Source organism: Loxodonta africana, chromosome Y (assembly GCF_030014295.1).
Source record: "Loxodonta africana isolate mLoxAfr1 chromosome Y, mLoxAfr1.hap2, whole genome shotgun sequence".
Taxonomy (NCBI): Eukaryota; Metazoa; Chordata; class Mammalia; order Proboscidea; family Elephantidae; genus Loxodonta; species Loxodonta africana.
Genome location: NC_087370.1, coordinates 1795781 through 1867869, shown reverse-complemented (window position 1 = coordinate 1867869; position 72089 = coordinate 1795781). Strand labels below are relative to the sequence as shown.

Sequence of the window (72089 nt, the reverse complement as noted above, 5' to 3'; positions counted from 1 at the left end):
ACACTTCGTACATTCCATGTTCCGATTATTAATGCATGTTTGCAACTATTTCTTCTCATTTGCAGTCGTACCACATCAGCAAATGAACGTCCCCAAAGCTTTACTCCATCCACATCATTAAGATCAACTCTACTTTGAGGAGGCAGCTGTTCCCCAGTCACCTTTTGAGTGCCTTCCAACCTGGGGGACTCATCCTCCAGCACTATATCAGACAATGTTCCACTGCTATTCATAAGGTTTTCACTGGGTAATGCTTTTCAGAAGTAGACTGCCAGGTCCTTCTTCCTAGTCTGTCTTAGGCTGGAAGCTCAGCTGAAACCTGTCCTCCATGGGTGACCCTGCTGGTATCTGAATACCGGTTGGATAGCTTCCAGCATCACAGCAACACACAAGCCCCCACAGTACTACAAACTGACAGACACATGGGGGAAAAAAAGACAAACAGCCCTGTTAAAAAATGGGCAAGTGTTATGAATAGACACTTCACTAAAGAAGACATTCAGGTAGCTAGCAAATACATGAGGAAATGTTTAGGATCATTAGCCATTAGATAAATGCAGATCAAAACTGCAATGAGATTTCATCTCACTCCAACAAGGATAGTATTAATCCAAAAACAAAAAATAATAAATGTTGGAGAGGCTGTAGAGAGATTGGAACACTTATACACTGCTGGTGGGAATGTCAAATGGTACAACCACTTTGAAAATTGATTTGGCGCTTCCTTAAAAAGCTAGAAATAGAACTACCATACAACCCAGCAATCCATGCCTCAGAATATATCCTAGAGAAATAAGAGCCTTTACACGAAGAGATACATGCATACCTATGTTTATTGCAGCACTGTTTACAATAGCAAAAGGATGGAAGCAACCAAGGTGCGCGTCAACAGATGACTGGATAAATAAGGTATGGTATGGTCACACAATGGAATAGTACAGATTCATAAAGAACAGTGAGGAATCTGTGAAACATTTCATACCATGGAGAAACCAGGAGGCATTCTGCTGAGTGAAATTAGTGAGTTGCAAAAGGACATATATTGTACAAGACCAATATTATAAGAACATGAGAAATAGTATAAACAGAGAAGAAAACATTCTTTTGTGGTATGACGGAAGGGAGGGAGGGATGGCGGGAGAGGGGTATTCACTAATTAGGTGGTAGATAAGAACTACATTCGGCGAAGGGAAAGACAACACACAATACAGGGGAGGACAACACACAATACAGGGGAGGTCAGCACAATTGGACTAAGCTAGAAGCAAAGAAGTTTCCTGAATAAACTGAATGCTTCGAAGGCCAGTGTAGCAGCTGTAGGGTTTTGGGGACCATGGTTTCAGGGGACATCTAAGTCAATTGGCAGAATAAAATCTATTTAAAAAATTCTGCATCCTACTTTGTAGAGTGGCATCTCAGGTCTTAAACGCTAGCAAGCAGCCATCTAAGATGCATCAATTGGTCTCAACCCACCTGGATCAAAGGAGAATGAAGAATACCAAGGACACAAGGTAATTATGAGCCCAAGAGACAGAAAGGGCCACATGAACCAGATACTCCATCATCCTGAGACCAGAAGAACTAGATGGTGCCTGGCTATAACCAATGACTGCCCTGACAGGGAACACAACAGAGAACCCCTGAGTGAACAAGAGAGAACGGGGATGCAGACCCCAAATTCTCATAAAAAGACCAGACTTAATGGTCTGACTGAGACTGGAAGGAGCCCAGTGGTCATGGACCCCATACCTTCTGTTGGCCCAGGACAGGAACCATTCCTGAAGCCAACATTTGAGACATGGAATGGACAATGGGTTGGAGAGGGATGCTGGTGAGGAGTGAGCCTCCTGGATCAGGTGGACACTTGACACTATGTTGGCATCTCCTGCCTGGAGAGCAGATTACAGGGTAGAGGGGTTTAGACACTGTGACCAAATGGATATGAAAATAGAGAGCGGAGGGAGAGTGTGGGCTGTCTCATTAGGCAGAGTGTATTTGCAAGTATGTAGCAAGGTGTATATAAGTTTTTATGTGAGAGGCTGACTTGATTTGTAAGCTTTCACTTAAAGCACAATAAAAATCATAAAAAAATTATTAGTCTCGGAGGTGCCAAGATGATGGAATAGTGAGATGCTGCCTGTGGTCCCACTTATAACAAGACCTGAAAAAATAAGTGAATGGAATGTATGTCACAATCTAGGAGCCCTGATCACCATAGACAAAGTTAGGGAGTCTGACTGAGCAACAGGGGAAAGAAGTGTCAGTTGTGAGGTACTCAGTAACCTGTGGGCTAAGTTGCCAGGCACATTCAGGCTGAAGCAACCAGAAGCTCTAAGGACTTGTTTCTCCGTGTCAGGCAGCGGAGAGTCTGCAGAAGCCTCCAGAGCTGAGGAGAAGCAGCACTGCACCCTTGAAAGTTAAGTGCTAGTGTATAACCTACTACGTGGGGCCAAAATAACGCCACCCCCTTCAGGATTTTGACAGCAGAGAAGTGCTAATTTCCCTTCACCCAACCTGCTCCCAGCTCTGCTCCTACACCAGATCTGGCAGTATTCAACAAATGCCACAGCCCCTAAACCAGAACTGAGGGCTACCCTCATCAAAACCAGTCTTGCAGCTTCAGAAAAAAAAGTGGGCAAGCTCCCTAAACCTGGAACTCAGGACAGTCCTTGCCAAAACCAGTCTCATGCTTCAAAAATAGACATGCCTTGCCAAGCCAGGAACCCAGGGCAGGCACTGCCCCTTTGCCTAGGCACTGGCATAAGGTGAGTCCATGAAGTTACAATACCCCTCAACCCTGCCTAGACCTGTGTAGGATGATTCAACTCTGCAGATCCTCATTAATGCCATACCCCTAAGCTGGGAACTCTGCATCACCCACCTCTAAACCAGCATAATGCTTTAAAAAATTGCCACACTCCGTAAGCCAGACACGCAGGCCGGGCACTGTCCCTTTGCCTAGGCATTGGAATAAGGGGTCCATGGACTTGTAACACTGCTTAGTGTAGACCTTCATTAACATAGAACAAGTGGGCATGTACCTGAAGCCTATTTTTACTGCAGAAGCCAAGCAGGAGTTGCAGATTCACGACAATGGACATCACCCTGACAATTAAGCAGGGTGCTCACCCACCCACATAAGAGGCCTAAAGGCTGGTGATATCACCCAATCCATGCAGCTATAAATTAAAGGTGTCCAGGAGTAAGTGGTGCCTCCCAGTGCTTATTGCCAACAACACTGGGTACCCAAAGACCAGTTGCAAAACCCAGCCACCTACGCACTTTAGGGGACATGGATATGTCTTCCACCCAGGCACTCAGAGACAGCTGTCAGCCCCGAGCCTTGCTGAGCACATAGCCTCCTACTGTAACCAGATGCCTGTACCCACTCCAAACACCCCTAGATATCCCTGCCCATCTAGGACGTTAGAGTAGAGTCTGCAACACATACTCAGTGGCTGATGACCTGGACACCAGAGCTGAATCTGCACAAGAAATGTGAATGGACACCTGAACTCACATACCTGGTGACAGAACCTGAAAGACACCAGTAACAAAATTAGCTCTCATGCCCAGCCACCTACTTGGACATATCAGAACAAATCAAAAAGCTAGGACAGAGTAAGCAAACATAAAATAAATAAATATAGTAACTTATTGATGGCTCAAAGACTGGTGTCAATATCAAATCACACAAAGAACCAGGTCAAGATGGCTCCAGAAAGCAAAGAACCAGCAAATCTTCCAGATCAAGAAAAGGTCTTGGAATTACCAGAGTTAGAATTCAAAAGTTTAATATTCAGAGCTCTTAAAGAGATCAGGCAGGAAATTAGGCAAAACTCGTAACAACCCAAGGAACACCCAGAAAATGCAATAGAGGAATTCAAGAAAGGAGTACAAGAACAGAACAACAAATTTAACAGGCTGCTGGAAACCATACAGAGACAGCAACTAGAAATCCAAGAAAATAACAATAAAATTTCTGAGTCACACAACCCAATAGGAAGTCTCAGGAACAGATTGGAGGCAATGAAAGTCAGAATTAGTGAGATTGAAAATAAATGCCTTGAAACTAATTCATTTGAAGAAAAATTAAAGACTTTTTTAAAAATGAAGAAACTCTAAGAACTATGTGGGACACTATCAAGAGAAAAAAATGTATGAGTGATTGGAGTACCAGAACAGAGGGTGAGGGGAAATAACAGGAAACGCAGAGAGAATTCTTAAAGACTTGCTGGCAGAAAACTTCCCTGATATTGTGAAAGATGAGACGACATCTACCCAAGAAATGTATTGGGTCACATACACAGTAGATCCCAAAAGAAAGTCACCAAATCAATATTATAATCAAACTCACCAAAAACAAAGATAACATAGATTCTTAATAGTAGCTGGGATAAACAAAAAATCACCTACAAAGGAATGTCAATAAGACAAAGTGCTGACTACTCAGCAGAAACAATGGAAGCAAGAAGGCAATGGGATGACGTATATAAACCCTTGAAGGAAACAAAAAACATATCTATATATATACACACACAAGATTTTATATATCCAGCAAAACTGTCTTTTAAATATGGTGGCGAAATTAGGGCATTTTTAGATGAACAAAAGTTAAAGGAATTTGTAAAAACAAAACAAGTATTACAAGAAATATTAAAAGGAGTTCTTCAGCTGGAGAACCAACATCAGACAATGACCCAAGATTAGAATACAGAACAGAACAATCAGGCATCAACCCAGATAGGTTAGTTGCAAAAATAAGTCAAACTCTAAAGACTGAAAATAGGAAATGGTGACATCAATATGTAAATGATTACAACATTAAAACAAAAGAAGAGGACTAAATAGTGTAGTCATAGAACTTCCATATGGAGAGAAAGGTAAAGTGATATCATAAAGTAAAAACTGGTTTAAAATTAGAAAAATAAAGGTAACGTTTGAGGTAATCACAAAGGAAACTAACAAATACACCCATAAAAATTTTAAAAAAGAAAAACTTAGACTCAACAAACACAAAATCAACAATAGTGAAAAAGATGAGAAGAAAATACATAAAGAAAAATGACTCAGCACAGAAAATTAATTAGAACAAAAAAACTGTCAACACCACACACACACACACACAAATCAAAATAATATCACTAAACTCATATCTATTAATAATTACAGTGAATGAAAATTGATTAAATCCACCAATAAAGAGACAGAGAGTGGCAGAATAGATTTAAAAAATGACTGTTCTATACGCTGTCTACAAGAGTCACGCCTTAGACTCACAGACAAAAATAAAAATAATATCAAAGATGGAAAAAAATATATATACCAAAGAAAAAACAAAAAAGCAGGAGTGGCAATATTAATCTCTGACAAAACAAACTTTAAAGTAAAATCTACCACAAAAGACAAGGAAGGACACTATATATTGCTGAAAGACTCACTACACCAGGAGGACTTAATCGTAATAAATATAGATGCACCAATGATAGGGTTCCTAAATACATAAAACAAAATCTAACAGCATTGAAAAGAGAAACAGAAGCTCCACAATAATAGTAGGAGACTTCAACACACCACTTTTGGTGCAGGACAGGACATCTAGAAAGAAACTCAATAAAGACACATAAGATATAAATGCCACAAGCAATCAATATGACCTGATAGACATATACAGAATACTCCACACAACAGCAGCCAATTATACATTTTTTCCAACGCACATGGAAAATTGTCCAGAATAGAACACATTTCAGGCACAAAGCAAACGCTTAACAGAATCAAAATATCAAAATATTACAAAGCATCCTTTCTGACCAAAAAGCCACAAAAGTAGAAATCAGTAGCAGAAAGAGCAAGGGGGAAAAAAATCAAATACGTGGAAACTGAGCAACACCTTGCTTGAAAACTACTGAATTACAGAAGAAATCAAGGATGGAAAAAAGAAATTCATAAAACCAATGAGATTGAAAACAAATCTTCCTAGAACACTTGGGACACAGCAAAAGTAGTGCATAGAGGTCAATTTTTACAGCAGTAAACGCATACATCCAAAAAAAAAGAAAGGACCAAAATGAAAACATTAACACTTCAGCTTGAACAAATAGAAGCAAATGAAGCAGTGAGACACCAGAAAAAAGGAAATAATAAAGATTAGAGCAAGACCAAAAGATGGTTCTTTGAAAAGTTCAACAAAATTGATAAACTACAGGCCAAACTGACAAAAGAAAAACAAGAAGCAAATAACGTGAATAAGAAATGAGATGGGTGATATCACAGCAGACTCAACTGAAATAAAAATGCTCAGAAAAATTGTACTCCAACAAATTTGAAAACCAAAAGGAAGGAGACAAATTTCTAGAAATACACATGTAACTAAACTAACACAAACCCAGGTAAAAAAAACTAAATAAACCCGATATTACAACAGATCCAACTGAAATTAAAAGAATCATATCAGATTACTATGAAAAAACTGTACTCTAACAAACACACTACTTACCAAAACTACACAAACAGAGGTGGGACAACTAAATAGACCCATAATGAAAGAACAGATTGAAAAGGTAATCGAAGAACTCCCCCCCAAAAAAGCCCTGGTCCAGATGGCTTCACTGCAGATTTCTACAAAACTTTCAGAGAGGAGTTAACACCACTAGAAAAGGACAGAATACTCCCAAACTCATTCCATAAAGCCAGCATATCCCTGATACCAAAACTGGGTAAAGATACCACAAAAAAGAAAATGACAAATCAATATCCTTCATGAATACACACACCAAAATCCTCAATAAAATTCTAGCCAATAGAATTTAATGACATATCAAAAAATAATTCGGAGGCGAGGCCAAGATGGCTGACTAGGTAGAAGCTACCTCGGATCCCTCTTGCAGCAAAGACTTGGAAAAACAAGTGGATGGATCACATACATGACAATCTACGAACCCTGACCACCAAACACAGATATAAAGAGTTGACCTGAGTGACAGAGACTGAGAACGAACAACCACGGGGAAGCAGCGGCTGTTTTCGGAGCCTGGAACCAGCGTCCCAGTCAGGAAACCTTCACGTTGGGCTTTGGACTGGGTGTAGGAGAGCTGAGCATGGCATCCTGAGAGGGCGCAAACACGGGGCACAGCCCTAGCCCCCTGAGCTGACCTCGGGGGAAGCCTAGCAGGTGCATGCAGGAAGCTCAGTGATGCAGCTGACAGGTGGAGAAGTCACCGGGAGGCAGCAACAGGTTTTAGAGCCGGGAGTGCAGCGTCCCAGCCGGAGAACCTTGGCGCTGGGCTTTGGACTGGGAGCAGAGGAACTAACCACAGCTTCAGAGACAGCACAAGCACGGGACGTGGGCCTGACCATCGGGGACAATCTCTACCCAGCCAGTGCACACAGTCGACGTGCCCCTCGGGAATCTCAGATAAAACAGTCATCCCAAGCAAGATAAGTAACTTTGTCTATATTCCGGGGTGCTACTCTCTCCTATTTATCTGAACCCACTCCTCCCCTTCCCAGGCGGCTTCATTAATATTGGAATTTCCTGAGCCAGAGAGTGAACTGCACTGTGGTTTTTCTTTCTTTCTTTTTTTTTTTTTGGTCTTTTCCTAACCCATTCTCCTGGCCTGAGAGAAGCAGCTACAAAAAAACCAGGGACCAAAAATCCTTCCCTAATTAGACTAAAAACACAGAACCAGCTCCAGCCAAGCATATGTGATCCACAGTCTTGGGCTTTCATCCCGACAGGGAACAAGGTGGCTATTATAATGCAAAGGCATTTCTGATAGGGATCTGCCTGTAATTGTTTTAGCAGATTACTGGAAAGACAAGTTTCCCAAGTCTGATATCTCTGCATATTCAACAGAGCCCTCACTGACCCGCAACAGGGAATGAGGGCTGAAGCTCCCCCCAGACTACGTAGCCTCCTGCCTTACGGGTCTAAGGAGGGTGAAACCTAACAATCTGTAGAGGTACTTGCATTGGGGGCCTAAGGTCCAGCTGCAGAGCCCACCCACCAAAGTGCTTTAGGAATAGAGACACACCTACCTCACTGGCACTTGGGGGAAGCCTGTCAGCATCCTGTCCCCCCCCGGAGTGTGACCCCCTGCTGGTACTAGAATCTGGTGCACACAACTATCACCACTACTTTTCTAGCTGGAGAGGTGACAGTCTGCAGCACACACTTGATGACCCAAAATCAGATTCTACTCAAGAATAGTGAATGGACTCTTAGGCTTATATATCTGGTAACAGCCCAAACCAGCTGGTAATAGGACATAAGTGACTCAAGGGCTACAACGATCAAGACAGCGCAATCTAGTAGCCCATCTATGTATATTAAAAGAAAATAAAACAAGATAAGACTCGGTGAGCAAATATAGAATAAATCACTACAATATTTTACTGATGGCTTGGAGACAGCAGTCGATATCAAACCACATAAAGAAGCAGACCATGACTGCTTCTAAACTCTCCAAACTAAAGAATCAAAATCTTTCCCAAATGAAGATATAATCCTGGAATTACCAGATACAGAATATAAAAAAAACTAATTTACAGAATGCTTCAAGACATCAGGGATGACCTCAGAAATGAAATAAGGCAATCTACAGGAAAAACCAAGGAACACACTGATAAAGCAGTTGAAGAACTCAAAAAGATTATTCAAGAACATAGTGGAAAAATTAATAAGTTGCAAGAATCCATAGAGAGACAGCATTCAGAAATCCAAAAGATTAACAATAAAATTACAGAATTAGACAACGCAATAGGAAGTCAGAGGAGCGGACTCGAGCAATTGGAATGCAGAGTGGGAAATCTGGAGGACCAGGGAATTGACACCAATATAGCTGAAAAAAAAATCAGATAAAAGAATTAAAGAAAACGAAGAAACTCTAAAAATCTTGTGGGACTCTATCAAGAAGGATAACTTGCATGTGATTGGAGTCCCAGAACAGGGAGGGATCACAGAAAACACAGAGAGAATAACTGGAGATCTGTTGGCAGAAAACTTCCCTGACATCATGAAAGACGAAAGGATATCTATCCAAGATGCTCATCGAACCCCATTTAAGATTGATCCAAAAAGAAAATCACCAAGACATGTTATCATCAAACTTGCCAAAACCAAAGATAAAGAGAGCATTTTAAAAGCAGCCGGGGATAAAAGAAAGGTCTCCTACAAAGGAGAATCCATAAGAATAAGTTCAGACTACTCAGCAGAAACCATGCACTCAAGAAGGCAATGGGATGACATATATAGAGCACTGAAGGAGAACAATTGCCAGCCAAGGATCATATATTCAGCAAAACTCTCTCTAATATATGAAGGTGAAATTCAAACATTTACAGATAAACACAAGCTTAGAGAATTTGCAAAAACCAAACCGAAGCTACAAGAAATACTAAAGGAAACCGTTTAGTCAGAAAAACAATAATATCAGATACCAGCACAACACAGGGTCACAGAACTGAACATCCTGATACCAACTCAAATAGGGAAATCACAAAAACAAATTAAGATTCATTTTAAAAAGAAAAAAAACGCTCAAAACAGGGAATCATTGAAGTCAATATGTAAAAGATCACAATAATCAAAAAGAGGGACTAAATACCGGTGGCATAGAACTGCCATATGGAGAGGGATATAAGTCGATATAGGACAATACAAGTTAGGTTTTTACTTAGAAAAATAGGGGTAAATATTTAGGTAACCACAAAGAGGTATAACAACTCCATAACTCAAAATAAAAACCAAGCAAAACGTAACGAATCGCAAACATAAAGTGAAATACTATGAAAATGAGGAACACACAATTTACAAAGAAAAACATCTCAGCACAAAAAAGTAAGTGGAAAAATGAAATTGTCAACAACACACACAAAAAGGCATCAAAATGACAGGACTAAACACATACTTATCTGTAATTACGCTGAATGTAGATGGACTAAATGCACCAATAAAGAGACAGACAGTCTCAGACTGGATAAAGAAACATGATCCGTCTATATGCTGCCTACAAGAGACACACCTTAGACTTAGAGACACAAACAAACTAAAACTCAAAGGATGGAAAAAATAGATCAAGCAAACAATAAGCAAAAAGGAGGAGGAGTAGCAATATTAATTTCTGACAAAACAGACTTTAAAGTTAAATCCACCACAAAGGCTAAAGAAGGACACTACATAATGATAAAACGGACAATTGACCAAGAAGATATAACCATATTAAATGTTTATGCACCCAATGACAGGGCTGCAAGAGACATAAAACAAATTTTAGCAGAACTGAAAAGTGAGATAGACACCTCCACATTGTAGTAGGAGACTTCAACGCACCACTTTCGGAGAGGGACAGGACTTCCAGTGAGAAGCTCAATAGAGACATTGAAGACCTAATTGCTACAATCAACCAGCTTGACCTCATTGACTTATACAGAACACTCCACCCAAGTGCTGTAAAGTATACTTTTTTTTCTAGAGCACATGGAACATTCTCCAGAATAGACCACATATTAGGTCATAAAACAAACCTTTGCAGAATCCAAACATCGAAATATCACAAAGCATCTTCTCAGACCATAAGGCCATAAAAGTGGAAATCAATAACAGAAAAATTAGAGACAAGAAATCAAATACTTGGAAACTGAACAATACTCTGCTGAAAAAAGACTGGGTTCTAGAAGACATTGAGGAGGGAATAAAGAAATTCATAGAATGCAATGATAATGAAAACACTTCCTATCAAAACCTCTGGGACACAGCAAAAACAGTGCTCAGAGGTCAATTTATATCGATAAATGCACACATACAAAAAGAAGAAAGAGCCAAAATCAGAGAACTGTCCCTACAACTTGAACAAATAGAAAGTGAGCAACAAAAGAATCCATCAGGCACCAGAAGAAAACAAATAATAAAAATTAGAGCTGAACTAAATGAATTAGAGAACAGAAAAACAATTGAAAGAACTGACAAAACCAAAAGCTGGTTCTTTGAAAAAATGAACAAAATTGATAAACCATTGGCCAGACTGACTAAAGATATACAGGAAAGGAAACAAATAACCCGAATAAGAAACGAGATGGGCCACATCACAAAAGACCCAAGTGAAATTAAAAGAATCATATCAGATTATTACGAAAAATTGTACTCTAACAAATTTGCAAATCTAGAAGAAATGGAGGAATTCCTGGAAAAACACTACCTACCTAAACTAACACAATCAGAAGTAGAACAACTAAATACACCCAGAACAAAAAAAGAGATTGAAAAGATAATCAAAAAAACTCTCAACAAAAAAAGCCCTGGCCCGGATGGCTTTACTGCAGAGCTCTACCAAACTTTCAGAGAAGAGTTAACACCACTGCTACTAAAGGTATTTCAAAGCATAGAAAATGACGGAATACTGACTAACTCATTCTATGAAGCCACCATATCCCTGATACCAAAACCAGGTAAAGACATCATAATAAAAGAAAATTACAGACCTATATCCCTCATGAACATAGATGCAAAAATCCTCAACAAAATTCTAGCCAATAGAACTCAACAACATATCAAAATTAATCCACCAACCCCAAGTGGGATTTATACCAGGTATGCAAGTCTGGTTTAATATTAGAAAAACCATTAATGTAATCCACCATATAAATAAAACAAAAGACAAAAAACACATGATCTTTTCAATTGATGCAGAAAAAGACATTTGACAACGTGCAACACCCATTCATGACAAAAACTCTCAGCAAAATAGGAATTGAAGGAAAATTCTTCAGTATGATAAAGGGCATCTATACAAAGCCAACAGCCAACATCACTCTAAATAGAGAGAGCCTGAAAGTATTTCCCTTGAGAATGGGAACCAGACAAGGATGCCCTTTCTCATCGCTCGTATTCAACATTGTGCTAGAGGTCCTAGCCAGAGCAATTAGGCTAGATAAAGAAATGAAGGGCATGTGGAATGGCAAGGAGGTAGTAAAATTATCTCTGTTTGCAGATGACACGATCTTACACACAAAAAAACCCTAAGGAATCCTCCAGAAAACTGCTGAAACTAAAGAAGAGTTTGGCAAAGTCTCAGGTTATAAGAAAAACATACAAAAATCACTTAGATTCCTCTACATCAACAAAAAGATCATCGAAGAGGGAATCAGCAAATCAATACCATTCACGGTAGCCCCCAAGAAGATAAAATACTTAGGAATAAATCTTACCAAAGATGTAAACGACTTATACAAAGAAAACTACAAAGTACTACTGCAAGAAACTAAAAAGGACCTACTTAAGTGGAAAAACATACCTTGCTCATGGATAGGAAGACTTAACATAGTAAAAATGTCTGTTCTACCAAAAGCCATCTTTACATACAATGCACTTCCGATCCAAATTCCAATGATATTTTTTAATGTGATGGAGAAACAAATCGCTAACTTCATATGGAAGGGAAAGAAGCCTCAGTTCAGTAAAGCATTACTGAAAAAGAAGATGAAAGTGGGAGGCCTCGCTCTATCTGATTTTAGAACCTATTATACAGCCACAGTAGTCAAAACAGCCTGGTACTGGTACAACAACAGGCACATAGACCAATGGAACAGAATTGAGAACCCAGATATAAATCCATCCACATATGAGCAGCGGATATTTGACAAAGGCCCAGTGTCAGTTAATAGGGGAAAAGATAGTCTTTTTAACAAATGGTGCTGCCTTAACTGGATATCCATCTGCAAAAAACTGAAAGAGGACCATGCCTCATGCTATGCACAAAAACTAACTCCAAGTGGATCAAAGACCTAAACATAAAGACTAAAATGATAAAGATCATGGAAGGAAAAATAGAGACAATGTTAGGAGCCCTAATTCAAGGCATAAACCGAATACAAAATATTACCAAAAATGACAAAGAGAAACCAGATAACTGGGAGCTCCTGAAAATCAAACACCTATGCTCATCTAAAGACTTCACCAAAAGAGTAAAAAGACCACCTACAGATTGGGAAAAAATTGTCAGTTTTGACATCTCCAACCAGTGCCTGATCTCTAAAATGTATATGATTCTGTTAAAACTCAACAACAAAAAGACAAACAACCCAATCAAGAAGTGGGCAAAGGATATGAACACACACTTCACTAAGAAGATATTCAGGCAGCAAACAGATACATGAGAAAATGCTCTCGATCATTAGCCATTAGAGAAAAGCAAATTAAAACTATGATGAGATTCCATCTCACTCCAAGTCTGGCATTAATCCAAAAAACACAAAATAATAATTATTGGAGAGGCTGCGGAGAGATTGGAACTCTCATACACTGCTGGTGGGAATGTAAAATGGTACAACCACTATGGAAATCTATCTGATGTTTTCTTAAAAAGTTAGAAGTAGAATGACCGTAGTATCCAGAAATCCCACGCCTTGGAATATACCCTAGAGAAATAAGAGCCTTCACATGAACAGATATTTGCACACCCATGTTTATTGCAGCTCTCTTCACAATAGCAAAAAGCTGGAAGCAACCAAGGTGTCCATTAACGGATGAATGGTTAAATAAATGTGGTATATTCATACAATGGAATACTACACATCGATAAAGAATAGTGATGAATCTGTGAAACATTTCATAACATGGAGGAACCTGGAAGGCATTATGCTGAGCGAAATTAGTCAGAGGAAAAAGCACAAATATTGTATAAGACTGCTATTATAAGATCTTGAGAAACAGCATTAACTGAGAAGAACGCATATTTTTGTGGTTTCGAGGGGGTAGGGAGAGAGGGTGGGAGAGGGTTATTTACTGATTAATTAGTAGATAAGATCTACTTTAGGTGAAGGGAAGGACAATACTCAATACACGGAAGGTCAGCTCAAATTGACTGGATCAAAAGCAAAGAAGTTTTTGGGATAAACTGAATGCTTGAAAGGTTAGAGGAGCAAGGGCGGGGGTTTGAGGACTATGGCTTAAGGGGACTTCTAAGTCAATTGGCAAAATAATACTAATATGAAAACATTCTGCATCCCACTTTGAAATGTGGAGTCTGGGGTCTTAAATGCTAACAAGCGGCCATCTAAGATGCATCAATTTGTCTCAACCCACCTGGATCAAAGGAGAATGAAGAATACCAAGGTCACACGACAACTATGAGCCCAAGAGACAGTAAGGGCCACATGAACCAGAGACTTACATTATCCAGAGACCAGAAGAACTAGATGGTGCCCGGCCACTACCGATGACTGCCCTGACAGGGAGCACAACAGAGAACCCCTGAGGGAGCAGGAGATCAGTGGGATGCAGACCCCAAATTCTCATAAAAAGACCAGACTTAATGGTCTGACTGAGACTAGAGGAATCTCGGCGGTCATGGTCTACAAACCTTCTGTTGGCCCAGGACAGGAACCATTCCTGAAGACAACTCATCAGACATGGAAGGGACTGGACATTGTGTTGGACAGAGATGGTGATGAAGAGTGAGCTACCTTTATCAGGTGAACAATTGAGACTGTGTTGGCATCTCCTGTTTGGAGGGGAGATAGGAGGGTAGAGATGGGTGGAAGCTGTCAAAATTGTCACGAAAGGAGAGACTGGAAGGGCTGACTCATTAGGGGGAGAGTAAGTGGGAGTATGCAGTAAGGTGTATATAAGCTTATATGTGACAGACTGACTTGATTTGTAAACGTTCATTTAAAGCTCAATAAAAATTATTAAATAAAAATAAATAAATAAATTAAACATGTAGAAACTGCAAAATAATAATAATAATTCATCATGACCAAGTGGGATTCACATTGGTATGCAGGGATGGTTCCACATTAGAAAAACAATGCAGACCATCACATAAATAAAATCAAATGATGCAGAAAAGGCATTTGACAGAGTCTAACAAATATTCCTGATTAAAAAAAAAAAACTCTCAGCAAAATAGGAATTGAAGGGAAATTCCTTGACATAATAAAGGGTATTTATACAGAGCCAAACACCAATATCGATCTAAGCAGAGAGAGTCTGAAAACATTCTTGTGAGAATTTTAACCAGACAAGGTTGCCCTTTATCACCACTGTTACCCAACGTTGTGCTGAAGGTCCTAGCCAGAGTGACAAGGCAAGAAAAAGAAATAAAGGGCATCTACCTTGGTAAGGATTAAGTAAAAGTATCCCTATTCAAAGATGATATGATTTTATACACAGAAAACCTCAAAGAATCCATGAGAAAACTACTGGAACTAATAGAAGATTTCAGCAAAGTATCAGGCTTTAAGACAAACATGAAAAATGATTTGGACTTCCGTATGCCAACTAAGAAAACTTTTAAAAGAAAATCACAAAATGGGTACCATTTACAATAGCCCCCTAAAAGATAAAATACTCAGGAATAAACCTAGCCAAAGACATAAAAGATGTGTACAAAGAAAACTACAAGACACTATTGCAAGAAACCAAAAGAGACCTACATCAGTGGAAAAACATACCATGCTCTTGCAGAGGAAGACTCAATATTGTGAAAATGTCCATTCCACCCAAAGCTATCTACAGATACGATGCAATCAGGATCCACATTCTAATGGCATTTTTTATCAAGATTGAGAAAAAAATCACTAACAGCATATGGAAAGAGAAGAGGACCCAGATAAGTAAAGCATTACTGAAGACGAGGAACAAAGTTGGAGGTCTCCCACTACCTGACTTTAGAACCTATTATACTTCCTTGGTAATCAAAACAGCCTAATACTGGTACAAGTACAGATACATAGACCAATGGAACAGAATTGAGAACGCAGACATAAATTCAATCACCTATTAGCAGCTGATATTTGACAAAGGCCCACAGTCTGTTAAATGGGAAAAAGTCTCTTTAACAAATGGTGCTGGCATAATCGGATACCCATCTGCAAAAAAAAAAAACAAAAATGAAACAAGACAGGTACCTCATACCATGTAAAAAGCTAACTCCAAATGGATCGAAGACCTAAATATAAAATCTAAAATGATAAAAGTCATTGAAGAAAAATTAGAATACTAGAAGCCCTAATACGTGGCATAAATAGTACACAAACCATAACTAACAATGCACAAACCCTATACGCACACACACATACTATACTAAAGAAAAATTAAGTCATTATTCCACACAAAAAATTGTACATAGATATTTATGGCAACAGCGTCCATAATGGACAAAGGTAGAAACAACCCAAATATCCATAAATGGTTAATAGAATAATCAAAATGTGGTAGTATGACATACTGCTATATGGCACAGGATGGATGAGCCTTGAAAACATCATGCTAAATTAAAGAAGCCAGTCACGAAGAGACCGTTTATTATAGCACTCCTTTTATATTAAATATATAACCAAAAAAAAAAAAAAAAACAAACCTTGTGCCATCGAGTTAATTCTGACTCATGGCAACCCTGTAGGACAGAGTAGAACTGCCCCCATAGAGTTTCCAAGGAGCGCCTGGCCTATTCAAACTGCTGACCCTTTGGTTAACAGTCTTAGCACTTAAGCACTATGCCACCAGTGTTTACATTAAATATATGGAATAGGCAAATCTATAGGGACAGAAGGTCCCCTGTAGTGCAAATGATTTTCGCTGTGCTCATGAGGAAACTACATAGATCAAGAGGGAGTTGTTGGGCAGAACAAGACAATACTGATTGGTTTAAAATCAGGAAAGGTGTGTGTCAGTGTTGTACCCTTTCAGCATACCTATTCAATCTGTATGCCAAGCAAGTAATCCAAGAAGCTGGACTATATGAAGAAGATCAAGTCATCAGAATTGGAGGAAGACTCCTTAACAACCTGTGTTATTCAAATGACACAACCTTGCTTGCTGAAAATGAGGAGGACTTGAAGTACTTACTAATGAAAACCAAAGACCACAGCCTTCAGTATGGATTGCACCTCAACATGAAGAAAACAAAAGTCCTCACAACTGGACCAATAAGCAACATTGTGAAATGGAGATAAGATTTAAGTTGTCAAAGGACTTAATTTTGCCTGGGTCCAAAATCAAAAGCCATGGAAGCAGCAGTCAAGAAATCAAAGGATGCATTGCATTGAGTAAATCTGCTGCAAAGGACCTCTTTAAAGTGCTGAAAGCAAAGATGTCACCTTGGAGACTAAGGTGCCTGTGACCCAAGCCATGGTATTTTCAATCATATGATATGCATGTCAAAGCTGGACAGTAAATAAGGAAGACCAAAGAAGAATTGATGCCTTCGATTTGCATTGTTGGTAAAGAACGTTGACTATACCACGGACTGCAAAAGAAAGAACAAATCTGTCTTGCAAGAAGTAAAACCAGAATGCTCCTTAGAAGCAAGGATGGTGAGAAGGCCTCTTACATACCTTGGACGTGTTATCAGGAGGGATCAGTCCCTGGAGAAGAACATCACGCTTGGCAACTAACAGGGTCAGCGGAAAAGAAGAAGGCCCTCCAGGAGGTGGATTGACACAGTGGCTGCGACAATGAGCTCAAGCACAGCAATGATTGTAAGGACGGCACAGGACCAGGCAGTGCTTTGTTCTGTTGTACATAGGGTCGCTGTGAGTTGGAACAGAGTTGACAGCACCCAACAACAACAACTAAGCTAAAGGTTCTTGTTTCTAACCCATGCCTTGTCTTTGCAGAATAAAGACCTGGAAATCTGCTTCTATAGAGATTACAGCCGAGAAAACCTGACTCTGCACAGTTCTACTTTGAAACACTTGTGATTGTCAGGAATCAGAATCCACACAATAGGGACAGAAAGTGGTTACTTTGAGCTGGGTGCGGGGATGGAACAATTCGTAGCTGAAGTGTACATGTTTCTTTTTAACATGATTAAAATAATCTAAAATGGAACTGATAATATTTGTAGATTCTTGGGTGGTACAAATTTCAAATGTACTTGCTAACCATAAGGTTAACAATTTGTGTTCGCCCTAGAGGTATGTTGGAAGAAAGGGCTTTGTGATCTACTTCCAAAATATCAGCCATTGGAAGCCCTGCGGAGTCCTCTGACATACATGGGGTTGTGCTGAGTTGAAATGGTCATGGTTACAAACATCTGTGAATATACTTAAGAAAACTGAATTGTACTTTATATATGAAGTGTGTAAATTACATCTCAATAACGCTGCTAAAAATCAGTTGCATGTGTTTGTGTAGTTTTATTTCAAGGTCCTCTGTGCTTTACTTTTGATCAGTGTACCCCGTCCTTCAAAAATAACACACTGTTTGATTACTGTAGCTATTTAGGGAGCCTTGACTTTTGGATATCACCACCTGTTTGTCAGATTGTTGTACATTGATGCCTTGCACGTTGCTATATTACTGAAAACTGTGTCACTGATACTTTAAATACCAGCAGGGACCTGTGTGGTAGACAGGTTTCTGCAGAGCTTCCAGACTCAGCCAGACTAGAGAGTAAGGCTTTGTGATCAACTTGTGAAAATGAGTCAGTGAAAACCCTGTAAGTTATAACAATATATTGTCTGATATACTGCTGGAAGAAGAGCCCGTTAAGGGAGACACTCAAAATGCTCAGTGGCTGCAACAGCTGACTTGGGGTTCCCAATGATTTTGAAGATCCTGCAGGACTGGGCAGTTTTTATCTCTGGGGTCTCCATGAGTTAGAGCCAACTCCACAGAAGCTAGCAACAATTTCTAGTAGCATTGTTCCTTAACTTTTATTTCTTTCAAAATTATTTTAGCTACTTTTCCATGTGCATTTGAAGATAAGTTTGTCTACCTTCACATAGTTTCTTACTGAGATTTTGTAGATATTTTTATGAATCTCTGGTCAATTTGTAGACAGCTGACATCATTACGATGTTCAGCATTTCATTCCATGGACAAGATATGCCTATTTATTAGAAAATGTGATTTATTTTCATCAAGATTTGTAGTTATCAGTGTTATGTTTTATTCATATTTTGTTTAATATATGTTTACTATTAGAGTCATTTTACATAATTTTGTGTTTTTATTTCAGCTTTCAATAGTTCAGTTATTTCATCAATAATAGAAGAAATATAATTGATGTTTTTAACTTGACCATGTGACCTTGATCAACTTATTGATAATGTCTGGAAATTTCTTCCTTCCCAAAATGTATGCTTTTGTTTTTCTTGAGCTACTGCACTGGCAAGGCCTTTCGGTAATACAGTCAATAAGAATGGTGAGATTGTACATTGTTGCCCTGTTTCTGATTTTACTGGGAAAGGATTTAGTATATAACAGCCAAGTGTGATTTTTACAGATGATCTTTCTTTGGTTGAGAAGGTTTACCTCATATTTCTAATTGGCTGAGACTTTATTTTGTTCAGAAATGTATGTTGGATTTTTTTCAATTTTTTTTTCTTCATTAATGGATATAATAAGATGATTCTTCCTTCACTAATTAACATGTGGATTCCATTGGTGGACTTTCAATATGGAGCTATGCTTGCATTCTTGGGATTCAGTGATTTTCATATCAGGTTTCTTAAAGTCAATGGAGAAGCACTGGCTTCTATTTTCTGAAAGAGCTAGGACAGAACAGGTATTGGTAGAGTTTCCTATGGAAATCAGCTGGACCTGTGTATTTTCTTCCTTAAAGATTTACATTATGAATTTAAGATTTTCCAGAATTATATAACGATTCCTATTTTGGGTGCCATGTTGGGTGATCTTTGGTAATGTTTTGTTTAATCACTTTTTATTGTTTCAATGAATTAGTCACTTTATTTAAACAGCTAAATGTGTATGTATAGACACACTTGTACCCCATACTATTAAGTAGATTCCAACTCATAGCAACCCTGAAGAATAGAGAAGAACTTCCCCATAGGGTTTCCAAAGAATGGCTGGAATAGAAGAGACGATGAAGTAAAAGAGCTGCACAAAAGATTTCAAAGGGCAGCTTCAGCAGACAAGCTAAAGCAGTGTAACGAAATAACCAAAGACTTGGAGTTAGAAACCAAAAAAGAAGAACGTATAGCATTTCTCAAGGTGAAACAAATAGATGATGAAAAAATTCAAGCCTCAAAGTGCAATGTGTAAGAATTATATTGTAGCCTTGATGGCACAGTGGTTAAGTGGCTGGTTGCTAACCAAAAGTTTGGCAGTTTGAATCCATCAGCTGGTCCTACTCTATTGGGTAGTATTATTCTGTCTTCAGAGTCATTATGGGTCAGAAATGACAATGGATTTGGTAGAGTTTTTCTTTATTTATTAAGTTTGTTAAAGCCGCTGTTCTGTGGTATTTCTGTTATAGCAGCACTAGATAACTAAGACACTCCTTAAGAAAAAACATCCCTCTCCTCATAACAAGTAATATATTTGCTTATTTCATATAGGTGAGATCGTACGGTATGTGTACTTTTAAGAGAGACTTATTTCACTCAGTATGGTTTTATGGTATATTCATGTTGTGTCATTGATCAGTTTCATTTTCTTTATGGCTTAATAATATCCCACTGTATGTGTATCCCAGGGTTTTGTTCATCCATTCACCTGTTGATGGACATTTTAATTGTTTCCACATTTTAGCTACTGTAAAAAAGCTGTAAGAAGTATTGGAATGCAAAATTGTCTTCTCTTTACACTTCTTTTGACTGTGTGCCTACAATTGGAATTGCTGGGTTGTACGCTAGCACTATTTTCAACTTTTTTGAGGAGCCATCAATCTTTTAGTGTTTGTACCATTTTACATCCCTAGAAGCAATACCTGAGAGATCTGGTCTTCAAAACCTCACCAGCACCTGCTTTCCATTTTTTTTCTTAATTGCCATCGTAGTGGAATTAGGTGTTATCACACTGTGATATTGATTTCCAATACTAGTGTGTGATACCACCTCACTCCCAGAAGAATGACAGTTGAGGGAAAAAAGGAAAACAGGTGTTGGAGAGATTTTGGAGACTAAAACTCTCAGCTATTGCTACTAGGAATGTCACTTTAAGAATGTCACTTGTGGGATTATTCTGAGCCTGACTCAAGCCATGGTATTTTCAATTGCCTCAATACATGTGAAAGCTGGACATTGAATAACGATGGCCAAAGAAGAATCAATACATTTAAATTATAGTGTTGGTGAAGAATATTGAACATATCGTGGATCGCCAGAAGATCAAACAAATCTATCTTGGAAGAAATACAGCTAGAATATCCCTTAGAAGGGGGGATGGCAGGACTTCATCCCAAGTTCTTTGAACATGTTATCAGGAGGGACCACACCTTGCATGCTTGGTAATGAGGAGTGTCAGCAAAAAAAAAAAAAAAAGGGAGACCCTCAATGAGATGAACTGAAACTGCAGAACCAATTCCATGGCACCTAACAGCAACAACAACCTTGATTTATATCATCGTAAGTATTTAGAGGAGCCCTAGTGGTACAGTGGTTGAGTTTGGCTGCTAACCGAACGGTCAACATCTCGAATCTACCAGCTACTGCTTCGAAACTCTAGGGGGCACTTCTACTCTCTTTAGTAGCATTACTATGAGTCAGAATCGACTCAACAGCAAGAGGCTTGTTTGGGTTTGTTTTTTTAAGTACTTAGAAGGAGGTCTGGTGGCTCAGTGCTTAAAAGATACGCTGCTAACCAAAAAGTTGGCAATTTGAATACACCAGCTGCTCTTTAGAACTCCTGTGGGGCAGTTCTACTCTGTCCTAAAGGGTCTCTAAGGCAGAATCTGTTGTTGCTGTTGTGGTTAGATGCCATAGAGTTGATTCCAACTCATGTGCAACAGAACAAAACACTGCCTGCTCCTGAGCCGTCCTCATGATAGTTGTTATAGTTGAGCGTATTAATACAGCCACTCTGTCAGTCCATCTCATTGAGGGTCTTCCTCTCTTTCTCTGATCCTCTTCTACTTTACGAAGCATGGTGTCCTTCTCCAGGAACTGATCCCTCCTGATAGTGTGTCAAAGGATGAGAGCCATAGTCTCGTCATCTTCACTTCTAAGGAGCATTCTGGCTGTACTTGCAAGACAGATTTGTTAATTTTCTGGCAGTCCATGGTACATCCAATATTTTTCATCAACACCATAACTCAAAGTCTTCAATTCTTACTTGGTGTTTCCTTTCCATTGTCCAGCTTTCACATGCATATGAGACAATCGAAAACATCATGGCTTGGGTCAGGAGCAGCTTATTCCTCTATGTGACATCTTCATTTCTTAACATTTTAATGAGATCTTTTGCAGCAGATTTGCCCAATGTAGTGTGTTGCTTGATTTCTTGACTGCTGCTTTCATGGCCATTGATTGTAGATGGAAGTAAAATGAAATTCTTGACAACTCCATTCTTCTCATCATTTTTCATAATATTGCTCATTGGCCCACTGTGAGAATTTTGTTTTTTCTTTATGTTGTTTGTAATCAATACTGAAGGCTGTAGTCTTTGATCCTCATCAGTAAGTGCTTCAAGTTCACTTTGCTTTCAGTAAGCAAGGCTGTCTCATCTGCATAAGGCAGGCTATTAATGAATATTCCTCTTTTTCATATAGTCCACCTTCTCGGATTATTTGCTCAGCATACAAATCAAATAAATATGGTGAAAGGACACACGCCTGACGCACACCTTTCCTGACTTTAAAAAACACATTGTCACCTTGTTCTTCTCAAAAGACTGCCTCCTGATCTATATACAGGTTCCACATGATCACACTTAAGTATTCTCCAATTCCCAATCTTTGCAATATTTTCCATAATTTGTTATGATCCACATGTTTGAATGCCTTTAGCACAGTTGATAAAACACAGGTAAACATCTCTTTGGTATTCTCTGTTTTCAGCAATGATCTATCTGAGGTCAGCAATGATATTCCTTATTCCATGTTCTATTCTGAATCCAGCTCGAATTTCTGTCAATTCCATGTTGATGTACTGCTGCAGCTACTTTTGAATGATCTTCAGTAACATTTTCTTGCATGTGATATTAATGATATTGTTCTATATTTTCCACATTTCATTGGATCATGTTTCTTTGAAACAGGCATAAATATATATCTCTTCCTGCAAGTAGACCAGGTAACTGTCTTTTTAGTTTCCTGGCATAGATGAATGAGAGCTTCCAGTGCTGCATCCAGTTGTTGAAACATCTCAGTTGGTATTGCATCAATTCCTGGAGTGTTTTTTGTTTGTTTGTTTTTTGTTTTTTGCCAATGTCTTCATTGCAGCTTAGACTCCTTCTTTCAGTACCATCAGCTTCTGATCATATGCTACCTTGTGAAAATGACTGAATGTGGACCAATTATTTTTGGTATAGTGAGTCTCTATAAATCTTCCCTCTTCTTTTGATGCTTTGTGACTCATTCAGTATTTTGCCCATAGAATCCTTCAGTATTTCAACTTGAGGCTTGAGTTTTTCCTTCAGTTTTTTCAGTTTGAGAAATGCTGAGCCCGTTCTTTCCTTCCGGTTTTCTAACTCCAGGCCTTTGCACATGTCATCATAATAGTTACTTTGTCTTCTTGAGCTGCCCTTTGAAACTTCTGTTTACTCTTTTACTTTGTCATTTCTTCCTTTTGCCTCAGTTACTCTGTGTTCAAGAAAAAGCTTCAGAATCTCTTCTGACATCCATTTTGGTCTTTCCTTCCTGCACTTTTAATTACCTTTTGCTTTCTTCATGTATGATGTCCCTGATATTCCAAAACTCATCTGGTGTTCAGCCATTAGTGACCTATGTGTCAAATATATTCTTGAGAGTGTCTCTATCTTCACTTGGGACATGGCGAAGGTCATACTTTAGCTTTCACGGACATGTTCTAATTTTCTTCAGCTTCAATTTGAACTTACGTATGAGCAATTGATGGTCTGTTCTGCAGTTGGCCCCTGGCCTTGCTCTGACTATGATATTGAACTTTGCCAACATCTCTATCCACAAAACAGTCAGTTTGATTCTTGTGTATTCCTTCTGGTGAGGCCCATATGAAAAGATGCTGTTTATGTTGTTGAAAAAAGGTATTTACAGAGAAGAAGTCATTGGTCTTGCAAAATTCTGTCATGTGATTACTGACATTGTTTCTACTGGCAAGGCTATATTTTCCAGCTATCAACCCTTCTTGGTTTCCAACTTTAATATTCCACTCATGCATACTGCTTGCATGTTCCATCAATTTCAGACTGCAGAAGTTGGTAAAAATCTTTCATTTCTTCACCTTTGGTCTTAGTGGTTGGTGCATAAATTTGAAAAATAATCATAATAACTGGTCTTTCTTGTAGGCATATGGTATAATCCTATTACTGGCATCACTGTACTTCAGGGATAGATCTTGAAAAGTTCTTTTTGACAATGAATGCAATGCCATTCTCTTTAATCTGTCATTCTCAGCATAGTAGATGATATGATTATTCAACTCAAAATGGCCAATACCAGACCGCCTCAGCTCACTGATGCCTAGGATATCGATGTCTATGCATTCCGTGTCATTTGCAACAAAAGAAAATTTAAAGAAATAATATCCAAAAATATAACATTTTAAAGAAGAAATGAATATACACATTTAAGAAACGGAACACATTTTAAGTAAATGCAAGAGTGCATGCTGAAACTCATTATATTCAAATTGTGAAAACTCAAAGAGGGAATTTTGACTGTAGCCTGGGAGAAACAACTTGTTATGCACAAGAGAGTCTCAATAAGATTAACAGCAGAATTTATATCAGGGCCTGTGGAGGTAAATCGTACATGAAGATTTTGAGATGGTATATATTTTGACGTGTATTTTTACTACAGACAAAACAAGGAAAATAAAAAAATCTGAAGTCAGAATCAGCAAGATGGCATATTTAAAGTCCTCAAAGAAAGAAAACAAAATCTGCCAACCAAGAAGTCTCTCCAGAAAGAAAAGTCCTTCAAGATTGAAAGAATCATTCCTGTAATTCCAGATAATCCAAAATTCATTATCAGTCAACCTGTCCTGCAATAAATGTTCGTGTGGTACTTAAGGCACAGGCCACAAGAACCTAGACAATAATTTAAAGCTATAAGAAGAAATAAAGAACACAAATGTTCTTCAAAAATGTACAGATATGTACATTTGGTATGGAACTTCTCTTTCTTTTCTATAAAATCTGAATGGTAAATGGAGAAAACAGTAATTATAAATGTATGCTAATGGGTACATATTGTACAATGGTATAATCTGTGATAACGATAATATAAAGAGAGCTGAAATGTATGACATGGAACCTACTGCTGTTGAGCTGATTCTGACTCGTAGTTACCCTGCAAGAAAGAGAACTGCCACCTAAGAAGGTTTCCAAGGCTGTAGATCTTTATAAAAGCAGTCTGCCACATCTTTCTCCCATAGGTCAGTTGGTGGGTTCGAACTACTGACCTTTAGGTTAGATGCCAAGTGCTTAAGGACTGCACCACCAGGTTCCTTACACACCTGAGGATTTCTAAAACCTGGGTCTGAAGACAATTAATGCAGTACTGCGTGTGGGGAGAAAGAACATCTGATGTCCTCATGTGCAAATGGAGAGGCACAGATCCACAGAGGGCATGGCAACAGAGATAATGGGGGGTCTGATCTCTGCCCAGCCTTCCATCTTTGTCCAGTGTATTATGGGAAGTCTTCCTCCCTGGGCTCAGTGCATTCCTGGCTGAAGTCAGTACAGAGGCCATTCAGGGTTGGTGCTGATGGAGTCTGTTCACACCTTTCGAACCGTGTCTGATCAGGATACACATACGCTTCTGCAAAGTCTGGGTACATGTCTGCAAAGCTGGTGAAGCCAGCAAATGTCGTCTTCATTGATGGGTGCTGAAAAGGCCCATCACTGGAAACTCTGCCAATTTCAAGGCCATCTTCAGAATGCAGGACAGGTCTTCCTTGTTTATGCACACATCTTCCTGCAATGGGTACATCTTGAATGCTATCTGGATGGTGTGCAGAGTCTTGGATGGTCTGGAGATGATGGACAAGGTGATCACGTATTTCTGCAGGTCCAAATTGCCACTGCTGCTCTTGTCAAATAGTGAGAACGTGCCCTCCATGTATGCAGCAAACTCCAACAGTTTACTCTTCTCACCCTTCTTCAGCTTAGTGCTTTCTGAGTATTCATCTAGATCTTTTTCAAGCTTTTCTGCATTTAGCCCAAGACCTCTCACAAGCCTGGCAAAATCTAGACGGCGAGTGTCCCAGTGGAGACGCAGCTGTCCTTCCACCAGGGCCACCTGGCAGTCCTCAAATGTGTAATCCATGACGGAGACACCAAGGGCCTCTGGCATGATGTGCCTCACAGTGCCAGCATACACTCCTGGGTTCTTCTCCTCCTCTGAAGGGTAGTAGTACACTTGGACAGACTGAATTTCTACCTGATTGTGAAAATGACTCAGTGTGAGCCACCGCATTTCCAATGCTCTGGGTTCTTGCCTTGTCCATGTTATAGCGTCCAGTGTATTTGGGTAATGTAATACCATGGGCTGGATGGGAACTGCAGGGATAAACTCACCAGGCATCACGGTAATTAGGCAGGTCCTGTTTGTACAAGTACCTTCTGGAAAATTCATCTGTGGCCAGTTCGCTTCGACTGCGCCAGTCTGTTTATCTCTTCCGCAGTTCCTGCATGAGTAAGATCTGATCCTGACCCAAACACTGGGTGGATGTAGGTTTTTCTTGGAACTTGTTTGTGACTTTTAGCTGGAGTGCTACCCTGAAGTTAAAACAATGTAGAGAGTAGGGAAGTGGTTAAATATAGACCAATCTGATCTGAAGACCCCATGTAGACTGCCTCTGTTGGGAGGTTAGAAATGTGGTGTAGCAACCACTTCAAGTAGAGCATTACTTTATAGTCTTCCTATTACTCAGCAATTAAAAAAAAAAGGGAAGACAAAAAGAAAGATAAATGAACTCAAACAAGAAAAGAAAATGAGAAGGGCAAACAGAGAAAACGAACAAGTATTTTAAATTCTAATGTGGCAACCCAAGTCCTTCTAAGGGTTCTGACTAAAAGGTAGTAAAGTGGTCCCTCAGGCTAGTTTTCCTGAGGATAATTAGCAGAGTGTGTAGATCCAGACTTCAGAATACTTGGCTTGCTGTTTCAGATCTAAGAAAGAAATATGACTGAGCTTCTTTTAAGGTTTAAGGATTGAATTGACTGGAATTCAAGGGGTTTGGCTTGGGTTCTCATCCACCGTTACTGCCACCATGTCTGTTTAACAAGCCGGCTGATGGGGGGCGGGGTGCTTCACGGTCGCGGTAGGTAGTCTTGAGGCTCCAAAGGGAATATGATGGGGAGAGCGTGGAAAGAGGATGCTTCCAGCCACAGCCATCAACGCGAGATTGCCTGCGAGCAGTTCTCCTGGAGATCAGATGTGACAGGAAGGTTTCTGGCTGGGTGGAGTGAGGAAACGCAGGGTGCAGCCTCCCCGCATGGGGTACCGATTTCACCCACGTCATGAGTTGTCCCCAAATGAGAAGCCACACTCAAAACCTGTTGCCCTCCAGTTGGTTTTCACTCATAGCGACCCTAGAAGACAGAGCAGAACTGTCCCATAGACTTTCCAAGGAGGGCCTCGTGGGTTTGAACTGCCGCCCCTTTGGTGAGCAGCAGCAGCACTTAGACACTACGCCACCAGGGTATCCAACTGAGGTTGGAGAGACAAATGAGTACCTCTGGAGGAAGGCACAGTAGAGAGACACCACCATGTGCCTGTAGGTGCAGCCTGGACCTCCTGCAGCACAAATTACCAGGGTCCAGCCACATTCCATCTGGAAGGCCAAGATGACTCCCTCTGTCCTGTGCAGGGCGCCCTCTGCAGGTTGGGGCCCGGTAGTACAGAGGAAGCTCTGAGTGGGAGGCGGGGGATTGGTTCCCTTCAGGATAACCGCCTGGGGCAGGGCAAAGCTGGTTCCTGCCGGAAGTGTGCAGACTGAGTGCGCAGAGGACGCGATAGGCGCCCACGCTCTGTATCCACCAGGGGGCGCCTCTTAGAGGAGCGGCTGACCGGTACCAGGTCGGCTTACCGTCCCCTTGACACCTGCCCCAGCGGCCACCGGACACCTTGGAGAGTGAGGCACGGCCTGCGCAAGGCATGGCTGCTCCGGGACCTTAGGAGGACAGCGGCCTGTGAAGTGGTCCTTTAAAAAGACGGTACCCGGGGTGTCCCGGGGAGCAGCCCCCGGAGAGCTGTAGCGCCAAGATGGAGCAGGCCACAGCTGGTGCGCAGGCGCAGGACGAGACGCCTGAGGAGGCCGCCATCTCTGTGGGTTGCTGGTAGAGGAGAGCACGGTTTGGGGGGTAGAGAGCAGAGGCGCAAGAGGAGGAGCTGGTGGTGGTGGAGGGCATAATTGAGGAGGTGGACGTCGTGACCGTGGGGGACGAGGAAGAGCAGGAACAGACGGAGGAGCAGGAGCAGCGCGAACAGCCCCAGGCCGAGCAGGCCCAACCATTGCCTGGACCCTCCAGCACCCAGCACTCCCTGGAGGCCTTGGAGGCCCTTCAAATGGAGATATGGCCTGTGAACGGCAAGGCCAACAGGTCCTATTTTCGCTGAGGTGCCAGCAGGTGCAGAGTCGCAAGCCTTATCTGGACCACAGAAGCACCATCATCCAGGGCTTCCCAGGGTTCTGGGCCAAAGCAGTATCCTTTCTGTGTTTGTCTCCCTGAGGCCTCCGAATGGTGGGAGTTGAGTGAGGGAAGACGGTTAAAAGAACAGAAAGTTGGGTGGGAAGTGTGCTAGGCGTCCGGAGAGGACACTGGTAGGGGAATAGAGCCAGGCCAGCATCCACACTAAGGGAACGTTGAGGCGGGGCCTGCAGGTGAAACTTTTGGCTCTGTCCTGAGCATCACACACCTTCCCGGGGACTAGGAGCAGAGACCACAGGCAGCATAAGAATAGTTCCGAGGACCTGAATGCCGGTGCCAGTCACTAAAAACCAAAAAAAAAAAAAAAACCCAAACAAACCAACCCAGTGCCGTCGAGTCGATTCCGACTCATAGCGACCCTAGAGGACAGAGTAGAACTGCCCCATAGAGTTTCCAAGGAGCGCCTGGTGGATTGGCACTGCCAGCCCTTAGGTTAGCAGCCCTAGCACTTAACCACTATGCCACCAGGGTTTCCAGTCAAGACGAGTACCTCATCTGCAAAAGGCAAGGTTCTCCTCACTCAGGTTTTCTTTGCTGAGTAGTCATTATCCTTTACACAGCCCCAGCACCCCACCCCCAGAATACACAAGGCAGCTCCAGCCTCTGCATCCACAGCCCCCTCTCCCCACCCCCCACATATGTGCCCTCTCATTGCCTCATAGAAATCTGTCAGAGCTCCAAACAGAGCCAGGCACCCATGGGAAGTGCCTGGGGCTCATCTAGGACACGTGGCATCAAGGCTGCACCCCCAGCATCCTGACTGAGGACCAGAGGCAACCACAGGAGAGCCAGGACACCCCACATGCAGACGGTAGCAGTGTTGGGATAGACCACAGCACACAAAGAATACAGGCATCAGGAGTCTCGGGATAGACTGCATGTGTGCCTGCAGGTGGTTTCACATGAGCACAAAGACCACTAGGCTGCAAGATGCATATGATGATGGACCATGGTTGAGGGGGCATGTGGGTGGTTGTCTCAATGACGGGAGGTCTGGGAGACTGCCTGCCTCAGCCATTGGTTGCTGGCCAGGTGTGCTCTGTCTGCTTCTAGCTCTCCTCTGCCTGGCCTCTGAAGGCTCCTTGACCCCACGCAGATAGCAGACCACCCCCTGATGTCAGCTGTGATCAGGGTGGAAGATAAAGACATGCTCTGCTACTTGAACAATCTGAAGGTCAGGTCAGAGGTCAGGTGGGAGAAGGGAATAGGAAAGGATTCATCCATGGAAATAGGCAAGGGCTTGTCTCCCCAAAAGGCCAGGTCTCTTGAATAGACCTTTCACTCTACCCATCTTCTACTTTCTGCCAGGGGGAGAAGCTCAACAATCCTAATCACCAATGCAAAAATCACATTGTTCTTTCGGAGGAACCCCTATTTTCAGAATGAAGTGATCTATAAGGAATACAACATTACCATCATTGGTAAGAAGTGGCTCCCTTGATGCATGGGGAGAGTGTCACTGGTGTTTTATAGGCCAACATGGTCTAGCCCTCTTCCTCCCTTCCTGTATTTCCCCAGAATATATAGCATCTTATTCCAACCCAATCCAGTGGCTCCAGGGTTACAAACGTGAGGCTTACAAGCGCAGGCATCATGATACCAGCGTTAACTTTTTCAACTGGTTCTCTGGTGCCAGCTTCCCAGCGTACAACAGGATTGCTGAGGTGGACCTCTGAAGATAAAGTCAGAAATGGCGTTGGTGTGTTCCCATCTGCTTTGGAAATGAGTGCTGAACCTAGCATGATCTTTCTGTTTGCACTACCAGATCATCAGTGAAGACCTGTGGATTAATCCCCTACAGTACTACCTAGGGGAGGAGGAGCCAGGACAGGAAGGTGGAGAGTAAAATAGGTGGGGACCATGGGTGCAGGGCATTGACATCAGTGTTGACTGGGAACATAGCAGCACCTTCTAGAGTCAGTCTGAGACAGTAACATTGGAGAAATGTAATGCAAAATAGGTTATAGTTAACCTCAGTGAGAAGTATGACTGCCCATGGACACTCAGACAGAAGTAAGGATGGATTATTCATACATGTTCCCTGGACTATCATTTCATGGCTATGAAAGCACCCTTGGCCCCTCCTACCATGCTCGAAAGTCTGGCTCATGTTCAGGTCCTCCTAGCATGCTCCCACAGATGTCTCCAAATCCTTATAAATACGTTCTCATAAGAAAATTTACATTTCTATCGGACAGTTGTGCAATATTGTGGAGGACGATTTTGAATTTATGTGGGAGGAAATGTAATAGTTCACAAATATGGAAGGGACAGCCCATGAGGAGTTAACACAGTATTTAATATATTTCAGTGAACATAGCTGTGTGTCTTTGTGTATGTGTCATCAAGGCCACTCCCAGCACTTAGCATGAACATGGTGCAGCATCAAACTTCACCTAAAGGAGTAAAAAAAATCCAAGAAGCCACTTTAGATCTGGAAATGAATAATCAGCACAGATCCTGTGAACAGGAGAGAAATGAAGAAGCAGTTGGATGGCAGAAGATAAAAAGGGACTGAGATGCTGGTAAACCTTGAAGGAACTTGAAAAATAAAACACTTCAAGTGTCTATGTCTAAGTGTGAGTTCATGTGCTAGGTAGATGGTGACTTGAAGGAATAAAACAACTCCTGACATTGGAGTTTTGAAATAACTGCTCAGGAATTCTGTTTATAGGGGGAGCCAGGGGTATAAAGCTAGAGGGAAGGGATTCTACAGGCTTTAGGATACCAGATGAGGATACAGGTCTTTCCACAGGACAGTAGCTGGGAGCAGGAGAAGAAAGAGATGCCAATTTACTGGGGACTCAAGGGTTTTAATTGAAAAAGGAAGGATGGGTTTAATGAGCAGGGTCTGGCAGCCTGGTAACATTTCAGTGATACCTCTTGGATATATTCACTCACATTAGTGTGACAAAAGACAGGAAACTTTAAACTTGAGTTCACTGTTGAACAAGACGGTCTCCAAATTACATGCAGAATCCTCTGGAGAGACTGACAGTATATTACTGCCAGTGTTCCAAGAAACAGTTGGAAATTGTAGGAATAAGTTTTATATAACGACTAGAATGGTAGGAGCAGGTGGTAAAACTGTTGCCTGGTTTCTGACTCTGTTGACTGCAGAAGTGGGGACCTGCAGGGCAAGAAGCAGATTGACTCATAACTGGTCAGATTTTACAGTTTCTTCCAGCATGTTCTTCTATATTTACACATGAAAAGGATCCATCTTGAGCACCTCCCTCAGTGAAACTCTTATATACATTCCTTACCCTGTATGGATTTCCTTGCTCAAGCCCTTCTTGGGGTCATGTCTTGCTGCTGCACCCAGCAGATCCTTCAGGAATGGACAATGAGAGTCAAATAAATCCTCCCAAGCACTCTCCTGCCACTGTCCCAGTACAGTCTCTCTCTGCAACAAGCATTACAGACCATCTGCTATGTGTCAGGTATTTGGTCTGAGGTCCTGTGACCCAGTTCTCTGGGGAAAGGGAGTAGAGCCTGTACATAGCAAGATTTGACCCTCTGTTTACTCTTCCCACAGTCCAACCCCACAGGCAGAACAGAAGAAGTCCTTCCCAGCTTCTTGAGCTTTAAACTTCAAGGAGGTTTTAAGACTTCACATGACAGTGCCCAGGATTTGTGGGTACTGGCAAAAGGAAAAATACAGTAATTCTGCAGGCGTTCATGGCACAGCAGATTTTGGTCTGGGCATAGGGGAACTGAAGCTGGGGCACAGCAAATTTTAAATACCTTTGTGAGACTAAAGTGATACTTTCTTCTAATCAGGTATTTGTTCTTTCCAAGGATTTAAAACTTCAGGAAAAAAAAATAAGACAGGTGCTTAATATTTCATGTCAGCATGTGGGTGTCATGGCTGGGTTTAGGTCTGGCGTATCCTAAAATGAATTAAGGGGGCGGGACTTTGCTAGGTCCAGGTAGCAATACCCTAAACTACTGTCTGTTGACAAGAGCGCATTGGCTGGACACTTAGCCATGTTGTCCCTCCGCAGAGAATACAACTTAACTTTCATCATGGATAACAATACTTTCACTAGGATATAATTCAGTCTCTCTAGTGCTTTCACACTGGCCCTACATTTTGCGTCAGCCAAAGTGAGTGCCAAATTGAAGAATTCCACAAACTAGTCTTTTTTTTTTTTTGTAGAGAATTTAACTGGCCAGCTTTTGTGCATTTTGGGTCAGTGTCTCTGAAACTGATTTGATTTTCCTGGTCTGTAAGTGGGAGCACTTTCTTGAATACCAACTGAGAGGACAACCCTGACTGTTAAGAAAAAGCACCAAGCTGGTTCCTATGAAGTAGAAGGCAAATAGGCTCCCTTCTTCAGGTTCTCCACTCTATCTGATACCAGCTGTTCCCTGTATGACACTCACTCTCCTAGGTTTGATAATTTATGGTAACAGTCACAGAGAACTCGTGGGAACAACATAGTTGCAATAGCAACGTTAATAACTGAAGGGCATAAAGGATTTAAACTGAAATGAAGATAATGCAACAGGCAAGGTTTAGGAGGAATCCCTGCATGGTGCCTCAACATCTAATAGGAAACCAGCTTACGCTTTTTTGAAAACCAGTGCTCATTGTCACCCATCAGGAAACTTTCCAAACAGGAAATGGCATGACACCTCTTGGTAGGCTAAAGCTATTAGCTGCTCCTCTCAGCACTCAGCTGAAGTTCGGATTTTACACTCTGCTGTCCAGGTCAGCTTCTTGTTTCTACCATGGTAGACACTGCCTCCCTCACTCACCAGAGCAAATTTAATAGCTGTGGGAGGGTCCTAGACCAGGGCAGCAGTATGCAAATACCTGCTCCTCTCCTAGCTCTCCTGGACCAGGAGGCCATGTTTTTGCCTCCTTGTTGCAGGGTTTTTGTCAGTCACCTGTGGGGGAAGATGGGGGGTGGGAGGTAAGGGGTGACACAGCCCTGGGGTTAAAGTGGAGGTTTGGGAGGGCTGTCAATCCGTGTAAAACTCAGAGGTGGGGTGGGGCCCTCTAAATAATCCCAGTAAAGGTCAGCCTCAGTGGGCCCCCCAACCAATCCCAGCAAGATCACCTACTGGGTGAGGCTTTGGAACCAGAAGCAACAAAATTATTATTTTTTTCCTTAAAGTAACTTGAAGCCACACCATACACCTCTGTTTAAAGTGAGGTTTCTGGGTCTCTATTTGCTTGTGTTCTCAGTTTTGTTTTGTTTTCACAATCTTTTTTAATTTTATTTTCTCTTTTTTCTCCAAAGATTTAAGTAAACTGAAAACAGTAGTTTATCACATAGCTATCTAAACCTTAGTAGCCAATACTTCAGTCACCATATTCAGAAAATAATTCTAATGTTACAAATACAGGTTACAAAAGTCACTAAAAAAGGCAAAAACTACAACCCACTATCATTATCAGGGAGCAGACAATCTGATTTCCTGAATATCAATGTTATCCTTTTCCAAATACCCAATTTCCAATAAAAAAATAAGAAAAGATTAAACTTGAATGAAATATAAAAGTAAGAGCCACTTATATCCAAGCTAGCTTAGGAAGAAATTTATAAAGATTAACATAAAACTAGGGGATAGAAATACAATAACGTTAACAAATCAAAAACTTGGTTATTTGGAAAGAGTAAGAAAAGTGACAAGGTTGATCTAGTATAAGAAAGAGAGAAAACAAAATGAGAAATGAAAATGTGATATTACTATCAAACTTATAGAAACAAAAATGATTATAAGGAAAATATTATGAATGCGCTATGCTAGCTGCTTAGATAATCAAGACAAAATGGACAAATTCCTAGAAACATTTGTTGTTATTACTTGTGTCAAGTCTATTCCAATTTACTCAAGACCGTGGGGCCACAAGTGTGCTCTGTAGACCTGCTACCCCCAGCTTTTAAGACAGTGTAGGAGCAAATCTCTTGGCCTTCCTTACATCTGAGACTCCCCCGCTTGGGTTAGAACCACCAGCCTTTCAGTTGATAGTCCAGTACTTAAACATCTGCACCACCCTGGGAATCCTTGAAACATAGGAACTACCCAAGAAGGCATAGATAATTTGAATTAACCTATGGGAACGTCTCTGACTTTGTTGTGTTGTTGTGATTCTGGAAACTATAGCTCTGTATTAGAAATACCAGCAGGGTCACTCATGGTGGACAGATTTCACTGGAGCTTCCAGACTAAGACAGACTCGGAAAAAACACCTGACAATCTTCTTGGGAAAACTAGCCAATGAAAGCCCTGTGGATCACAGAATGTTGTATGATAGGGTGATGGAAGATGAGCCCCCTAGTGGCCACAAAAATGGGCCTGAGCATTTCATTCTGTTGTGTGTGGGGTTGCCACCCTAAGGTGGAATGGATTTAAATGGGTCTAACAACAACAGCATAAAAAGTAGAGACTGAGTCACTAATTAAAAACTTACCAACAAAGAAAACCCCAAGACCATATGACGTCACAGATGGAGTCTACCAAACATTTAGAGAATTAACACAGATCCTTCTTAAAACCTTTGCTAAAAATTGAAGAAGACACTGGTCTCACCCCTTTGGGATCAAGGGAGAATGAAGAAAAGAAAAGATACAAGGGAAAGATTAGTCCAAAGGACCACAACTAACATGGCTTCCACCAGACTGAGTCCAGTACAACTAGATGATGCCTGGCCACCACCACTGACTGTCTGACAGGGATTATAACAGATGATCCCAGGCAGAGCTGGAGAAAAACGTAGAACAAAATTCTAACTCACAAAAAAAGACCAGACAGACATGGGAGAAACCCAGGGATTATGGCCCCTGGACACCCTTTTAGCTCAGTAATAAAGTCACTCCGGAGGTTCACCCTTCAGCCAAAGACTAGACAGGCCCGCAAATCAAAAGGAGACTGAAGGGGCACGCCAGCCCAGGAGCAAGGACTAGAAGGCAGGAGATGACAGGAAAGCTGGTAATAAGGAACCCAAGGTTGAAGGGGAGAGTGTTGATATGTCGTGAGGTTGTTAACCAATGTTGTAAAACAATATGTGTACTAACTGTTCAGTGAATAGCTAGTTTGTTCTGTACACCTTCAACTAAAATACATACATTAAAGAAGAGGGAACACTTCTCAGCTCCATGAGAAGAGCATTCCCCTGAGACAAGACTGTTCAAAGATATTACTAGGAAACTAATGATCAGTATATTTTGTGAACATATCAATATGTTTATTTTCAATTATACTTTTTGGTGCTATTTTAAATGGAATTGTTTAATTTTTCAGAATATTTATTTCTGAAATAGGACTGCATTGGTCTTACACATTTTGATGCTAATATCCTGCAGCCATGTTGAACTTATGTACAAGCTCAAATATTTTTGTTCTATTGTGTTTTTTTTTCTTTTTTCTTACAGGTTTTTTTAAAAATTGTAAGTTAATGTCATACATGGGAGGAAATAATTTTACCTCTCCACTTCCAGTTTGATGCCCTTAATTTCTTTTTGTTTGTTTAATTGCTGTGGCTAGAGCTTTGAGTGTTATGTTGAATACAAGTGGTGAAAACAGGAATCTTAGTTTTGTTCTTGATACTAGCTGCTGTGTTTCTAGGATTTCTCCAGTGATTATGATGCTAATTGTGGGTTTTCCACAAATTTCTTTTTGAGGTTAAGCATCCTTCCATTCTTAGTTTATTGAGTGTTTTCTTCATCAAAGTGTGTTGGATTTTGTCCAATTTATTTCTGTATTAATTGAAATGACCTAATATTTCACATCACATATACTGATTTTAGTATGCTGAACCAACTTTGCATAATGGGAATACATTCTATTTGGACATTGAATATAATCCTGATAATATTCTCCAGGAGTTTCCTAGCATGATATTCAGGATTTTTGCATGCAGAGTCGTAAAATGTATCTGGTCTGTAGTTGTGTTGTTTTCCTATCAGTGAATTTGTAGCTTTGATACCAAAGTAATGACAGATGCATAGAATGAGTTAGAAAGTATTCCCTCCACCAGTATTTTGGAAGACCTTGATTTTGCTTCCTTCTTACTGATTTATTGACTTTCTACCAGTGTAACTTTTTAATTTTCATCTGCATTTTTTGTTTCCTTTATGGTTTTCCTGAAAATTACATTCACACCATAGAATCAGAAAAATGCATTATTATGATTTTACAGTAACTTAGTTTTAGTGCTACACAGGTCTGTATCTATTGGGTATGTTGTTATTGTCACAAGTTGTATCTAAACATAGAGTGAGTCTAATACCATATGTATAATTACCATTTTGTTCAGTTTTCCTTAAATCATGTAGGAATAAAAAGAGTGGTTTCAAAGAAAACTAAAATAAAATGGCATTTTATATATTAATTCTGTATATTATGTATAATGTATGTATATATATGTATTATGTGTATATACACATATAATAATTACATTACTAGTGTTATAAATATGATAATATATCCATATAATTACCTCCTTAACATCCATCCTCATTTTTTAGCATTTACAGTCTTATTCCAACTCAATTTCCTTTTGCTGTCTCAGTCCATATATTACCAATGTGTTTAGTTTTTGTATAGTATCGATATAACCCTAAATTTATACATATTATTTCTTACCACTGATATTAAAGTAAGAAAAAGAAAATAGGCATGTGTATTTTAATAATATACATTTTCAAATTGTTCTGTCTTTGTGTGGACGTATTACCTTCTGGAGTCATAAGCTTTCACCTTGAGAACATCCTTTAGTCTTTCTTCTAAGGCGATGAGCAGTTAAGAAATTCTATTTGTCTTTGTTAAGTAGAAATTTTTTTAAATATAACTTTACTGGATAAGGCATTCTTGCTTGACATTTTTTTTCTTTTGAGAAATTTAAAGATTATTGTTCTGCCTTCTAGACTCACTTTTTCCGGTTTAGAGATCATCTTTCTAATATTACTGTGTTTCTGTTGTCCATGAAGTCAAGTTTTTCTTGATGCTTTACAGATTTTCAGCTTGTATTTGACTTTCAGCATTTTTTTTTTATAATATGCCAATTTGTAGGTCTCTGCAATTAACCACCTTGGAATTAGTTGAGCTTCCTAGATGGGTAAGTTATTTATTTCAAATAACATTTCTGAAGTTTATAGAAATTATTCCTTTTAATTTCTTTCTTGCTTTTTTTTAGTACTCCCTTTTCTCCTTTCCTTCTATTTCATGTGTAGTGCTGTATTTAATGGTGCCCCATATTTTCTGAGGCTCTGTTCATTTTTAGTCAGTTTTGTACTCTGTTCTTCAGCTTCTATAACCTCTATCAGTCTGTCTTTAAGTTCAACAGTCACTGGCAAAGACATAACCATTGCAAACCTGGACTTTCCATTTTCAAAAATAATTTATATCTCTTCAATAATATTCCTCATTAACATAACATTGTCATTACACCTTACTTTACGTCTTCACTCATGCTTTCCTGTAGTTCTGCGAGCATAGTTATATTAGCTACTTTGAAACTTGTCTCTGTTAAACAATGAACATTTTGTTGACCTCACAAGCCATTTATTTCACCTGCATTATTGCTGGTCTAGGGGTCATACTTTACTGTTCCTTTACATGACTCATGATTTTCTTTTCTTTTTGAATTATGAAGAACTCACATTTGAGAGGAGCCCTGGACACTTTGTTTGAGATCTCGTCTGCTAACCAAAAGGCTGGTAGTTCAGATTCACCAGCCGCTCCTAGAATACAGTTCTACCTTCTACCCTGTCCCATAAGGTTGCAAAGAGACATAGTGGACTCGATAACAACTCATCTTTTTTTGAAATTTTTTGGATAATATTTTGAAGTAGCTCTGGATACTGCCCATTCCTTGGAGTCTTGTTATTGCTCATTGTTTATTTACTCACTCAGTAGCTAAATGGCATATTTTAGTGAATTGCGTTCCTTAACCTAGCGTTGTAAGACTCTGATGTTACTCATCAGAAAGCCACAGGTTTGGATATGTCCGCAGTGACTGTGGAATGACACTGGTACTGGTAGAACTCACTTTGACTCTTTTCCTGACAACACACTGCTATTGCTGTTGTTGCTCGGTTCCCTTAAGATGGGTCTGACTCACAGTGACCTTATGCGTAAAGGAATGAAACTCCTATTCCTGTACCATCCTCACAGTAGTTGCTACGTTTCAACCCATTGTTGCACTCACTGTGTCAATCAATCGCACTGAGAGCCTCCCTTCATTTTGCTGACCATCTACTTCCCAGGTACAATGTTCTTCTCCATTGACTGGTCCTTTCTGTTGATCTGTCCAAAGTTATTGAGATGAGGTTTTGCCACACTTGCTTCTTAGGAGCATTCTGCTGCTCTTCCTCCAATACTGTGTTCATTTTTCTGGAAGTCTATGGTATATTCAACATTCTTTGCCAACACTACAATTCAAATTCATCAGTTCCTTTTGATTCTTGTTGTATCATCATGCAAATTTTGTAGGTATATGAGGCAACTGAAGAGAACATTGCTTGGGTCATTAGGCATCAACGTGGCTTCAAAGTGGCAACTTTCTTCTTTACGGTTTTTAGGGGAGGTTTTTTTTTTCTGCCACAGATTTTCTCAGTGCAATACGTTGTTTACTTTCTTGACTGTTTCTTCCATTGGCATTCATTTTTGATCCAAGAGAAGGAAATATTTGATAATTTTAATTTCTTGTCAGTTATCAAGATGTTGCTTATTGGACAATTGTGAGGATTTTGTTTTTCTTCACGTTCAGGTGTAATCCGTACTGAAGACCGAAATCTTTTACCTCTGCCAGTAAGTGCTTCACTCATCTTCATTTTTGACAAGGAGATGGAGTCATCTGAATGTTTTTAATATGCTGATGAGTTTTCTTCCAATCCTCATGTCCAGGTACTTTTATTATTTGCTCAGCACGCAGATTGAATAACTAAGGTAAAAGGATGGAACCTTATCACACACCTTCTCCGGTTTTAAACCACGCAGTATCCCCATTTCTGTTTGAACAGTGGCCTCATGTTCCATGTATAGGTTCCATATTAGCACTAGTAAGAAATCTGGAATTCCCATTCTTCATAATGTTACCCATTTTTTTCCTCTATTTTTATGATCCGCACAGCAAAATTCCCTTGCATAGTGAATAGAACACGGAAATATCTTTCTGGTATTCTCTGCTTTTCCTTAGATCTATCCAACATCAGAAATCATATTCCTTGTTCCATGTCCTTTACAAATCTGTGTTAAAATTCTGGCATTTTCCTTCTCAATATATACCTGCAGCTGTTTTTCACGTACCTTTAGCAAAGTTTTGCTAGCATGTGATATTAATGATGTTCCATAATTTTCTATTTGGTCATCTTCCTTTGGACTGGGCTGGAATTTGTATCTCTTTCACTTGGCTGGCCAGGTAGCTGTCTTCCAAATTTCTTGACAAAAACAAGTAAGCACTTCCTGCATTGTATCTGTTTGTTGATTAAAATCTTCCAATTTCTGGAGGTTTGTTTCTTGCCAGTGCCTTCAGTGTGGGTCTCATTTCTTCCTTCACTACCAACTTTTGGTTTTGGTGATTTTTCTCTATTGTTCTTTTATTGTCCATTGCATTTACCTTTATTTCCCAAAAACAAACTGCTTTTTCATCTTTGTCAAAAAATAATTGGTTTCACAAAACCTATGCAAATGGCAAACGAGGACATGAAAAGATGCTTAACATCATTAGTCATCAGGGAAACAAAACTCAAATTCGCTATGGACACCACTTCAGAAAGTCACGTAAGTGTTGGTGAAGATGTGGAGACCTCGGAATCCTCACACACTGCAGTTGGCCGTATGGTTATGGGTTCCTCAAAAGGTTAAACCATATAAACCAGCACTTCCACAGTTAGATATATACTAAAGAGAAATAAAATCATCATTCCTCACAAAAACTTGTACACAGATATTTATAGCTCTGTTGCTGATAATAGACAAATGTCAAAACAACCCAAATTTTAATAAATATTTGACAGCACAAACAAAATGCAGTGGATTAATGTACTGACACATGCTACAATGTGAATGAGCTTTGAGAATATTATGTTAAGTGAAAGAAAACGTTCACAAAGACTATATATTATATTAGTCCATTTGTACTGAATATGAAGAATAGGCAAATGTGTAGGGATAGAAGGTCCTGTGTGGTGCAGGTGGTTTGCAGTTGACTAGTAAGCTACAGTTTGGCAGTGAAAACTCAAGCAGTGGCTCTGCAGAAAAGTCTTCGTGATCTGCTTCTGTAAAGATTACAGCCAAGGAAACCCTACTGAGCACAATTGCCCTGTGATACACCTGATATTGTTAGGAGTCAGAATCAATGGAATAGCAGTGGGTTTAGTTTGGTTTGGACAGGGACTGGCAGTTACTTTGACCTGGGACAGGGGAGGGAATGAGTGGTAGTTATAGTGTATATGTTTCTTTTTAAGCTGATTAAAATTGTTTAAAATTGACTGTGGCAGTATTTGTAGAGTCCCCGGGTGGTACAGATGTTTAACGTGCTTGCTGCTAGTCAAGAGTTTCAGAATTTGTACTCACCCAGAGGCACGTTGCGTGAATGGCTTGGTGACCTGCTTTCAAAACAATCAGACATTGAAGGCCCTGTGGAGTATTCTGACTTACAAGGGGTTGCCCTGTGTTGGAATCAAGGTGACAGTAACTGGTTTTCATCATGGTTGCACACATCTGTGAATATACTAAAAAAACACTGAATTTTACTTTGAATAATTGCATTGTATGTGGATTACATCTCAATAATGCTGTTCGAAATCAGTTACAGCTGTTTGTGTAGTTTCATCTCTGGGAACTCTGTGCTAGTCTATTGACCTGTGTACCTCATCCTTCACAAATACCACACTGTTTGACTACTGTAGCTATTCAGGAAACTTTTACTTCTAGAAGCCCCCACCCATGTGTCAGTTTGTGCTACTGTGGTGGCTTCCGTGCTGCCATAACACTGGAAGCTTTGCCACTGATATTTTAAATACCAGCAGAGTCACACACCCCCTACTTGTCAGTTTGTCCTACTATGAAGGCATGTATATTGCTGCGATGCTGGAAGCTATGCCACCGGTATTCAAGTACCAACCAGGTCACCCATGGTGGACAAGTTTCAGCTGAGCTTCCAGATTAAGACAGTCTAGGAAGGAGGATTTGGCAGTCAATTCCTAAAGATTTACCCAGTGAGAACCTTATGAATAGCAGCAGAACGGTGTTTGACGTGGTGCCGGAAGATGAGTCCCTCAGGTTGGAAGGCACTCAAAAGATGACTGGGGAAGAGCTGCTTTCCCAAAATAGATTCGACCTTAATGATGTGAGTGGAGTTAAGCTTTTGGGACCTTAATTTGCTGACTCCAAATGACAAGAAACAGCTGCAAACATCCATGTTTTCGGGAGGGATGAGTCCCTGGAGAAGGATATCATGCTTGGAAAAGTAGAGGGTCAGCAAAGAAAATGAAGACCCTCAATGAGATGGATTGATAGAATGGCTGCAACAATGGGCTTAAGCATAACAACAATGGTGAAGATGGAGCAGGACCTGGCAATGTGTCCTTGTGTTGTGCATAGGGTCACTGTGAGTTGGGACTGACTTGACAGCACCTAACAACAACAGGGTCATGCATGGTGGACGTGTTTTAGAGGAATTTCTGGACTTGTACAGACTAGGAAGAAAGACCCAGTGATATACTTGTGAAGAATCAGAAAATGAAAACTCCAAGTCACCATAATGCAATGTGTGATATAGTGCTAGAAGATGTGCTGTTTTATGCATCTGTGTTAGCATGTGGAGTATGCGTATGTGTGTGTCTGTATATATGTGTGCCTGTGTATGCATGTGGAATATGTGCATGTATGTGTGTGTGAGCGTATGTATGTGTGTGTAGTGTGATGTACGTGTGGTGTATTTTATGCATCTGTGTATGTGTGTGCTTTACACCTATGTATGCGCGCTGAGCAGTTTATATGTTTTCTTTTCCTCATTTGTTGTTGATTTTGTTTTTGCTTAGTCTTTATGTTTTGCTTGTATTTTAATGTGTAGGATTGTTAGTCTCATTTGTGGTTACCTTAATATTTACCCATATTTTTCTAATTTTAAAAATAATCTTTATTTTATTGCCTTGACTTGCCTTGCATATGAAAGATCTATGGCTACATTTTTTTACTCCCTTTTTATTGTTTTAATGTTGTCATCTTTTACGTAACGACAACAGTGTTTCACTGTGTTTTGAGCTTTTTTTTTTTAACTTGATTTATATTTGCAATTTCCCTCTCTGGGTTGACATCTGGTTGATCTGTCCTGTGTTCTAGTTTTGGGTTGATATCTGATATTTGATTTTCTAACCAGAGAACTCCCTTTAGTATTTCTTGTAGTTTTAGTTGGGTTTTTATAAATTCCTTAAACCTCTGTTTATGTGAACACGTCCTAGTTTTACCTTCATATTTGAGAGAAAGTTTTGCTGGATATATGACGATTCTTGGCTGGCAGTTTTTTTTTCCCTTCAATGCTTTGTATACGCCATCCCATTGCTTTCTTCCTTGCATGGTTTCTGTGAAGTAGTCCAAGCATAGTCTTCTTTACTATTCTTTGTAGGTGACTTTTAGTTTATCACTAGCTGTTCTTAAAATTCTCTCCTTATCTTTGGTTTTAGAAATTTGATTATGATATGTCTTGGTGACTTTCTTTTGAGGTTTTACTTACGTGGGGTTTGAAGAGCACCTTGAATATATATCTTCTCATCTTCACAATATCAGGGAACTTTTCTGCCAACAAATCTATAACAATTTTCTCTGTATTTTCTGTTATCCCTCCCTGTTCTGGTACTCGAGTCACTTGTAGGTGATTTGTCTTGATTCAGTCCAGATGATTCTTAGTGATTCTCCATTTTTTTAAAAATTCTTTTATCTGATATTTGACTATATTGGTGCCAAGTGTTTTATCTTCAGTCTCACTATTTCTGCCTTCCATTTCCTCAATTATGCTCTTCTGAGTTTCTATTGAATAGTCTAAATCTGAAATTTTATTCTTAATCTTATGAATTCTGATTGCTGTCTCTCTGTGGACTCTTGTAGCTGATTAAATTTTTCATTATGTTCTTGGATAGCCTTCTTAATTTCCTTGACTGCTGTATCTGTATGCTCCTTGGCTTGTTCTGCATTTTGCCAGATCTTCCTGATCTCTTGAAGAGTTCTGTAGATTAATCTTTTGTATTTTGTGTAAGTATGGTAATTCCAGGAATACATCTTCATCCAGAAGATTCCTTGGTTCTTTGTTTTCAGAGATTGTTGAAGTCATTGTGGTCTGATTCGTTCTATGATTTGATATTGACTGCTTTCTCCAATTTATTGCATTGTTTTATGTGTGCTTACTATATCCTAGCTTATTGATTTGTGTTGTTTTGAAATGCCTAAATAGGCTGCTTGAGTGAGCTAGCTTATTTGTGCCTTCGAAAATCTAAAGTCCAGTCACCAGATGGCTAGAGTCCTTACCAGATATATGAGCCTAAAAGTCCGTTCACATTTGTTGTATGGATTGGGCTTAAGTGTCCAGGTAGTTGGTCATCAAATGAGTGGTACAGGCTCCATCCTACAGTCTTAGAGGTGGTAGAAGTGATTGGTGTAGGCACAGGTATCTGGTTGTAACGAGGGGTCACACTCTGAACAAGGCAGGGGGCTGACAGTCATCCTGACTGTCTATGAGGAAAGTGCGTCCCTGTTCCCTTGAGTGCACAGGTGGGTGTGTTCTGCAATCAGACAATGGGCACCCAATGCTTTTGGTTGTAAGGACTGGGAGGTATCACTTTTCCTTCGGCACCTCTTGCAGATGGTTAAGTGATAAGGGTGGAGCCACCAGTCCTCAGGCCCCCGATGAGGGTAGGTGAACACCCTGTTTAACAGGTAAAGCAGTGTCAGATATCAAACACCCACCTCTCCGCCGCACAGCTGAAACTGTTGATGTCAGATCTCAAGCACATAAACTATTGCAGTCTGCCAACAAGGGCCTAATCTGGAATGTGCCCACACAAGCCCATGTAGGTGTGAAAGCTATTCAAAGTCCATGGATCATTCTGTCTGGACAGGAGCTGCTTCTATCTTGAGCTGCCCAGCTTAGAAGAGCTGGCAGATGATCTTTTCCCCCAGCTGTTTCTTTATTCCTTCTTCAAGGAATGGTTCAGAGTATACATCAGAACCTATCTCAGGCCCAGGGAAATCAACAGCCACTGAAGCCAGCTTGGGGGCTGGGGGTTTGGGAAAATAAATGCAAGTACTTAGGTTTTGCTGGAATCACGCTCTTCTCTAGTTCCAGAGGTTGAGTAGACTAAGCAATATGCTGTGTCTTCCTGAGTAATCTGCATCCTGAATGCCAATGCCAGCCCCCCCACAGTTGCTCCAGGGGATCATGCCTGAGGGGTACTCGTTCCCGCCAAGTCAGGTCCAGCAAATCCTCGCTGCTTCTGAACCATCTGTCCCTCCACCTGCCACTTAATCCGATTCCCTAACTTTGTCTTTGATGTTCAGTGCTCTAGAATGTAATCATTTTACTTGTTTTTTTGGATCTTTGCTGTAGCTGGGGTCATCAGAAGCATCTGGCTATTCCACCCTCTTGGCTCTGCCCCTCTGCAGGACATTTTCTTGATACACTTTGTTATGCCAATTGACCTAGATGTCCATGGATGCCATGGTCCCCATACCCCATACCTGCCTCTCTGTCCCTTGAAGTATTTGGCAGTATTCAAGAAACTTCTTAGCTTTTGGATTAGTCCAGTTGTTTTGACTTCACCTGTATTGTTTGTTGTCCTTCCCTTCACCTAAAATAATTTTTGTCATCTAATTAGTGAATACCCCTTTTCCTCCTCATCCTGGTAACCATCAAAAAATATTTTCTTCTGTGTTTAAACCTTTTCTTGAGTTCTTCTAATAGTTGCCTTTTCACAACTGACTAATTTCACTCAGAATAATGCTTTCCAGATTCCTCCATGTTATGAGATGTTTCATGAATTTATTGTTCTTTTTTCATTATTGTTTTTATTTTCTTATTGTTGTCCTTTATCCCTGTGTAATATTCCGTTTTGTGACTATACCATAATGTTTATCCACCCACCCATTGATGGGCGTCTTGGTTATTTCCATCTTTTTTGCCATTGTAAACAGTGCTGCAATGAATGTGAGTGTGAACATATCTATTTGTGTGAAGGCTCTTAGGTCTCTAGGATATATTCCAAGTAGTGGGATTGCTGGGTGGTATGGTAGTTCTATTTCCAGCTTTTGAAAGAAACGACAAAACTATTTCCAAAGTAGTTTTACCATTTTACATTACCGCCAACAGTCCATAAGCATTCCAGTGTCTCTAAAACCTATCCAACATTTATTACTTTGTATTTTTTGGATAATTGTCAGCCTTATTGAGGTGCATGGTATCTCATAGTTTTGATTTGCATTTCCCTAATGGCTACTGGTCATGAGCACTTCTTTGTGTATCTGTTAGCCGCTTGAATGTCTTCATTGGTGAAGTGCCTGTTCACCATTTTTTAATTGGGTTATTTGTCTTTTTGCTCTTGAGGTTTTGCAGTATCTTGTATACTTTAGAGATTAGATTATGATCAGATTTGTTGTAACCAAATTCTTTTTCCCAGCCTATATATTGTCTTTTTACTCTTTTGGTGAAGACTTTGGATGAGGGTAAGGGTTTTGTATTGACGAGCTCTCACTTATCTAGTTTCTCTTCTGGTGTTTGTGTATTACTGGTACTATTTTGTATACTGTTTATACCATGTGTTACAGCTCCTAGTGTTGTCCCTATATTTTCTTCCATGATCATTATCATCTTAGATTTTATATTTAGGTCTTTGATCCATTTTGAGGTAGTTTTTGTTTATGGTTTAAGGTATGAGTCTTTTCCCATTTTTTTGGAGTTGGATATCAAGTTATGTCAGCACCATTTGTTAAGGAGGCTGTCTTTTTCACATTTAACAGACCTTGGTCCATTGTCAAATATCAGATGCTCATAGGTGGATGAATTTATGTGTGCATTCTCAATTCTGTTCCACTGGTGTATCTATCAGTTTTTGTACCAGCACCTTGCTGTTTTAACTACTGTGGTGCTATAATATGTTCTAAAATCAGGTAGTGTGAGGTCTCCCACTTTGTCTTTTTCAGTCCTCTTTCATTTATCCAGGGTCTCTTCACTTTGCATAAGACATTGATGATTTGTTTCTCCATCTCATTAAAAAATGTTACTGGAATTTGGATCAGGATTGCATTGTACCTATAGTAGCTTTGGGTAGAATAGACATTTTCATAATGTTGAGTCTTCCATTTTCATAATGTTGAGGTAGTTGTTTCCACTTACATAGGCCTCTTTTGGTTTCTTGCAGTAGTATGTTGTTATTTTCTTTAGATTTATTCCTCAATATTTTATCTTCCTGAGGGATCTTGTAAATGTTATTGATTTGGTGATTTCTTCTTCACTGGTCTATTTTTTGTTGTAGAGGAATCCAAGTACTTTTTTCTTTTTTATCTTGTATCCTGTTACTTTGCTGAAGTCTTCTATTAGTTCCAGTAGTTTTCTTCTGGAATCTTTAGGATTTTCTGTGTAGAATATCATGTCTTCTGCAAATAGATTTATTTCTACTTCTTCCTTACCAGTTTGGATGCACTTTATTTCCTTTTCTAGACAATTGATCTGGGTAGGACCTCCAGCATAATGCTGAATAGAGTGGTGATGAAGGGCATCCTTGTCTGGTTCCTGTTCTCAAGGGAAATGATTTCAGACCCTCTCCATTTAGGATGATGTTGGCTGTTGGCTTTGTATAAATGCCCTTTATTGTGTTGAGGATTTTCCCTTCTGTTCCTAATTTGCTGAGAGGTTTTATCAAGAATGGGTGTTGGAATTTGTCAAATGCCTTTTCTGTATGAATTGAAAAAATCGTGTGGTTCTTGTCTCTTGTTTTATTTATATGCTAGATTATGTTGATTGTTTTACTAATGTTGAACCACCCCTGTATATCTGGTATGAACCACCACTGGTCATGGTGAAGTTTTTTTTTTTGATATGGTGTTGAATTTTAATGGCTAGAATTTTGTTGAGGATTTTTGCACTTATGTTCGTGAGGGATACTAACCTTTTTTTTTTTTTTTTTTTTGTGGTGTCTTTAAATGGTTTTGGTATCAGCCTTATGCTGGCTTCATAGAATGAGTTTGGGAGCATTCCTTCTTTTTCTATGCTCTGAAATACCTTTAGTAGCACTGGTATTAACTCTTCTTTGAAAGTTTGGCAGAATTCTTCAGTGAAGCCATCAGGACCAGGGCTTTATGTTGTTGTTGTTGTTGTTGACAGCTTTTTAATTACCTTTCCAATCTCTTCTTTTGTTACAGGTTTATTTTGTGTCCTACCTCTGTTTGTGTTAGTTTAGGTAGGTAGTGCATTTCTAGAAATTTGTCCATTCCCTCTAGCTTTTCCAGTTTGTTAGAGTACAATTTTTCATAGTATTGTGTTATGATTCTTTTAATTTCACTTGGGTCTGTTGTGATATTGCCCATCTCATTTCTAAACTGGGTTATTTGCTTCCTCTCCTGGTTTTCTTTTGTCAGTTTGGCCAGTGGTTTATCCATTTTGTTAAATCTTTTCAAAGAACCAGCTTTTGGTCATGTTAAAACTTCTGATTCTTTTTCTATTCTTTATTTCATTTAATTCTGCTCTAATTGTTATTATTTGCTTTCTTCTGGTGTCTGAGGGCTCCTTCTGCTGCTTTCTTTCTATTTGTTTGAGTTGTAGGGTTAATACTTTGATTTTTGGCCAGTTTTTATTCATGGTGTGATGTATGGCCCTTGGTTCATTTTTCCTCCGTTTTAGATGTGTGCATTCACTGGTATAAATTGACCTCTGAGCGCTGCCTTTTCTGGGTCCTAAATGTTCTGATAGGTTGTGTTTTCATTCTCATTTGAGTCTGTGAATTTCTTTATTCTGTCCTTAATTTCTTCTATAACCTATTAGGTTTCATGCATGGGGTTGATCAATTTCCATGTTTTTGATTTTTTTTTTCTTTTCTTTTTTCTGTTATTGATTTCTACTTTTATGTCTTTATGGTCAAAAGATGCTAACCTAGTGGGTTTCATGCATGGGGTTGATCAGTTTCCATGTTTTTGATTTTTTTTTCTGTTCTTTTTCTGTTATTGATTTCTACTTTTATGGCTTTATGGTCATAAAAGATGCTTTGTGTTATTTGTATGCTTTGGGTTCTGTTAAGTCTTGTTTTATGGACTTATATGCTGAATATTCTGGAGAATGTTTCACGTGCGTTAGAAAAGAAAGTCTACCTGGCTCCTGTTGGGTGGAGTGTTCAGTATGTGTCTCTGAGGTCAAGTTGATTCACAGTTTTCTATCTTGCCTGTCTTTACTGAGCTTCTTTCTGCATGTTCTATTCTTCACTGAAAATGGTGTGTTGAAGTCTCCTATTGTGGAGTTGTCCATCTCTCTTTTCAATGCTGTTAGAGTTTGTTTTAATATTTTGGAGTCCTGTCATTGGGTGTGTAAATATTTACTGTGGTTATAACCTCGTGGTGTATTGTCACTTAATCATTATACAGTGTCCTTCCTTATCATTGGTTGTGGATTTTACTTTGAAGTCTGTATTGTCAGTGATTACTATTGCCACTCTTCCTGTTTTTTGATTGTTGTTTGCTTGATATTTTTTTTCCATCCTTTAACTCTGAGATGTGTCTCTTGTAGGCAACATGTAGACAGATTGTATTTTTTTTAATCCATTCTGCTGCTCACTGTCCCCTATTCATGCATTTAGTCCATTTACATTCAGCATAATTATTGATAGGCATGAGTTTAGTGCTGTCATTTTCATGTCCTTTTTATATTGTTGATAGTTTTTTCCACTTGATTTTCTGTGCTCTTTTTTTAATGTATTTTCATCTTTTTCATTGTTGTTGATTTTGTTTTTTGCTGAGTCTTTCTGTTTTCCTTGTTTTTTTTTTATTTTGATGTGTAGAATTGTTTGGTTCCTTTGTGGTTATATGAATATTTACCCTGAATTTTTAAGTGTAAAACAATCTTTTATTTCTTTATATTGCTTTGACTTCCTCTCCACATGAAAGATCTAGGACTATATTTTTTAGTCTCTCTTTTTTGTTTTAACGTTGTCCTGTTTTACATGTTCACGTCTCTGTTTTCCTATTTTCAGTTTTTTGGCTCTGACTTATTTTGTGACTTCCCTTCTGACTTGTTGGTTAACAGCTGAACTCTTAACCGTTGCGCCACCAGGACTCCGTGTTGTGACCTAACATATGGTCTATTCTGAGAATTATCTAAGAACACTGAAGAATGATTAGTAAGCTGTTGTGTGGACACAAGTGCATATATATGGTGTTTTTGTTATGGGATCAAATATATCATATATTTAACATATATAACCAGAAATTAGCAAATGTATACATATATACACATATACATGTATACACACACACACATTTGCTAGTTCTCATTGGTTTACAGTGTTCATGCTATCTGTGTAATTATTGACCATCTCTAGATATTCTATCCATTTTTGAAAGTGGCATATTAAAGTTTCTAATTGTTATTACAGAACTATTTCCCATTTGAATTTGCTGATATTAGCTTCCTATATTTCCTCAGCTTTCGTTTATTTGCAAATATCTTAATTTCGCTTACATATTTCAAATCATCTTTCTACGTATAAAATTCTGGATTAATAGTTTCATTTTTTCCTTTCAGCATTTTACGTACTTAATTCTAGTGCTTTCTGACTGCCTGGTTTCTGACGTGAACTTGATATTTGTTCTTACTGAAGATCCTTATAATATATGTTGTCCTTTGCTTCTCTCTTGCAGCTTTGAAGTGTGCCTATCTTTGGTTTTTGGCATTTGTATTACAATGTATCTTAGTGTGGATGTCTTAGGAGTTTATCCTATTTGGAATTTGTTGTGCTTCTTGGATGTTTAGGCTTATTTATTTCATCAAATTTTGGAAGTTTTCAGTTATTACTTATTTTAATGTTTATTTTTCCCTTTTCTCTATTCTCATTTAAGACTTCCATATTGTATATATTAGTACACTGATGAAGTTGTACAAGTACCTTAGGTTATGGTCACCTTTTTTCTTTTCTTTCCCCTCAGACTTCAATATTTTAATGTTTAAATTTAGAGATTTTTTTCTTATTCCTGATTAATATCACTGTAGATAATTTTTAATGTCTATTATTGAAATATTCAACTTAAGCATTTAATTCTATATGTTGATATCAATTTATTCATGCAGAATTTTCTCAAATTTAGTTATTTTTAATATTTCCTTTTAGTTCAGCATTTTTAATAGTTTTAAAGTACTTACCTAGTACATTCATGATCTATGTTTCTGTAAGGACAGTTTTTCACTTTGCCTTTATTTGATGCTGATGCCATAACGAGAACACCACAAGTGGGTGGCTTTAAATAACAACAAGAAAAAATTCTCATGAGTCAGGACGCTACACATTCAAATTCTTGTTGTCAACTTTAGAGGAAGGTCATTATTTCCCTCTTTCAGCTTTTAAGAGCTGTTGGAAATCTTTCACAATTCTGGGCTTGTGAATGCATCTGCCTCCACTGTAACATGGAATGATTCCCTTGTGCTGTCTTTCTGTGTCTATACACCATTTATAAGATAACACAGAAGGAATCAGTTTCAGGACCAAACTTACTCTAATGTAATTTTATCAGTATAAAAAATAACATATTTCGAAACAGAAACATATGTACAGGTACAGGATTAGCACTTCGACATACATTTTAGGAGTCACAATTCAAGGCATAATTTTTTTATTTCATTTATTTATTTTTTAAAATGGCTATCCTTTCCTGTTCTCTGTATGCTTTGTGATTTTATGTTGAAATTCACTTAAATGTCTATTTAAATATTATAATATAAGACTCCAAATATTAGATTCTCTCATTTACCTGCAGTTTGTTTTAATTTCTGAAGGTTTTACTAGTCAAAGTGACTAGAGACTTTGCCTAAGTATTTTTTTTAAAGAATCCCTTTCTGGTTGTATGTAGACATTAATGTCTCAGTTCTTTGGCTTGTCTTCATTTAGCTTTTTGACAGAGATTTCCTTAAATGCCAGGAGGAAAACAAAAAGAATACACCTGTACCAGTCTTTGCAGGTTGTATCTATGGAGGCAGTCATTTGAACAGAACAAGGGGTTACTGCATGGTTTAAAATTAGGAAAGGTGTGCATCAGGGTTGTATCCTTTCACCATTTTTACTCAATCTATATATGCTGAGTAAATAATCTGAGAAGCTATATGAAGAAGAAGATATATGAAGCCACTGTGAAGAACAGTGGGGCATCAGGATTGGAGGAAGACTCATTAACAACCGGCTTTTTGCAGATGACACAGCCTTGCTTGCTGAAAGAGAAGAGGACTTGAAGCACTTACTGAGGAAGATCAAAGAGTACAGTCTACAGTGTGGATTACATCTCAACATAAAGAAAACACAAATCCTCACAACTGGACCAATAAGCAATATCATGAGAAAGGGGAAAAGACTGAAGTTGTCAAGGATTTCATTTTACTTGTATCTGCAATCAACACCTGGGAAACAGCAGCCAAGAAACCAATCAATGCATTGTATTGGGGAAATCTGCTGTAAAAGACCTCTTTAAAGTGTTGAAAAGCAAAGATATCACCTTGAGAACTAAGATGTACCTGACCCAAGCCACAGTGTTTTCAGTCAACTCATATGCATTCAAAAGCTGGACAGTGAATAAGGAACACTGAAGAATAATTGATGTCTTTGAATTGTGGTGCTGGCAAAGAATATTAAATATAACATGGACTGCCAAAAAAACAAACAAATCTTTCTTGGAAGATGAACAGTCAGAAGATTCCTTAGAAACAAGGATAGTGAAGCTATGTCTCATATACATTAGAAATTTTGTCAGGAGAAGGACATCGTATTTGGTAAAGTACAGGATCAGTGAAAAAGAGGAAGACTCTTAATGACATGAATTGCCATGGAGGCTTCAACAATGAGCTCAAGCATAACAATGGATGTGAGGATAATTCAGGGTTGGGCAGTGTTTCATTCTCTTATACATAGGGTCACTCTGAATTGGAACAAACTCATCAGCATCTAACAACAACAAACATTAAATCTCATATTTACTCTGAGATATAAGTGTAGAGTCTTCAGAGAGGTTTTCTGAACATCCCTACTGGGACATACGTGTGATTTTCTCAATTCCATCATATGCTTAGTGCTTTTGAAAATCGTTCTTTCCCAAAATATACCTCCTCAGGCTTATTTTCCCAGTTTTATGATTCTAACATGAAACTGAATGAACCATTAGATAGGTCAAAAAACAGCCAAGTCCACTCCTTCATTATCTCAGGTTGCTCTGAAACAGGTCAGAAGAGACATGCACAATAATTTGGTGATAAAGTCTGCTCTGCTTCTTCAGGATGCAGAGGCCAAGCACCCTTTCTAGAAAGGTGAACTACCACAGCTTTAATATGGACACCATTCTGAGGAGAGGGTGGTGCAATGCAGGGAGAAAACCAAAGCTTTCTTACCATTTAATTCCACCTTTTTCAGTATGTCTTGGTTGCTGTAATTATTTAATGTCCAGAGTTCTGACAAGTTCTGAGTTTCTGCTTGTTTTTCTTTCTTTTCCTTTCTTTCTTTCCTTCCTTCCTTCTTCTTTCTTTCTTACCTTCCCTCCCCTCCCCTCTACTCCCCTCCTTTCCCTTCCTTCCTTCTTTCTTTCTTACCTTCCCTCCCCTCCCCTCCCCTCTACTCCCCTCCCATTCCCTCCCTTCCCTTCCTTCCTTCATTCTTTCTTCCCTTCTCTTCCCTCCCCTCCCCTCCCTTCCCCTTCCTTCCTTCTTCCTTCCTTCTTCCTTCCTTCCTTCCTTCCTTCCTTCCTTCCTCCCTCCCTCCCTCCCTCCCTCCCTCCCTCCCTCCTTCCCTCTTTCCTTCCCTCCCTTCCTTCTTTCCTTCTGTTTTTGGTGTTTAGTGCAAATATTTAATATGCTTGCTGCCACTTCAAAGCATGGAGGTTTGAGTACACCACACACACCTTGGAATGAAGGTCTGGTGATGTACTTTGGAAAACTCAGCCATTGAAAACCTGATGGAACGCAATTCCAATCTGATGTACATGAATCACCATGAGTCAGAATCAACCTGATGGTAATGTTTGTTTGCTTTGTTTTGTTTTTGTATGGGGAGACAGGAACTGCTTTTGCTACCATCTTGCCTTCTCTGCCATCTCATATGGTTTTGATTTACATTTTCTAAAGAGTAATGATGTAACCATTTCTTCATGTATTATTTGGCCTTTTGCATGTCTTCTTTATAAAAATATTTAAGTCTTGTAACAAGTTTTAATGCAGATTGTCTTTTAGTTGTTGTATTTTGAGAGTTCTTTATATATACTAGACTCTAGAGTTCAAAGGCTTATTAGCATTTAGTCTATTTCTGTGGGTTAACTTTTAATTCTGTAGATAGGGTCTTTTAATGCAATTTTCTTTTTTTTTTCATTTTGAGTAAGTCTAATTTATCTTTTTTTTTTTTCTATTGTCGCTCATGTTTTTGGACTCATATCTAAGAATCTATTGCCAAATACACGGATATGAAAATTTACCCCCTATGTTTTCTTCTAAGAGTTTTGTGGTTTTAGTTCATTAATTCATTTTAGGTCCATATTTTAGGTCCATTAGTCCATACTTAGATCATTAATTCATTTTTTCTAGTTAATTTATATACGGTGTGATTAGGAATTCAACTTCAATCTCTGCATGTGAATATCCAGTTGTCCCAGAGACATTTAGAAAAGAGACTATTATTTCCTCCATTGAATGGCCTTGACACTCTTGTTTAAAAATCAATCGATCACAGATATATAGATTTATTCCTGCACTCTTAATTATATTCTACTGATCAATATGTCTGTCAGGACTTCTGGTGGTAAAATGCTTAAGCACTTGGCTACTAACGAAAGGTCAGTGGTTTGAACCACCAGCACTCCATGGGAGAAAGAACTTGGTGATCTCCTCCCATAAAGATTACAGCCTAGGAATCCCTATGGGAAAGTTGTACTGTGTCCTACAGGGTTGCTATGACTCAAAATTGACTTCATCTCACACAACAACAACAACAATGTATGTCTCCCCCTGCCTTCCCCGGCCCACCTTTGACCTCACATCATCCCACCGCTGCCCAGCACCCTCTGTGACCAGATCAAGAGGTATTAGACAATTATACTATCACCAGACTGTTTTGATTTATTTGACCTTTTAGAACATGTTTGCAAATCTGTAGATATGAGTCCTCCATTTTACGTCTTCTCTGCAAGATTGGGTTATCTATTTTGGTTCCCTTGCAATTCCAAATGAATTCCAAAATAGGATTTTTCATTTTTGCCAGAAAGGCCACTGGAATTTTGTTAAGAATTTCACTGAAGATATCTGTGAGGAGTATTGCTTCTTAACAATACGCTCCCTCCTACTTTATCCATATGGTTAGGTTCCAAAGACCAGGTTGTTATGTGAAATCAGTATTGTGCAACTCAGGGCATGCCCATCTTCAGCAGCTCCAGTGTTTCCCTGATATCTTGCTGCCCATTGGGTATCCCTGTGCATCTGAAGATGTACATGGTGTGGCTGGCCCTCCTCCCCCACCACAGCTTCCCCACCACCTCCAAGCCCATGGGACCTGGTGGTGGTGGTGGTGGTTGAGTGTTGCCAGCTGACTGCCACTCACTGCCTCTTGCTGCCACCCATCACCCACCCAGGAAGGACCCCATTTGTCCTTCATCTACCCGGGACTCATAGCCCCTGTGGTCGCTTTCCCTCTACCCCTCATCATGCGTCCTCCCACTAGCCTCTCAGAGAGCTTCAGCCCTCTCCTTGCCTCCCCCTGCCCACATGTGGGCTCACATCATCCCACCATTGCTCAGCACCCTCTATGACCAGATTAAGAGCTTGTAGGCAAACAGGAGAAGGTTTACTGTGGCTAGTTGGCTGCTATCTCTTGTGTAGCCTGGTAATTCCCAGGCTTCTGGTATATCATTCAGAGTGGCCTATGGCAGGCAATCCAGGGCTGGGCCTGTGGCCTTACATAGGACCCAGACTATTGCCGGTGTCACCAGAGAATGTTCTGTTGGGTTTGGTTTAATATTATGATGTTGAGGATTTTTGCACCTGTATTTATAAGGGATATGGTGCATACTTACAAATTATTTATCTGTTTTTGGTATCAGGATAACGCTGGCATCAAAGAATGAGTTACAGTAGAAGTTTGGTAGAATTCACAAGAGAAGATTTGTGGTTACGGACATATTACTGCTGATTAAACCATTTTAAAAATTATAAATATGTTCATATTTATTCTTTCTTCAGTCAGTTTGGTAATTTTTGTGTTTCTAGGAACTTGTACATTTTGTCTACATGGTCTAATTTCTTGATGTTCAATTCTTTGTAGTATTCAATAAAGATATAGAAACTATAAAAATCAAAGAGAAATTTGAGCGGAAGAATACAATGAATGAAATAAAAATGGAAAGATCCTAACAACAAATTTGAGCTGGCAAAAAAGGAATTGGTGAAATAGAGTATAAAGACAAAATTATTTATGCTGAATAGCAAAGGGTGGGAAAATAAAGAAAATAGAGAAAAGCCTAATGGAATTGTGTAACACAAACAAGTGAACTAACATGTACACCATGGTACTTACAGATGGAGATAAGAGAGAGAAAAATGACAGAAAAAATTATTTGAAGAAAAAATGGTTACCTTAAGGAATGGCAAAAATCTGCAAATCCTAAAACCTCAACGAATTCCAAGCAGAATAAAACCAGAGATCCACAACAAGACACGTTATAACCAAGCTCTCAAAAACCATATATAGTGAAACCTGTGAGAGTTGGAGTTCAGTGAGACTGTCTTGTTTTTCTAGGTCTCACAAGTTTTCCACCTTTGACAAGGTGCAGTCTTACCATTTTCCGTCACTTGTTCTAGTGGGAGATATTTGCATTTCTTTCCTCTGACAGGTTTCTGCCTTACACAATTTCCAGCTTTCACAGTTTTATTTTATGAAGGGAAAATCCTGAAGCCAAAAAGAAGCAAAATGTTACAAAGTATCCTCAAAAAGATTAGGTGACAATTTCTCCCCCAAAAGACTGCAGATCACAAGCAGGTGGAATTAGAGTAACAAAAGGCTAGATCTGTCAACCAAGAATATTATATATGACCAAATATCCTTCAAGAATGACTATATCCTACAACTTTGACAAATTTTTTGATTAGCTTCCAAAATGTCTTAGCGGTTTCTTTGAGATTTTCTCCATACAGGATCAAGTTTTATCTCTTCCTTTCCAATTTGGATACCTACTTTCCAATTATCTACTATGTTGCTATCTGATATTTTGCATTTATGGCAATAGTGAAGAAAAACTGTCTATTTTGCACATTAACAACATACGTACAGCAGTAATGAACGTTGACATGCAAGGTGAGAGTAAAGCTGGCTGTGATGGTTAGGGTTATGTGTTAATTTGGCTGGGCCATGATACCCAGTGGTTTGGCAGTAATTTAATGACAGAGTCATCCTTCATTTTGTGTTCTGATGTGATCATTCTCCATTTTTGCATACTGCCAATTTTTTGCATAATAACCTGGTCTTTGGAAACTAATTATGCCAATAAGTGAGTAGTGAGTGTATTTCTTTTTCTTGTCTTATTGCCCTAAGATTTCCAGCACAATATTGAAAAATAATGGAGAGAGACGGTTCTGTTTTCAAGAGGAAAGTTCTCAGTTTCTCTCCATTGAGAATAACGATCACTGCTGGTTTTTCATAAATGCTCCTAATCGTGTTGAGGAACTTGCCTTTTATCCCTATCTCGTTGAGAGGTTATTGTTTGTTTGTTTTTCAAGAAAAACTGTTGGATTTCATAAAATACCATTTCTGCATGAATTGAGATGATCATGTGATTGTTTTCTTTGTTCTATTAATGTAGCTTATTACATTGACTGACTTTCTAATACTGAACCATTCTTGAATTCCTGGAATGAATCCAACTTAGTCACTGTGTATATGTCTTTAAATGTGCTGTTGGGTTCTGTTCACTGGTATTTGGTTGATACTTTTGGCATCTATTTTGGAAGGGATATTGGCCTGTAGTTTTTTTTGTGTGTGTGTGTGGTGTATCTGTCTAGCTTTGATATTAGCTAATGCTGTCTTAGAAAAATCTGGGAAGGGCTATGGTTTGAATTGTGTCCCCCCAAAATGTGTGACAACTTGGCTATGCAATTACTCCCAATATAGTGTTGTTCTCCACCATTTTGTGATCTGATGTGATTATCCTATGCATTCTAAATCCTAATCGGAGCCCTGGTGACAAAGTGGTTAAGAGCTAAGGCTGCTAACCAAAAGCTTGGCAGTTCAAATCTAACAGTTGCTGCTTGAAAACCCTATGTGGCAGTTCTACTCTGTCCTATAGGCTCACTAGGAGTCAGAATTGACTTGTTGGCACACAACAACAACAACAACATGATGTTAATGAGCCAAGATTAGACTCAGTTATGTTTATGAGGCAGGACTCAATATACAGTATTTGGTTGTATCTTGAGTTAACCCTTTTTAGAGATACAAGAGAGAATTGAGCAGAGTATTTTGTGTGTGGGGGGGAGGTGCTTATAACCGCCAAGCAAGAAAAGCCAGGAACAGAGTGTGTCTTTCAAACCCACGGTGTAAATGCGATCTCCTAGACCAGGAAAAGACAGATGACAGGGAACTTTTTCCAGAGCTGGCAGAGAGAGAGAAAGCCTGGACCTGGCATCCTGAATTCTGACTTCTGGCCTCCTAGACATGGGAACATAAATGTGTTTGCTAAAGCTACCCACTAGTGGTGTTTCTGTTATAGTAGCACTAAATAGCTAAGACAAGGATTATTCCTTCCTCCTTTACTTTTTGGGGAAGCGTTTGAATAGGATTATGTCAATTCTTCCCTAAATGTTTGGCAGAATTTTTTTTTTTTTTAGTGAGGCCATCCTTTTCCATGCTTTTCTTCCTTGATTCAGTATCTTCACTTGTGGGTCTGTTGAGCTTTTCTATTTCCTTTTCAGTTTAGGTAAATTATAGTTTTCTGTATTGGAAGAAGTACAACCAGAATGCTCCTTAGAAGCAAGGATGGAGAGACTGCGTCTTACATACTTTGGACATGTTGTCAGGAGGGATCAGTTCCTGGAGCAGGACATCATGTTTTGCAGAGTCAGGGTCAGCGGAAAAGAAGAAGACCCTCTACAAGGTGGATTGATGCAGTTGCTGCAACAATGAGCTCAAGAATAACAAGGATTATAAGGATGGCTCAGGGCTGGGCAGTGTTTCGTTCTGTTGTGCATAAGGTCGCTATGAGTCGGAACCGACTTGACAGCACCTAACAACAACAACAGGAATTTGTTCACGTCATCTAAGTTGCGAAGTTTGTTGGCATACAGTTTTTGAGGGTATTCTGCTAAAAGCCCTTTCATTTCCATTGGTTGCCAAGTTACCATTTTCATTTCTGATTTTCATTATTTACAATTTTTGTCTTTGTTTCCTTGTCACCATAGCTAAAGGTTTGTCAGTTTCATTGATCTTATGAAAAAACCAACTCAGGTTTTGCCAGTTCTCTTGTTTTTCTGTTCTCCATTTCATTTACTTTTGCTCTGATCTTTATTATTTCATTTCTGTGGCGACCCTTGTGGAGCAATGATTAATGTGCTTAACTGCTAACAAAAAGTCAGCAGTTTGAAACCTCTGTGTCTTTTGCAGGAGAAAGATGTGGCAATTTGCTTCCATAAAGATTTGCAGCCTTGGAAACCCTGTGAGTCAGAGTCCACTCAAGGGCAGTGGGTTTTGGGGGGGTTAGTGACTTCAGGTTTCATTTGTTCTTCTTTTTCTAGTTCCTCACGTTGTAAATATTAACTATTCATTTGAAATCTCTTTTATTAATGTAGTCATTTATTGCTATCAATTTCATTCTGAGGACTCCCTTCACTCTGTCCCATAAGTACTTTATTTCTGTGTTTTCATTTGCTTTATCTCCAGGTATTTTTCTTTTTCTCTTGATTTCTCCCGTCACTTATTGGTTGTTTAGTGATGCCTTGTTTTATTTCCAAGCATTTGTGCATTTTCTAGGTTTCCTTCTGGTGTTAATTTCTAATATTATTCTTTTGTGAGCAGAGAAGATACTTTGTATGATTTCTATATATGTATATATATATTTAATGTACTGAGACTTGTTTTGGGGCCTAGCATACGGTATACTTTGGAGAATGACCCATGTGCACACGAGAAATATATGTATCATTCTGAAGTTGAGTGGAGAGCTCTATGCACTTCTGTGAGGTGAAATTGGCTTAGGACGTTGTGTCAACCTTCCATGTCCTTACTTACTTCCTTTGTGTTCTGTCCAACACTGAAAGTAGTGTGCTGTAGTCCCCAACAATTATTTTGGAGTTGTGTATTACTCCTTTCCAATCTCTCAGTTTTTGTTTCATTTATTCTGAAGTACTAATGTTAGGTACATATATATGTATTATTTTTATGTCTTCTTGATGGTTGACCCTTTTATTATTATGTAATATTCTTTTTCATCTCTTATCACAGATTTTGTTTTAAAATGTCTTTCATCTGTTATCGGTGTGGTGACTGCTCATCTTTTTTGGTTACTTATTCTGTGGAATCTTCCTTTCATTCTTTCATTTTTAGTATGTTTGTGTCCTTGGGTCTGAGGTGAGTCTCTTGTAGAAAACATACAGGTGTATCATAGTTCTTTGTTTGTTTATTTCGGCTTTCTTTTTTTTTTAGTTTAATCCGTGCATCCCCTCTCTTACTTTTGAATGGAGAGTTAGATTATTTATATTTAAGGTAATTACTGAAAGTGAAGGACCTGCTTAATTAATTTGCAAATTGTTTTTGGGTCTTGAATTTTTTGTCTCACAATTCCCGTTATTTTGTTATTTTTGCGTATGTGTTCTGCTCATTCTTATTGAATTTTTTTCTTCCTTCCCTTCTGTGTATATAAGTACTTTATTCAATGGTTACAACTAAAATTACATTCGACAACTTACAATAACATCATCCTATTTTAGCTTATATCAACATTACAAAAAATACAAAATAAACAACATGCCTTGTTTTTGTTGTTGTTTTGTGCTACAGATTTGAATGTAACTCATAGTGACGCTATATAACAGAGTAGAACTTCCCCCAAAGTGTTTCCTAGTTGAAATATTTCCAGAAGCAGGTCACCAGTTGCTTTCCTCCATGGAAGAGCTGGTAGGCTCAAACCGTAGACTTTTCTGATAGCACCTCAGTACTTAACCATTGTGCAACTGCAGCTCACTAAAACTCTATTTCTGTCTTGCTCCTCTCTCTCCTATCTCAGTTGTTTTAACTCCAATTATATCATCTCACATATTGTCTTCATTAGGTTAAATTTTTACTTATTATTTACACATTTGCTGCTATGATGCCTGAAGAATTTAATTACCAAATTTATCCACTCAAGATACCATATGTTTGGCTCGTTTTTAGCCTATGTGCCTACCTTTGTTAGAAATCTCTCTCTCTCTTTTGTAATTTTTCATGTGCAGATTTGAGTAACTGTCTAGTATTCTTTCTTTTACCTCTGAAAAATTCCTTTTAGAAATACATGAAAAGGAGGTCTAGTTGTAACAAATTCCCTCAAGTTTTGTGTATTTGACAATGTCTTGATTTCATCCTCATTTTTGAATGAAAACTCAATTGCGTACGGAATTCTTTTTTTAAAAAAATTGTTTTTTATTGAACTTTAGGTGAGAGTTTACAGAACACACTAGTTTCTCATTAAACAGTACACACGTTGTTCCATGGCATTGTTTAACAACCCCACAACATGTCAGCATTCTCCCTTCTCAACCCTGGGTTACCTATTACCAGCTTCCCTATTCCCTCCTGCCTTCCAGTCCCTGCCCCAGTGCTAGTGTACCTGTTTCATGTTGTTTTGTTCCATGGGCCTGTTCAATCTTTGGCCGAAGCTTAAATCTCAGGAGTGGCCTCGTTACTGAGCTTAAAGTGTGTCTGGGAGCCATACTCTCAGGGTTTTTCCAGTCTCTCAGGCCAGAAAGTCTGGTCTTTCTTTGTGGATTATACTTTTGTTCTACATTTTTCTCCAGCTCTGTCCAGGACCGTCTATTGGGATCCCTGTCAGAGCACTCAGTGGTGGTAGCTGGGCAACATCTAGTTGTACTGGACTCAGTCTGCTGGAGGCCATGGTAGATGGGGTCCATTAGTCCCTTGCATCTTTAGTTTTCTCCATTGTTCATTTTTTCCGAAGGGGTGAGGACAGTTGATTATCCTAAATGGCCCCTGACAGGCTTTTAAGACTCCAGATGCTACTCACTAAAGAAGAATGTAGAACATTTTCTTTATAAACTCTGTTATGCCAGTTGAGCTAGATGTTCCCTGAGACCATGGTCCCCACAGCCCTTAGCCCAGCATTTCAGTCCCTCAGGGAATTTGGATGTGTCTATGGGGCTACCATGACCTTGGCTTATACAGGTTGTCCTGGCGTCCCCAGTATTATGTACTGTCATTCCCTTCACCAAAGTTATTGCTTCTCTTTTGTTTATTAAGTGTTTCTCCATCCCTCCCTCACCCTCAACTCCTTCGCAAACATCAAATATTGTTTCTTTTTATATGTAAACCTTTTCGTGAGTTTTCACTGTAGTGCCCTCACATAATATTTGTCCTTTCTTGAGTGACTAATTTCACTCAGCATAAAGTCTTCCAGATGCATTCATATTACGAGATGCTTCACAGATCCATCTAAGGCTTTCTTTGTTCCTCTTTCTGTCCTGTGCTGAGTTCCTTTTGTTTTTGGATTCCTTTTTCATTTCTTTTGTTTTTGTAGATTTTGTTTTTATTGAGACTTTATGTTTTTCTTCTTTATTTTGATGAGTAGGTTTGTTAACCTTCTTTGTGGTTACCTTGAAATTCACCCTTATTCAATGTTTGAACCAGCCTGTTTTTACTTGGTACCGCCTTGCCTTTCTCTCCATTAGAAAGTTCTATACCTGTACTGTTGATTCCCTCTGTTATTGTTCTGATGTTGTTTTCCCATACAGATTAACCTCTCTGGTTCCCTGATGCAAGTGTTTTGCTTTTGATAGTCCTTGAGAGTTCATTTCCTGGGTTGATATCTGGCTGGTACAATCTTGCATCCTAGATTCAGGGTGTGGTCTGATGTTGTTTGTTCAGAGACTGTAGGACTCCTTTAATAATTCTTGTGAGTCTGGTTTGATTTTCATATATTCCCTTAATTTCTATTTACCTAAAAATGTCCTAATTTCACCATCATATTTGAACAAAAGATTTGCAGGATGTATTATTCTTGGTTGGCAGCTTTTTTTCTTTCAAGGTTTTATATATGTCATCCCATTGCTTTCTTGCCTGCATGGCTTCTGATGAATAATCAGAGCTTACTCTTGTTTCTCATGTGTATGTGGCTTTTGTTGTTCTCAAGCTACTCAGAGGATTTTTTCTTTGTCTTTGGTTTTAGCGAATGTGATTATGATATGTCTCAGTGTTCATTTGGGGGCTATCCTATATGGGGTTTGTTGAGCTGCTTGGATGACCAGCTTTTCACCATTCATGATATTAGGGAAGTTTTCTGTCAGCAGTTCTTCAATGACCTTCTCTGTGTTTTCTGTTTTCTTTCCCTGTTGTGGAAATCTGATCACCCGCAAATTTTTGCTTTTGATTGTATCCCACATAATTATCAGAGTTTCTTCATTTTCTTGGTTCTTTTTTTCTGGTTTATCCGCAAACCAGGTTGTATCCAAGTGTTTACCTTCAATTTTGCTATTCTGTCTTCCATTGTTTCAAACCTGCTCCTTAGTCCTTCTATGACACTGCCCACTTCTGAAATCTTGTTGTTTATCTTTGGGATTTCTAATTGTTTTTGTATGATTTCCACTTCTGAACGTATTTTAGCATTTTATTCCTGTATTAATTTCCTGAATTATTCCCTTTTTGTGTGTATTTTCCATGAATTTTTCTGTCTTTTCCCAAAATTTGTCTATTTTTTCCTCATTTCTGTCTATTTTTTGCTTCAACTCTTGGATTGCTCTGAATGTTAGACATTTGAATTCCCTGTGAGGTAGTTTTATTGCCTCTTCTTCTACTGAAAAGTCATCTGGTGTTTTATTTTGGATGCCTACTGGACTCATCCTGTCATCTTTTTTATGTGTTTTGATATCATCTGGTGTCCTCAGATATTCGGTAGTGATTTCTTTATTTCTTGATTGTAGACTTGTTTGTTTCATCTTGCTTTTTGTTTTATTTGGTTGTGTCTGAGCAGGGGGGCTGTGCATTCTTTGTTCTTTGCTCATCTGTAGTCAACAGCACATTTTATTTCCTTGTCTAACCAGCTATGGTGCAGCAGGGCAGGTCTGGCCGAAGCGGAGAGGCTGGGATGGGTTGTTTGTGGAGGTACTAGGGCCGGCAGGATGGCCAGAAATCAGTGCAGGGCAGGTTCCTGCAGGCTGTGCCTGTGCTGCTTGGGGGTATGACGTTCAGTGCATGGTACACACGAGCAGGAAACAGGGAGGAGGCTGTGATTCTGGAATATATAGGGGTATGGGAAAAAAGAAGAGAAAAACAGAAGCCAAGGAGAGACGTGCAAACAAAGAGGAAAAAAAAAACAGTGCTAAGAGAGCTTCCCGTTGGAGTGGAGAGATGAGGAACTGAGAAATGGAGAAAAGCAAAAATCAAAAAGAAAAGAAAAAAGATAAGGAGATAAAAGTTTGGAAAAGAAACCCCCAGGACTCCTGGAGACCCACCAGTGGGGTGCTAAGACCAGGAAAGTGGCTCCCTGGCTGCACAGCATAGCCTGGCTAGAGGGGATATAGGTATCACACAGCAAAAGGTATTCAGGAGACAGAAAAAGAAGATAAGTGTAGAAAGATGAGAACTGAGAAATGAAGACAGACTGAAAGGGAAAAAGAGGGAGAAAAGAAAGAAAATAAGAGCCCCAAGGATCCCACCTACTCGGCTGCACAGATTGGGGGAGTGGCTCCTAAGCTATACAGCGCAGCCTGGTAGAAGGGGCTCCCAAGCTGCAAAAAAGAAAAAGAATAGAAACAAAACAAAACAAGGGGAAAAAATCCCCTCGGATCCCACCAGTGTGGTGTTGCAGGGCAGAGGAGTGGTTTCCAAGTCGAGCGTGGCTTCACAGCCTTTCAAGAAGAAGAATCAAAGATGGCACATTGAGCCATGTGTTCCAGAGAAAGGAGGGGAATGTGGTAGGAGGTATGGTAGAAAAGAAAAGAAACGAAAACAACCACCACAAGCTCGGGGGCCCAACCAGTGTGGGCAGGGTGAATCCAAGTAGCCTGAGGCCAAAGCAGTTGCCTCCTGGCCAAGAGTCTGGCTGGAAGGAAGCACAGGAGGCTGAAGAGGGGAGACAAAGAAGTAACAACCAGAATGTTCCTTAGAAGCAGGGATGGTGAGATTTTTTTTCGCATACTTTGGACATGTTATCAGGAGGGATCAGTCCCTGGAGAAAGCAGACAGTGAGCAAAAAAGAGGAAGACAAGTTGGATTGACACAGTGGCTACAACAATGGGCTCAAGCATAACAATGATTTTGAGGATAGCACAGGACCAGGCAGTGTTTTTTTCTGTTGTTTATAGAGTCGCTATGCATCAGAACCTAACAACATCAAGAACAGTAATAGTAGGGGCCTCAACACCCTCCTCCTCTCTGTAAAGGACGGAATGTCTAGTAAGAAAGTCAACAAAGATACAGACAATCGAGAAGCCAAAATTAATCAACTTGACCTCAAAATTATATATAGAACATTCTATCCAAAAGCATCAAGATATATATTTTCCAACATATGTAGAATATTCTTCAGAACAGACCACATTTTAGGTGAAAAAAAAAAAAAAAAAAACCTCAATAAAATACAAAACACTGAAATAATACAAAGGATTCTCTCTGATCACAATGCCACAAAAGTAGAAATCAATAACAGGAAGAGCAAGGAAAAAAAAATCAAATACACAGAAACTGAATAACACCTTGCTTAAAAACAACTGGATAACGGAAGAAATCAAAGAGGGAATAAATAAAATAAAATAAATTCCTAGAATTAAATGAGAATGAAAACACATCATACCCAAACCTTTAGGACACAGCAAAGATACCACTCAGAGGTTAATTTCTAGCAATAAACACACACACTGAGAAATAATGAGACAAAATCAAAATTTCAACCCTACAACTCAAGCAAATAGAAAAAGAGTAGCAAAAGAAGCCCACGGTCACCGGAAAGAATATAATAACTATTACAGCAGAGACAGAGAATAGAAAAAAGAGCTAATGAACAAAACCGAAAGATGAACTAACAAAAGATAAAAGGGAGAGAAAACAAATGACCCAAATAACAATGAGATGGGTGACGTTAAAACAGACCTAGCTGAAATCAAAAGGATCATAACAATAATATGAAACGCTGTACTCCAACAAGTTTGAGAACCTAGAAGAAATGGACAAATCTCTGGAAAGATAAAACCTACCTAAACGAATACAAGCTGAGATAGAAAACCTGAACAAACCCGTAACAAGAGATGATATTGAAGAGGTAAAAAAAAAAAAAAAAAAAATCCCCCAAAATGTTCAGTAATGGTAGGTGGGCACCGCTAAATTCTTCTTGTCTTATGGCAAAAGAGGCAGTTGTTCCTAGTGGCAAATAGCCATGTATTCTATCTCCCCTTATTACTGACTCTTCCTCTGGTTGTTCCAAGTGAATGGAGACAAACTGTAACATGGGTGGCCACTTCCAACATTTTAAGAGTCCATATACTGCACAGTAAACTAGGATATACAACAGAAGCACTAAAAATGATATTAGCCTAGTTAACTGGGATACCCCATAAACAATGACCCTAAACCTCCAAACCAAGAAACCAAATCCCTTAAGGTGTTTCCTTATACATAAAAAACTTCAGCAGCTACTTTCTTCTTTTTCCTCCTCATCCTCCTCCTCTTCCCCTCCCATCTTCTAAAACTTTGTTGTCTTGAACATATATCTCACACATCTGCCGATTCATCTTTCTATAGGTGTACAACTTAGTGGCATCAATGACATGAATTGGATATGTTCAAAATTCCATCTCTCTTCTTATATTTACCATTGGTTCTTGCTTGGTGCCCTCTTTTTCCATTAGAATACTAATCACAATTGTTTTAAATTCATGATCTGATAATTCCAAAACCTGACCCTGATTCTGAAACTTTTTCTCTTCAAAAATTTTTTTAGGAAGGGGGCCAAGATGGCTGACTAGGCAGAAGCTACCTCGGATCTCTCTTGCAACAAACACCTGGAAAAACAAGTGAATCGATCACGTACATGACAATCTGTGAACCCTGACCATCAAACACAGATCTAAAGAGTTGACCTGAGTGACAGAGACTGAGAACGAACAACCATGGGGAAGCAGTGACTGTTTTCGGGGCCGGGAGCCAGCATCCTAGTCAGGAAACCTTGGCTCCGGGCTTTGGACTGGGCGCAGGGGAGCTGAGCACGGCATCCTGTGACGGTGCAAAGATGGGGCACAGCTCTAGCCCCCTGAACTGACCTCCGGGGAAGCCCGGCCAGTGCGCGCAGGCAGTGCAGCGACGCGGCTGACAGGAGAAGAAGTCACCGGGAGGCAGTGACTGGTCTTGGAGACAGGAGTGCGGCGTCCCTGCAGGGGAACCTTGGCACTGGGCTTTGGACTGGGAGCGGAGGAACTAACCGCGGCTTCTGAGACAGCGCAAGCATGGAACGCAGGCCTGACCCTCAGGGGCAATCTCTACCTAGCCAGCGCACACAGTCCACGCACCCCTCGGGAATCTCAGATAAAACAGTCATCCCAAGCAAGATAAGTAACTTTGTCTATATTTCAGGGTGCTACTCTCACCTATTTATCTGAACTCTCCACCCCCATTCCCAGGCGGCTTCATTAACATTGGAATTTCCTGAGCCAGAGAGTGAACTGCACTGTGGTTTTTCTTTCTTTCTTAATTTTTTTCTTTTTTTTTGGTCTTTTCCTAACCCATTCTCCTGGCCTGAGAGAAGCAGCTACAAAAAACCCAGGGACCAAAAATCCTTCCCTAATTAGACTAAAAACACAGAACCAGCTCCAGCCAAGCATATGTGATCCACAGTCTTGGGCTTTCATCCCTACAGGGAACAAGGTGGCTATTATAATGCAAAGGCATTTCTGATAGGGATCTGCCTGTAATTGTTTTAGCAGATTACTGGAAAGACAAGTTTCTCAGGTCTGATATCTCTGCATATTCAACAGAGCCCTCACTGACCCACAACAGGGAACTGAGGGTTGAAGCTCCCCCCAGACCACCTAGCCTTCTGCCTTAGGGGTCTAAGGAGGGTGACACCTACCAATCTGTAGAGGTACTTGCATTGGGGGCCTAAGGTACAGCTGCAGAGCCCACCCACCATGGAGGACCAGGGAATTGACACCAATATAGCTGGAAAAAAATCAGATAAAAGAATTAAAAAAAATGAAGAAACCCTAAGAATCGTGTGGGACTCTATCAAGAAGAATAACGTGTGTGATTGGAGTCCCAGAACAGGGAGGGATCACAGAAAACACAGAGAGAATAGTTGAAGATCTGTTGGCAGAAAACTTCCCTGACATCATGAAAGACAAAAGGATATCTATCCAAGATGTTCATTGAACCCCATTTAAGATTGATCCAAAAAGAAAATCATCAAGACATATTATCATCAAACTTGCCAAAACCAAAGATAAAGAGAACATTTTAAAAGCAGCCGGGGATAAAAGAAAGGTCTCCTACAAAGGAGAATCCATAAGAATAAGTTCAGACTACTCAGAAGAAACCATGCAGCCAAGAAGGCAATGGGATGACATATATACAGCACTGAAGGAGATAAACTGCCAGCCAAGGATCATATATCCAGCAAAACTCTCTCTCAAATATGAAGGCGAAAATAAGACATTTACTGATAAACACAAGCTTAGAGAATTTGCAAAAACCAAACCAAAGCTACAAGAAATACTAAGGAAATTGGACAGAAAACCAATAATATCAGATATCGGCACAACACGAGGTCACAGAACAGAGCATCCTGATATCAACTCAAATACGGAAACCACAAAAACAAATTAAGATTAATTAAAAAAAAAAAAACGCTCAAAACAGGGAATCATTGAAGTCAGTATGTAAAAGATCACAATAATCAAAAAGAGGGACTAAATACAGGTGGCATAGAATTGCCATATGATACAAGGTGATATAGGACAATACAAGTTAGGTTTTTACTTAGAAAAATAGGGGTAAATATTAAGGTAACCACGAAGAGGTATAACAACTCCATAACTCAAAATAAAAACCAAGAAAAACGTAACAACTTAGCAAACATAAAGTCAAATACTATGAAAATGAGGAACACACAATTTACAAGGAAAAATGTTTCAGCACAAAAAAGTAAATGGAAAAATGAAATTGTCAACAACGCACATAAAAAGGCATCAAAATGACAGCACTAAACACATACTTATCTATAATTACACTTAATGTAAATGGACTAAACACACCAATAAAGAGACAGAGAGTCTCAGACTGGATAAAGAAACACGATCCGTCTATATGCTGCCTACAAGAGACACACCTTAGACTTAGAGACACAAACAAACTAAAACTCACAGGATGGAAAAAAAAAGTACATCAAGCAAACAATAAGCAAAAAAGAGCAGGAGTAGCAATATTAATTTCTGACAAAATAGACTTTAAAGTTAAATCCACCACAAAGGATAAAGAAGGTTACTACATAATGATAAAAGGGACAATTGACCAGGAAGATATATCCATATTAAATATGGGTGCACCCAATGACAGGGCTGCAAGATACATAAAACAAAGTTTAAGAGAACTGAAAAGTGAGATACACACCTCCACAATTATAGGAGGAGACTTCAACGAACCACTTTTGGAGAAGGACAGGACATCCAGTGAGAAGCTCAATAGAGACACGGAAGACTTAATTGCTACAATCAACCAACTTGACCTCATTGACTTACACAGAACAATCCACCCAACTGCTGCAAAGCATACTTTTTTTTCTGGCGCATATGGAACATTCTCTAGAATAGACCACATATTAGGTCATAAACCTTTGCAGAACCCAAAACATTGAAATATTACAAAGCATCTTCTCAGACCATAAGGCCATAAAAGTGGAAATCAATAACAGAAAAATTAGAGAATAGAAATGAAACTCTTGGAAACTGAACAATAGCCGGCTGAAAAAAGACTGGGTTATAGAAGACATTCAGGAGGGAATAAAGAAATTCATAGTATGCAATGAGAATGAAAATACTTCCTATCAAAACCTCTGGGACACAGCAAAAGCAGTGCTCAGAGGTCAATTTACATTGATAAATGCACACATACAAAAAGAAGAAAGAGCCAAAATCAGAGAACTGTCCCTACAACTTGAACGAATAGAAAGTGAGCAACAAAAGAATCCATCAGGCACCAGAAGAAAACAAATAATAAAAATTAGAGCTGACCTAAATGAATTAGAGAACAGAAAAACAATTGAAAGAATTAACAAAGCCAAAAGCTGGTTCTTTGAAAAAATTAACAAAATTGATAAATCATTGGCCAGACTGACTAAAGAAATACAGGAAAGGAAACAAATAACCCGAATAAGAAACGAAATGGGCCACATCACAACAGACCCAACTGAAATTAAAAGAATCATATCAGATTATTATGAAAAATTGTATTCTAACAAATTTGCAAACCTAGAAGAAATGGAGGAATTCCTAGAAAAACACTACCTACCTAAAATAACACAATCAGAAGTAGAACAACTAAATAGACTCATAAGAAAAAAGAGATTGAAAGGTAATCAAAAAAATCCCAACAACAAAAAAAAAAGCCCTGGCCCTGATGGCTTTACTGCAGAGCTCAACCAAACTTTCAGAGAAGAGTTAACACCACTACTACTAAAGGTATTTCAAAGCATAGAAAATGACGGAATTCTGCCTAACTCATTCTATGAAGCCAACATATCCATGATAAAAAAAACCAGGTAAAGACATCACAATAAAGGAAAATTACAGACCTATATCCCTCATGAACACACATGAAAAAATCCTCAACAAAATTCTAGCCAATAGAACTCAACAACATATCAAAAAAATAATCCACCACGACCAAGTGGGATTTATACCAGGTATGCAAGTCTGGTTTAATATTAGAAAAACCATTAATGTAATCCACCATGTAAATAAAACAAAAGAGAAAAACCACATGATCTTATCCATTGATGCAGAAAAGGCATTTGACAAAGTCCAGCACCCATTCATGATAAAAACTCTCAGCAAAACAGGAATTGAAGGAAAATTCCTCAGCATAATAAAGAGCATCTATACAAAGCCAACAGCCAGCATCACTCTAAATGGAGAGAGCCTGAAAGCATTTCCATTAAGAACGGGAACCAGACAAGGATGCCCTTTATCACTGCTCTTATTCAACATCGTGCTAGAGGTCCTAGCCAGAGCAATTAGGCTAGACAAAGAAATAAAGGGCATCCGGATTGGCAAGGAGGAAGTAAAATTATCTCTATTTGCAGATGACATAATCTTATACACAGAAAACCCTAAGGAATCCTTCAGAAAACTACTGAAAATAATAGAAGAGTTTGGCAGAGTCACAGGTTATAAGATAAACATACAAAAATCACTTGGATTCCTCTACATCAACAAAAACAACATTGAAGAGGAAATCACCAAATCAATACCATTCACATTAGCCCCCCAAAAGATAAAATACTTAGGAATAAATCTTACCAAAGATGTAAAAGACCTATATAAAGAAAACTGCAAAGTACTACTGCAAGAAACTAAAAAGGACTTACTTAAGTGGAAAAACATACCTTGCTCGTGGATAGGAAGACTTAATATAGTAAAAATGTCTATTCTACCAAAAGCCATCTGTACATACAATGCACTTGCAATCCAAATTCCAATGACATTTTTTAATGTGATGGAGAAACAAATCACCAACTTCATATGGAAGGGGAAGAAGCCTCGGATAAGTATAGCATTAATGAAAAAGAAGAAGTGGGAGGCCTCGCTCTACCTGATTTTAGAACCTGTTATACAACCACACTAGTCAAAACAGCCTGGAACTGGTACAACAACAGGCACATAGACCAATGGAACAGGATTGAGAACCCAGATATAAATCCATCCACATATGAGCAGCTGATATTTGACAAAGGCCCAGTGTCAGTTAATTGGGGAAAAGATAGTCTTTGTAACAAATGGTGTTGGCACAAATGGATATCCATTTGGAAAAAAATGAAAGAGGACCCATACCTCACACCATGCACAAAAACTAACTCCAAGTGGATCAAAGACCTAAACATAAAGACTAAAACGATAAAGACCATGGAAGAAAAAATAGGG

At 39.3% G+C, this 72089-nt stretch overlaps 1 protein-coding gene across 1 annotated transcript; it reads right to left on the bottom strand.

Annotated features, from left to right (window-relative positions):
* Window positions 1-25521: 25521 nt before the first annotated feature.
* On the bottom strand, window positions 25522-28350 carry LOC135228992 (lysophosphatidylcholine acyltransferase 1-like). Its single transcript, XM_064278736.1, is given in 5 exon segments — window positions 25522-25709; window positions 25712-26485; window positions 26488-26611; window positions 27649-27830; window positions 27912-28350. Coding segments are annotated over 5 exon segments (1707 nt in total).
* Between the last annotated feature and the right edge of the window lie 43739 nt (window positions 28351-72089).